This window comes from Ictalurus punctatus, chromosome 9 (assembly GCF_001660625.3).
Source record: "Ictalurus punctatus breed USDA103 chromosome 9, Coco_2.0, whole genome shotgun sequence".
NCBI classification, from domain to species: domain Eukaryota; kingdom Metazoa; phylum Chordata; class Actinopteri; order Siluriformes; family Ictaluridae; genus Ictalurus; species Ictalurus punctatus.
Window position 1 is genome coordinate 1,109,450 of NC_030424.2, and position 72,089 is coordinate 1,181,538.

The 72,089-nt window shown below is 39.1% G+C and overlaps 1 protein-coding gene across 1 annotated transcript; it reads right to left on the reverse strand.

Moving 5' to 3' along the window:
• Positions 1–21,756: 21,756 nt before the first annotated feature.
• On the reverse strand, positions 21,757–29,987 carry gsc (goosecoid). Its single transcript, XM_017475550.3, has 4 exons — positions 28,409–29,987; positions 27,942–28,273; positions 23,780–24,069; positions 21,757–22,189 (listed from the first exon to the last, which is right to left on the reverse strand). The coding sequence occupies exons 2-4, from the start codon at positions 28,222–28,224 to the stop codon at positions 22,037–22,039; spliced, it is 726 nt and encodes a 241-aa protein (XP_017331039.1). The 5' UTR covers positions 28,225–28,273; positions 28,409–29,987; the 3' UTR covers positions 21,757–22,036.
• Positions 29,988–72,089: the final 42,102 nt, after the last annotated feature.

Sequence of the window (72,089 nt, forward strand, 5' to 3'; positions counted from 1 at the left end):
CGCCATTTTTCTTACGCAGGCCGCGTTTACTGCAGCTGCCAGAGTGGCAACTGCCAAAGCTTAAGAGTATTATCTAGAGGATTGTTTTGCATATATTACAGGGTTAAGTGCAAACCAATCTGGTTTATACAAACACAAGAAATTCAAACAACGAGCACATTGAGACTGATGAGTACTGTTCCTGCTCGGCCCCGCTCTCCAGAGCGCGGCCCGTTTGAGCCTGATTGGTTGTATAAAATACAAAGCTGACTTTGATTACATTACATAAAGTTCCGCATGGATGATTCGTGCACCGCAGATAGACAGAAGCACCGCCGGAGAGAGAGAGAGGGAGAGAGGGGGAAAAAAACAACGTGGTTTCAGGACGTGAAGGACAGTTTACGCAAGTCCGTGTGGAATGGAGAAATTATAGGAGTCTGATTGCTTGTGTCCAGGAAAGTAAAACACTGCTCTGTGGTGTATCCAGAGTAACCTGCATGTGTGTTTGTGACGTTCCTGCAGACAGGACGCTGCTAAAGCCTTGCAGCTGCAGCGATCGCAGGGCTCGTGTAGACCTTAAAGGAAAAGGCTGGTGAGAAATAGAAGTTTTCCTCTAGATACAAGCTTGTTTTTTTTTCCTGCTTCGCTGGAGCTAAAATGCGTCCAAAACAGATTGCAATCCCATAGCGTACATGTAAGGAATAAAACACTTACTCGGGGGGTGTTGTGTTCTAGGAAAATAATCAGTGATGAAATATCAGCGCGTCCCGAAGTGTTTTATTCAACTTATACTGCAGCGAGAACGACACGTTACTTTTATCCATTTATAGTTACATTTAACGTTGTGGAATGTCCGCAGTCCACGCAGGATTTATTTATTTATTTATTTATTTATTTATTTATTTATTTATTTATTTGTGATCGTTGCGGCCAAAAATGCTCGATATTGCGGCGGCTTTTATTCAAAATCTGTGATGAGATTTTTGTGCTTTTTTTGCGGAGCGCGCGGAAATGTTTTGAACGCTCTTTCGCCGTGACGTTTGTTGGTAAACGAGACCCTTTCGCTGCGCTCATGTCCGACGCACGTGAATCGAAGAGAGCTTTCGGTGAACGCGCGTTGTGATGACGTCACATGATGCGTCTCGGCCCGAACCCGCGTAAAACCTGCGGTCATTTCGGAAAATCGCAAGCTCCTCCGAATATCGCTTGATCTTGCGCTGATTTCTGCGATCGCAAAATCTGGAAATCCTGGAGGGACTGTCGAGTTATCCCTCATCTTAGAAACTTACTCATTCTCTCTCATGGAGCTTTCGATAAAGGCACATTCACTCCTTCACACTTTAATCTATAAACATGGCCGTTATATACAGTTATTGCGGCAGGTATCTGACTGAATTTCTGTTTTGTCCTCAGTGCAAGATGACAAATAGCGGGGGGAAAAAAAACATTTAAGGGGAGAACGGTACAGATAGCTGGAGCTTATGTCGATATTAATATACAGTCGAGTGTAAACGTGTGCATATGTTTGGTGTGAGATGGAAAACTGAGCGAGATTGATTTTTCTCCAAACCGTTCCTATGACACAGTAAACTCCTGAGCTCATGCTGGAATATTTCAGTAGGTTTCAGAATACAGATCTCAACCACAGCCCTGAAATTGTCTTGGCGTTTTAAATGGAACACCTCCGTGTGTGATGGAAAACAATCCGCTGTGCGCTGTTTTATTCCGCGCTCGCCAGTGGAAGGCGGAAACATTTGCGGTCGTGGGACGGCCCGCGTCGAGAGTAGCTGTTCGCCACAGTGCTCGCTGATTTCCCACACAGCCATCAGATGAAGTTACAGATTAAAAACGCAGAATACGACTCGTCTCATGTGGCTTTTCCCTTGTCGGTGCCTCTTTTAGCCGTCATAATCCCAAAAAAGCAATAACAATAGACTCGTGTTCACGTCGCCACACTAGTGTAGGTGTCAAAAAAAGAGGCTTGCTAGTATTGCAACTTCGGGCGCACTGCTAAACTAAAATCTCTGTCAAGGCCCAGATACAGAAAAATTCCTTGCTTACAAAAGGTCCAGACTAACGACTAACATGACTGAACTGCGTCGACAGTTACCTTGTTTACGACGCTTTAACCATTAACGATTACTTCATGGCTATAAAAAAAAAAAACTTTCAAGCATGCCCTCTAGGGTGCCCCTATGGTGGATAAAATGTGATACCGTGCCCGCTAAGATGCCCTTACAGAGCAGAAAATGTTCCCTAATGGAAAAAAGTGCCCTTCAAATGAAAATAAAACATAACAAAATGCCCTCTAGTGTGCAAGAAAACATGAAAAAGTGCCCTAATGGATGCCCTTCCGGTGGAGAATATGCGACGCAGTGCACTAAAGTGTTCCCCAATATGGAAGGAAACATGATCAAGTGCCCTAATGGGTGCCCTTGCTGTGGAGAAAATGAGATATAGTGCCCTAAGGGCAGAGCAGGCTGTAGTTCCTGAGGAGGCTGCGGTCCTTTAATGTCTGCAGCAAGCTCCTCTGGATGTTCCAGCTTAGTCCATCTGCCTCTTCACCTTTGCATATATTCTCATACACTTCCATGACCTCTTACAACAATGTTGTGTACTGGCTCACTGTGTGACTGTTTTACTGTTTACACTGTTTATGGACTATATTAGCCCACATGTGCAACCCCTACCTCTATTTCCCAGTCTGTGGACCCTTGATTTGGTATATTTTACTGTTTTTTATTAGTTATTCTTTTAGCATCCTGCTTATACTTTATTGTATGTTGTATTGTGTGTGATGTCTTGAGCTACTGGGACCTTGAATTTCCCCTTGGGGATCAATAAAGTATCTATCTATCTATCTATCTATCTATCTATCTATCTATCTATCTATCTATCTATTTATCTATCTATCTATCTATCTATCTATCTATTTATCTATCTATCTATCTATAGGGCTCCCTTATGTGTAAGAACATATGATGAAGTGCCCTTTAGGGTGTCTTTCCGAAGGAGAATACGTAACGCAGTGTCCTATATGGTTACCGTAGTGCAAAAAATGAGATGAAGGGCCCTCTAGGGTGTTCTTCTAGTGCAGAAAAAGACATGTAGGTCCCTATAGGGTTCCTGTATGTGTGAGAACACACTATGAAGTGCCCTTTAGTGTGTCTTTCCAATGGGGACTACATAATGCCGCGTCCCATAGGGTTAATGTAGTGCAAAAAATGAGATGAAGGGCCCTCCAGGGTGCTCTTCCAGTGGAGAAAACGAGATGCAGTGCCCTATAGGCTCTACTACATGTGAGAAAATGAGCTGAGCTTTTAGCGGTCACCTGATGGTATAAGAGGAATAAAACACTTTAGGATGGTAGCAGTAACTCATCCACGTCACACCACCCTATAACAGCACTCTCCTTGGGTGATGCTTAGTGACATATTTATTATCTCATATCAGAGATAAAGAAATGCCTTGAGCTGTCATTGATGCCGAGGCGGCTCGCCGGGCCGTGCAGGAACAGACGTGCCCACATCTGGCAACTTTTTTGTGTGTATGTGTGTGTGTGTGTGTGTGTGTGTGTGTGTGTGTGTGTGTGTGTGTGTGTGTGCTTCATGCTCATGGCGCTGCGCTGTCACTCTGAGAGAAACATGTTGATTAGGGTAACCTTTTGGGCAGGCAGTGGAAATATGCTGTCAGCTCATTACAAAAATACATAAGCGCTCACATCCAATTACTCACTTAGCAGGGGGAGATTAGTTTGTGCGCGAGCTGCCAGCACCGCGGCCTTCGCGAGGTCAACGAGAGCGCGCGCAATCAGAAGAGTTTGGGAGATGGCGGTGTATCCGTTTCGCCTGAGCTGCCACTCTTATCCTTCAATCCATCATCCCTCCTCACTCAGCTCGCCCTCCACAACGCTCACAAATATTTACTGTAGGATTTACATTGTAAATCCCATTTACGGGCAGCGCTCTCTTTCCGCTCCGCTCTTAAGTGAATTTCATAGTTCGTAAAACATCACACGGGTTCTCTGTTTCCCCTCTGTGTGAGCTCTGCTGCCCGACCACAGGGTTGTACACACACGCACACACACACACAAACACACACACACACACACACACACACACATAGCTGGTGTACACTCTCTCTCTTATTAACACTCACTTCTAGTGTACTCTCTCTCTCTCTCTCTCTCTTTCTCTCTCTCTCTCACACACACATTCACACACTTCAGACAACTTGGACACGCCAATCAGCCTACAGAGCATGTCTTTGGACTGGGGAGGAAACCAGAGTACCCAGAGGAAAACCCCGAAGCACAGGGAGAACACGCAAACGCCGCACTGGGTGGAGGCAGGATTCGACCCCCCAACCCCGGAGATGCGAAGGAAAGGTGCTAACCCCACGTCACCGTGCCGCAGTTAGGATATCTTTATTCAAAATTATTTGCTAGTTTGTCTGGATTTCAATGTTGGGCCCTTTAGCAAGGCCCTTAACTGTTTCATGTCTGACCCGGTACTTTACATGTAGATGTAACAATAAAGATTGTTTTTCTTAAGGAATACTCTTTTGTCAAGTTTTAGTGCCTAAAGCTTGTCAAGAAGCGTGATGTTACCGTTATTTCACTGGTGTTGCTCTTTAACCCAAGTTTTTATCACATTTTGTGGTTCTTCATGAAGGTCCCCACAAGGTCAAAATGATCAAGTATTCATATCTACACCATAACATTTGGTCCCTACAGAGTGAAATACCTTCTCTCTCTCTCTCTCTCTCACACACACACACACACACACACTCACACAAAGCAGTAAATCAGGGCATGTGAGCATGGAAATCCCTTCTTGAGTCATGAATCATGGTGAGGTCCTGGCTCCGCTACCCCCCGCCACCTCCTGCCTTCCTCCTCCAATACGGATCAAATCTGTTAATGCCTGACACCGGCTGTAAACCAGCTGTCCGTCAGCGCCCACGTGTATGATTTGTTATGGCTGAGGGGATCATGGGTAATGCTGCCAGTAGAGCCGTATGTGCTCGTCTCGGAGCACTCTGATTGCGTGTTTAACCCGAGGGCCGCCTCTGGGGGCTGTGCACTGGATATCCTCTGACTGCCAATGAATAGTGGAAAAATAACACGCTCTCTATCTGCTTTAGCATCGTGGTGTTCGGTTTTATCTTCAGCATCATTCTGTAGCAAAGTACTCATTTTGTGGCACACGTGACAACAACCTACTCTCTTTTGGAGCATTCATTCAGGACTGCTTGCCCTGAATAGTTTGCATTCTAAGGAGTGTATTAATGGAATCTGCATGACTGTGTAAGTGCCTCTTGATATTTTTTCATCTGGAAATGATAGAAAATGGCATGAGATGAAATATTAGGAACAGAACTGAACTCCCAGCTGACTCCCATGCCATTACAAATGATTTCCACTAGAGGGCAGCATGGACACAACACTTCAACGATTGAAATGCCATACTACTGTACTGTACACTGCATTGTACTACACACTATTCTTCGTTGTAGTATGCCATATAAGACACAATATGCAGGAATTAAGAACTACACTGTCATGTGTATTACTGAATTCCTCAAAATTACCTCAGAACATGTGATTTTTCAGTGTATTTTCACATTTGTGGGCCCAAATGTGTAACTTCTGGTGGTTAAAGCCAAAATATGACGCAAGTAATCAGTGCTCAAAGGCTTTAAGGCTTTCAAGAACCACTTTAGCTCGAATTTTGGAAGAAGAGTGCAAAGCAAACGAAGTAATGACACAACTAGCATGAGTTGCTGTTCTATTCAGTTATCATAAAGTAAAGTAAAAAAAAAAAAAAAAAAAAAAAAAAAAGTCAAAGTAAAGAGCTTCCAGGGAAAATATTCATGTAAAATATATTCATTTTGATTATATAAAATGATCTACTTAGCTCTTTAGCCATTGCTAATAACCCGTAATTAGCATTAAATTGTATACCTAAGCAAAATGCCAGTTAAAGTTAGTGAGGAAAAGGTATTAACTTGTTCACACAGACAACACGTATAAAGATGACGCAGTTAAGCAGTATTCGATGGCTTGAAAGCATTCATGAACCACTTTAGCTCAAATTTAGGGTGAGGAATGCAACCCAAACACAGTATTGACCCAACTAGCATGATTTGCTAATCTTCTGTGCTCTGTGTAGTTAGTTATCACAGCCATGTAAGAGCTTCTAAAGGACAAATACGTTATTTGGTAATATACAAGCTACCAAACTAGCTAGTTAATCAATGCTGGTAGCCAAACTAAACATGAATTTGTTCCCACCGGCAAAATGTATTATCTTTTGATGGTTAAAGCCCAAGATCATGCGATTAATCAGTGTTCAAAGGCTTTACGGCATTCAAGAACCGATTTAGCTCAAATTTTAGAAGCAGAGTTCAACGTGAACACAGTAACGAGACAACTAGCATGACTAGCTCATTTCCTATTTGGTTAACTACCAGAGGTACAATTACAGCACCCATATATAAAAAGCCCATGATATCAAGACAACGTATATTAAACCTATATTAATATATATTATATATTTATTAATTATTAATTATATAAATCAGGTACAGTTCATTTAAAATTACAAATTAATACCAGACAATGAAATTTCAATATATACTTCATTTCTCTCTACTGACGAAGGACAAAAACGTTAAAAATCTCATTTTCCCAGTTACGTCTATCTCCTGGAACCCTGTTCAGTCCAAACATTTGTTGCTGTTTCATTCTTACAACGCACGTGCATTTTAACAAGACTTTATTAATCCATTATGTTCGTATTTCCTGCTGACGATCCCAGTGTTTCCTTGTTTAGAGTAAATATTGGCAAGCACTGCGTATGTTTTCTGACTTGCAGATCTCAGGACAGAAAACAAACACATTCTATTCAAATCCCCCATGAGATGTTGTCAATTATGAATGATTCTTCTCTCCTGTTGGGTCTTATTTTTCATTTATTTTTAAAAATCCAAAGGGAAAGGACATGGCTCTTATATTTTTAGAGATGCAATTATATTTTATGGAAAAAAAAAAAAAAAAAAAAAAAAGAATCCAGTCCAAAATTAACCTCGTGGCTCCCCCAGCGCACTGCTCTCTATTTATGTCCTTGTAGCTAAAAATGCTGATCACATGACAAATAACCTTCAATTTTACTGATTAAAGAGGACATCAAGTGACAACATTCAAGTAAAACATGACTGCTTTAGTGTTTATGTTGTTTTGAAAAGTTCCTTTTATAAATGACAAAAATCCTATAGAGTTAAATATTAGATTACATTCAAATTAAAATCTCAGTCAGCATTTTGCCAAAACAGTACTTTGGTCATCGCGGGCCTCAGTGTTCATTTGTCATTATATTGTAAATGTGTCACGTTGATTAATTGATGCCCCGCCACATTTATCACACAGATGTCTTGCTCTAGAGCTTTGTTTGGTCTCAGACTTCTTCTTGCTCTCGGGTTTCGGGTTAAACCGACTGTTCCCGATACGCGTTCAAACTAACTGAAGCCTCAAAGCTAAAGATAGAAAATTACATGGCCCTTGTGAACTAAGATACATATGCTTATGTTTTATTACATCCTGTAGTCTTCATCTGCAACTGGCAATTCGTTCAGAAGTAAAATGATAGATAGTGTATAATTTGGTGCCCAGAAAGAACAACAATCTCTGGGTAATGTCTTTAATCGTTTGTTTTTTGCAGGTTTATTGGGACTACTCTTTGCCGAGTCGAACCGATTGGGATGATTTGTTTTTTTTTTCTCTGGGAAGCCTTGATTTTTAAAAACAAACTACAGAAATTACTTGTATAATGACTTTAATCTTGTAATGATATATTTAGTGTTGTATATTTAGTGTGTATACTTCTATTTTTGGAAAAAGAATCCAGTCCAAAAAAAATTTTTCCTCCATGGCGTCCAAAGTGAGCTACTATCTCACAGCTTCGTAGTACCCAGTTCAATCCTCAGTTTAGCTCACTGTCCTCCTGTCCCTGGAAATTTTGGTTTCTTCTGGGTTCTCCTGTTTCCTTCCAAAACATGCTAGGAGGTTACTCCAAATTGAACTGGCATCCAGGTGTATTTCCGCCGTGTGCATAGTGATCCCATGATTGGCTCCGGATCCATCATGACCATGACCAGGATAAATCTGAAGATGAATGACTGAACAAGACGTCACATGAATCATCCATCCATCTTCCATACAGGGTCGCGAGGAGCCTGGAGAGAACTCGGGCAACAAGCCAGGGGACACTCTAGACATGACGCCAGTCCATTGCAAGGCGCAGTCACACATTACGGACAATTTGGGAATGCCAGTCAGCCTGCAGCATGACTACCACCACGAAGGTGGTATTCGATCCCCCAACCCTGGAGGTGCAAGGCGAACGTGTGGCTAAACCATTTTATAAATGGTGTATAAAGGTATAAAAGTCCAGGTGACAGCATCCTGTTTTATTTTGTCATGCCTGAGAAAAAACTTTGTTTAAGGAAACACTGTAAAAAAGCAGTAAAAATATATAGCTCTTCCCCTATAATCATTCTAATAATTATGTAGTTTGTAGCCAGGACTCTGTGGTCAGACATGATTTATCACCCATAACATTAACGACCTCCATTGTTGATACAGGCCAAATATTTTTGATTGATCTCCTAAAAATGTGTGTGCTTTCCTCTGTGTAGGAGGAGCACGGTGCACATTCGACCATTAATCTACACAGCGTTTTATTTATCCTGAGCTCCCAGCACATAAGAGGTCACATACACACTCATCCTGCTGGGCCGCAACAAACCACGACTCACTCCGGCTCTCTCGAAGGAGGGAAAAAAATATGGTTTCGTGTTATGAAGTGTCATAAATACTGATGTGAGCTGAAATAAAAACGCTCTGGACAGTGTTATGGGCTTCAGATTCATGCATGGTCGTCAATGTTTCACAGCAACGGAGTCTCCGAGAGCTACTCTGTACATGAGGGGGCCAAAAATTTTGCACAGCGACCTTCTTAATCATTGCTGATGTTGGACAGGCTGGAAAATCTAGGGGGCATTTCAGTCTGTGTAATCACCTGACTGTCACTGAAAGGTTGTATGAATCTAGAGTTTGGGCTAATAATATTATTAATAATAATAATAATAATAATAATAATAATAATAATAATAATAATAATACACCTTAAACATCTGTTAACAGCAAATAATCTGATCTGGATATCAAAAAAGATTTATACTGATGTCTTCTTATCTTTAAAAGACAAGGGGCTTAGCCCTGCTAGCTCATGTATACCAGACACCCGTGGTCATGTTAGTCAAATTCACTTTCCTCAGAATTACCTCATTATTCTGTGTGAGTATTTTCTCTTTCTGCAACTGGAAATGTCTCTACTTTTGTGGTTAAAGTCAAATAATATGCAAAAAGGTGATAAAGAAGGGCTTAAAATGCAATTTTGAACCACTTTATCTTGAACTTGGGAATGATAGTGCTATGTAAACACAGTAATGCCACAACTAGCATGACTAGCTAATTATCTGCTCTCTATCTTGTTAGCTATCACAGCCAGTTTGATAGTTAAAGAGCTTCTGAGGAACAATTTTCATGTAAAATATTTCAGTCCTTTTCCCCCACACATTTTTATATGAGCCCACAGCTAGAAATACACACTAGAACCAGCACCTGATTAGCACCTACAGCTAATCAGTTTATGTATCATAATAAACTGGAGTTATTTATTAATAATTAGCAATGTACATTGCTACACCTGAAGAGACTAAAGCTAGTGTTGGCTAGCAATCACTGAATGAAACCTGGCCCTTTTTAGTGAAAGAGTAGTGTTTGGAGTTAGCCTGTGAAGCTAATGAGGACTGAAATGTGTGCCCACAGTGCTAATTAGGAATAAACTTGCCTGTGCTAAGTCATGGGTCTTGGATTAGCTCGCAGTGCTAATCATTTTTGTAAAAACATTTACGAGTGTTAATAAGTGTTGCTATTAATTAAGGGTTTCATTATGAACAATATAAATTAACTTCAAGTTAACATTAACATTCATATTCATATATATATGGCTATGAACATCGGACTACCACACAATGTTAATTACCCATAAACTCATATTTGGTCTACAATTATCACACTACTAAATAGCAAAGAATCGAGAGCTATGTGCATCTAGGCTTTGTGTACACTACTAAGCAAAAGTTGTGTTTGGCAGGTAATTGGAGTTAGCCTGCATTGCTAATTACCCTTCAAACCTTGGTCATGCTCAATTACTGACTACAGTTAGCACACAGCACTAATCTGCAATGAAGTATGGGCCACGACTGGTGATGGACTAGCGTAAACAAACACTGCAATTCCAGAATGAAACTTGAGTCATTCTGTGTGACAAATTAGCATTTGTCCATATGGACAATCAGGAAACCTAGCTGTGCTTGCAGATGGGCATTGGATTAGCCCGTGCTGCTAATCAGCAATAAAACCTAGCTGTGCTCAGTGCTGAACTGGATCTCATCCACACTGCTAATCAGGATACCTGGCAGAGTTTGCTGAAGGGCCTTGGATTAGTGCACACTGTTAATCAGCAATAAGTGATGGCGTAACATTCGTCTCTTCATGAAATCATGAAGCTTCTAATCATGAAGCTTCAGCTGTGCTCAATGGACAACTGAAGTTAATCATGAAGATTAGGTTGTCTTCATTGGTGGACCTTGAATTGGCCCAAAGTACTATAAAGCAATGAAAGCTGAAGTGTGATCAGTGATGGACTGGAGTTCGATCATGCTGCTAATTGTAATTCCTGGGCCATAATAGGCAAGACCTGGCTATCCTCAATGATAGGTTTCGGATTGCCACCAAAGCTACTAAGAGCCAGCTTTGGTGGTTGATTCAAGTTAGCCCATATTGGGTGGTAAAACAATAAGTTTGAATGTTGTTTGACTGGGTCCAGGGTCATGCCCACAGGAATAAAATCTGCCTGTGCTCAGTGATGAACCATGAGTTAGCCCACAGTGTTAGCTATGGCTATGACTAGCGATGGTCATTTGGATTAGCCCACAGTGTTAGCTATGGCTATGACTAGCGATGGTCATTTGGATTAGCCCACAGTGTTAGCTATGGCTATGACTAGCGATGGTCATTTGGATTAGCCCACAGTGTTAGCTATGGCTATGACTAGCGATGGTCATTTGGATTAGCCCACAGTGTTAGCTATGGCTATGACTAGCGATGGTCATTTGGATTAGCCCACAGTGTTAGCTATGGCTATGACTAGCGATGGTCATTTGGATTAGCCCACAGTGTTAGCTATGGCTATGACTAGCGAAGGTCATTTGGATTAGCCCACAGTGTTAGCTATGGCTATGACTAGCGATGGTCATTTGGATTAGCCCACAGTGTTAGCTATGGCTATGACTAGCGAAGGTCATTTGGATTAGCCCACAGTGTTAGCTATGGCTATGACTAGCGATGGTCATTTGGATTAGCCCACAGTGTTAGCTATGGCTATGACTAGCGATGGTCATTTGGATTAGCCCACAGTGTTAGCTATGGCTATGACTAGCGATGGTCATTTGGATTAGCCCACAGTGTTAGCTATGGCTATGACTAGCGATGGTCATTTGGATTAGCCCACATGTGGCACTGACTCTATTAAAATACAACACTGAAAGTCTCTTAAGTGCACAAGCGCACTACAGTTCATGGTTTCTTACAATTTTCCAGTGGTACTTACCTATCGTAAGAATGATCTGTTTTTTTACCAAACAGACACCACAGTCACGCCCACTCAGATTCTATTGGCTGACCAGACCAAGGCTACACAGATTCCACAAAATTTACCTAGATAACACCTGTGTCCTTTCCTCTTCAATCAATAAAAATTTTCACCAGGTTCTGGACATGAAACCATAAGTTTTGGCACCCCTGCATGTTTTATTTTTATCCCATACACATTTGCATGGTAAAGTTTTCTCTGGTATCTTAGTAACAGTTTTAATAACTTTAAACGCCATGCCATTACTATGTTACTAAAACAAGTAACTTTTAGGAAAGACGAACGCCATTTTTTTCTCCAACTCCCCCAGGCCATTCATCCATTTTCCATACTGCTTATCCTACAGAGGGTCACAGGGGAGCCTGGAGCCCGGGACTCGGGACACAAGGTGGGGGACACCCTGGACGGGGTGCAGATCCCATCACAGAAACCTGTAAATATCTATCGTCACGGTCTATTATCTATCCAAATTAAATTCAAGCATTTCTGTAGCGCAACACTTATTTCTTTTTCTTTTTTTAATGCTTAGTATTAATTACATTTACGTCTAACGTGACGCCACAGTGACCATAGTAGTCGTAAAATTCTAACAGGAGTCACCGTATGAAGAAAAACATAAAAACAAAACAGCATTTACTTTTGAAAAAAGGGAAAGGATTGTTCATTTTTGAAAAGCACAGTAAGTAAGTGAACTACATATACTAGGTAAAGCACTACTAAGAACACAGCTTTATAAATGAGCATATGCTACATACTATACAGACACGCATAGCTCCATTATCCATAGTTATTCCACATGCTCAGGTTTATTTGCTTTGGCAAGAACTGGCCGAGCTCAGAGATTATACACTCTCTCTTTCTAAAGGAAAGCAACCTTAGAAATTGAGAGAAGATGTGATTTGAGCCATATAACATTAGGTGAAAAGCTGGCTTAGGTTATTATTACCTGTTACAGCGTAGAGATAAGAGGCCACTAGCTGTGTATGTATGTGTGTGTGTGTGTGTGTGTGTGTGTGTGTGTGTGTGAGCACAAGAGGCTGTGTGGTTTCAGAGGCGGTGTTCGCTAATTGGAGACAGTTGATGGCTGGTGTGTTTGAGCGAGTGTGGTGACAAGCGAGGTAATTACACGCACGGCTGGAGAACAGAGGCTTTCAAATCCTAAAGGCCACTCAGGTGTCAGGAGGGCGAGAGAGGAACCCGTACGTTCAGCTGTTTATTTTCAAGCACTGTCGAATTCTCAAATCCGATTGGTCGGAAAGGGCTGATTAATACTCTAGAACAGAAGCTCGTACAGAAGTGCCGGCTGTAATTCAAATCACAGGTTCATATTAATGCGTTTGCTATAATATTTCATCGTTTCTATAGTAACTGCTAATTCACAGGGCCTTTTCACATTCTCTAAGGCTAATAAGACGCTGATTAAAAATACTCTGTTGTTTAACGAAGAGCAAAAATGTTGTTCTGGTGAAGTTTTCTATAAGGACAGTTCTCCAGTTTCAGTGCTTTGGAACAGTCGGTCCAGTCGGCCAGACTTTGAACTTTTCAGTTGTTCATTAATAAAAAAAAATAAATGTTTTAAAAATTGTAAGCATTGACATCTTGTTGTGTTATGAAAGGAATCCTGTTGTAGGAAAATAATCAACTTTGGAGTGATAACTGTAACCCTGCTTCACTTGGAGACACCCTGTCGCTGATTATTTTCCTATCACAGCACACTCTGAAGTGGTTTATTCCTTCCACAGTAATAAAGACATAAGAGTCAGTCTAGGAAAAATTAGGAAAATGAAGACCAGCCAGCTGCAACATGCTACCCTTCTAGGGGGAAAACAAACAACAACAATAGAAACCCTCAAAGAATTTGTAATGGAAACTGTAATGGTCCCTGTGGGTCTCTACTGCTCATTTAATGCCTTGTATTGGTAGCATGTTATGTTTTGTGAATACCATTAAGGACCTATGTTCCTTAATACGTCCTACTATGTAAAGGAAACCATTTGGTAATGGTTTTAACCGTTAACAGCTGATGGTTTGTAATGGTATTTGTAGTGGAAACCATTTGAATTTCTGGGATGGTTTCTATTGTTTTGTTTGTTTGTTTGTTTTCAGCAGGGTAATGACAGAAGGAAGTTTTAAAATATATATATATATATATATATATATATATATATATATATATATATATATATATATATATATATATATATATTCGTTATTCGCCTCTCTTTCATTCCGAATTCCTTCCGTTTCCTCTGTTTTCCCGAAGCACACCGCAGAGCACGCCGCCACCCTTTTCTATCTTTAGAGGAGGGAATCCACCCAAGCGCTGTCACTCCGGCTTCCAAACCTGCCTATGCTAAAGAAGTTAGCCAGACTGCACATGCTAACACAATCAAATCTGATACTCCACACTCCTGACTCGATAGCATCTGTTAAATCGAGATAGAAAAAGATGTATAAAGTGCACGAACGTTCCACTTACGTAAGACGCAAGAGCGACACGGGAAAGTTTCACGGTTCTCCGTCGAACACAGAGGAACACTTGTGAAAAATGAAAAAGAACGCAGGCATTTCTCGAAAAAGAAAGAAGATTTATCTACTCTCGGAGTGCTTAATTTTTCTTGGACTCCACCTCTGTTTTTCCAAGTGCCGGGAACTATGCATAAAAAGGTCAAAGAAATAATGGGTTTTTTTTTTTTTTTTTTTAGTATAAGTTTGCATAAAAAAATTTCTGCAATAGAAAATTACAGTCTTGGAAGAAAAGAAAAAAAGGAGGAGATTAATGGTCCTGGCCCTGCGCTTTGTATATCGCACTGGCGCTCAGGGGGACAAGCACTTTATAAATCATGGCTGGACATATAAGGGATTATTATTACGATGTGTTTTGTTTCATGGTTTGTGTTTTTGCCAAATCTTTAAGTACCTGTTCGGACTCCTCTCTAATCCGTTTTCATATATATATATATATATATAATTTTTTTTAAAATGTAAGTTACCGTAGAAGCACTGCGAGTTTAGTATTACATCAAAATTCTAATAACATATATCTTTTCCAAAAAGAAAAATGAGCGACACTGTGCTGAAGAGATGAGATGTCTATAAACCTTGGAAACCATAAGGAAGTTATACTATATAGTAACTGTTTAGTCAAATAGCTCCATTAGTCGACTTGCTCTACTTAAGAAATCGTAATAGAAAATAATTACAGGCAATTATCATCATTCATACCACTGGCGTGTTGAATTCCGGGCTTTTGATTTGGTCAGCAGACGTCGATTCATTTTCCGAACGTAAACTCGGCTCTGAAAGTAATTCCGGTTTCTACTGTTTCCCATATACTTGTTCTACTCCGTTATTGTTTCAGCTCGTTCACAGGGACCCGTATAGCGGACACGACACGTAAACCTCAAAAGAACTGCTTATTAACATTAACATTTCGGAAGGAGTCTCCAGTGTCAATGCTAACATCTTAACGTGTCAGTTTTCCACCATAGGAAAGTCCTCAGAATGGGGGACTGTGTGGTCTCTCAGGAACATGACGTCATTTTTTGCGCCATCTTTTGTGCTTTTGTACGATGGAGCGAGTGTGTTGTTGTTGTTGTCGTTGTTGTCGTTGTTGTACCTGTAAGCGATAACAGTGATAACGAACTGTTTTCGTGGATGTTCCCCAAAATGAAACGTAACTGTAAACAGATACAAACGGATGACGTGTCATTCTTTAACGGATAAAATATCGTCATCATTGACAAATTGCTGTAGTGTAAGAGGAATAAAACACTTCAGGGTGTGCTATTATTGGAAAACAATCAATAACACTCGGTCAATAATGCTAGTATCACTAGGTTCACCACACTATTGATTATTATCGTATAACCGCGTGTCTGGGACTGCTTTATTCCATATATGAGATACATTATAAAGAATTTGGACAAATTCAAAGTCAAAATTGTTTTGTTTTTTTTTTTGTTATTATTGTTGTTGTTGTTGTTTGCTGGGATTCTTGCATTAAAATTCTAGTATTTGAGAATCATGAAAAGGAAGCGAAGGGAACTGATGTGGGTTTAAGCAGGCCAGGTATGTGTCTCACAGTCCTGTCCGCAGTTATGTAAAAACTCCGCACGAACGCCAAACGAAACTCTACGTCTGCGATATTCGCCGACTGCACACTTTTTTTTTTTGGGTGATAAATAGCCAGAACACATGCAGGTATACAAACAAAGATAAATACACATCAAGTTCAAGTCTGTGAGTCTGCCAAACATTCACGCTCTGGGTTTCGTCAAGCCTCAGAGTGTGTGCTGAGGTGGTGCGCGTCACAAGGCCATATTTAAGAAATGTATATACGTTTACACATACTTTGTTGGGTCCAATTAAACCAGATGAAATATAAGACTATACAGTACATACGTATGTTTATATGTCTCTCCCCACAAGTTTCTCTCTTTCACTCTCTCTCACACACACACACACACACACACACACTCATATCCTGACTCATACACACACTCTCAGACATCCTGTCTCTCTCTTTCATTCTCTCGGACACCCATTCAACGCTCGCGCACGTACAACATACACGCACTCACGTTCTACAACACACAAACACGTCCGTCTTACTTATGAGGACCTGCACCTAGAGCTAGCCATAACCTTAAACTCAGTAACCAAAAGGAAACCTTTAAGAAAGCTGACGGCGTTAAAAATGAGTCCACAAGGTCATCGCTGTCAGATATGTCTTGTGGGGACCCTCCCTGTTTATGCAGCGATTTAATTTTACGCTAGACCTAAAGCTAACCCTAACCTGAACCACACACACACACACACACACACACACACACACACACACACACATGCACACACACGTTCATCTTGCTATCTTTGTGGGGACCGTCCCTGTTAATGCGGCTATTCCATCTCAAACCTTTTGGTGTTTTTTTAGTTAGGCTGTTGTTTTGTTTTTCTTCATAAAAACTGACATTTTTGTATAAATTGTCTCCACAGTGTCAGCACTATGAAGCATTCCTATCCTTGTGGGGACATTTGGTTCCCACCAAGATATAAAAAAAAATGTCTTTATGCAAATACACAAACATGCATAACCATTCTGACTCATTACCACACTCTCACAGACATACTCCCTCTCTCTCTCCCTCTCTCTCTCTCTCTCTCTCCCTCTCTCTCTCTCACCAATTCACACTCAAATACTCACTCACACTCTTTCTTTTGCTACTCTCTCCTTCTCAATCCTTCATGCATATACACACACTTACATTCTACTCTCTGTCTCTCTCTCTCTCTCTCTCTCTCTCTCTCTCTCTCTCTCTCTCTCTCTCTCTCTCTCTCTCTCTCTCTCTCTCTGTCTCACATACACAAACACCCACACAGCCCTTCACCACTTCCCAGTTTACAGTACCGAACTTATTCTCATAAATCTCATGTTCTGACACTGAATCTCTCTCGGTCTGTAATATCCATCGAATATAACGAGTTTCTTGTTCTGTTCCTCGGCTCTGTGTACCTCACGGAAAGCAATACGCATTAACATTCAGTAGATGAAGGGAAACAGTGAGCGTTGGGAACACTCAAGCGGTTAAAGGGGGAAAAAAATCCCTTTACACCACAAAGAAATCGATCACTAAGACATGTTCTTTAGGAGAAGTCTATCTCAGCTTTTTCTCTCTCTTTTTAAAAAAAATAAATAAATACAGGCCTAAATATTTGTATAATTGTATGTAATGGCAATATCAGCCTACATGATCTTCTTCATCATCATTGACTGCATTATCCTGGTCAGGAGCGTGTTCGCAGGAATACTGGACGTAAGCAGGGAGGACAAAACAATGGCCTCGAAATACAGCGCTCGGCTCCATGGTGACGTTTTTGTTCGTGTTTATAGGCTACGTAGATGACAGTAAATCACACTGTGTCCTAAACCACATCAGCACATCACATCTGTAGGACATCACTGAGGAACTGGATTCAATCTGAACCTCTCAGAAGAAAAAAAAAAAAAAAAAAGGTTTGGGATGAGAGAGAGTTTCATGTTACGTGGTCGTTACATATGCGACGCAGAAAAAAAACAAAAACGTGTCTTCGCTGTAAGGTTCGTCAAACGTGTCCGGAAGGTTATGGGTTGAAATCTGACGTATAACTGCTTAAATGCTCAGATAGGATTGTACCTTCTTCTCAAGTCTCAAGTCTGTGGGAAAGGTTTCTACTAAATATTTATATTTACTATTGACGTGTTAGCTAGAATTATTCTACATGTTTGATTGGTCACTTGAACTGAACAGCTTTAATTTAACCCAGCTGAAGAAAAAAAAAAATATATATATATATATCATCAGGAAACTATCACCAAAATCCGAATGGTTTCTACTATAAATACCATTACAAACCATCAGCTGTTAACCATTAAAACCGTTACCAAATGGACACATGGTATTAAGGAACGTAGGTCCTTAATTTTATCCACAACACATGTCACCAATACAAGGCATTAAATGACCAGTAGAGACCCACACGGACCATTACAGTATCCATTACAACCAATACAATTCCCATTATAACCAATAAAAACCATTACAAATTCTATGAGAATTTCTATAGTTGTTGTTTTTCCCCCAGCAGGGTAGCATTTTGTAGCTGGATGCTCTTCATTTTCCAAATTTTTTACCATTACCACAATCGGTCCTTAACGGTATCCACTAGACATAACATGCCACCAAATGAAGGCAACAAATTACCAGTAGAGATCCACAGAGACCATTACAATGTGGGGGGGGGGGGGGGTTTCAGCAGAGAAGCATCATATAAATGATGTCCAGAATCAACATGGACCTGTTGGTCAAAAGGTCAGGAGAAAATTTTTTTTTTTAAATTAATGGTTGCAATAAATAGACAAAATATGATTGTACGCATTTTAAACAACTCGTCTAATATACGAGAAGTTAGATTATGTCTATAAAATAAATCTGTATTGATGGCTGAGGAAAATATTTTACAGTTAAAGGGCTGAAGAATGTTTGAGAACCACTGCATGTAGCTTCTTTTTTATGTTAGCAGTGTGTATATAAATGTAGGCGTGTGTGTGTGTGTGTGTGTGTGTGTGTGTGTGTGTGTGTGTGTGTGTCATACAAATGCTAATATGTCAGTGTCGAACGTGAAATTCCACTACATACCTAAAGCTACTAATGTCTAAAAGCGTTTTTTTATTTACTTTTTTGTTATACTGTAATTCATAACAAGCTTATTATTATTATTATTATTATTATTATTATTATTATTATTATTATTGTTATTATTACTGTTGTTATTATTATTATTATTATTATTATTATTATTGTTATTATTATTATTATTATTATTATGTTCCCCATTCCATTCTGTTTCTGTCTTTCTGTCTCCGTGACTTTTTCCTTCACTTGCTTGATGTTCATGGATGAAGACCTGGATTTCTGCAAATCTACAGAATTGACTTTGAATTGAATTTACCTGTGAGACAGAACTAACCGACTAAAAGTACGAATCAGAATAAGAACGCTGTGGACCGTTATGATAACAGTAAGGTTAGTATGCGCATACTGACGTTAATAACATGGTTATAATACTGCAATTATACCTTATAAGGACTTCCGTCTGTGTGACAGAAGTGACGACAACATTTTAGGACGGATGATATTTTTGTCGTAATGAACTTTGGTATAAAACGCGTCACGTCACCATTCTATTACATTTTTTTTCTTTCTCGGAAATACACAGAAATCTGTTCGGTTGCAATCTGAACATTTTTTTAATCATCCAACAACAATTGAATATATATTTTTTCATTATGAGTTTCAGCAAACACACACTTATTGTCATCACTGCCACAGATAGCTTTGAAAACACGACCAGGCGATTATGCTTTGGGAATGAATTTCACATGAAATTCTGGGGATTGTTTTTTTTGTTTTTTCTTGGTTTTCCGAGTGAATGAAATATCTATTTCATTTCTACATGTAGCCTATAAATAATACCAGTTTATTAATACATTGCATTTACAGAGAATCATCAGACATTCCCACTTCATTCAGGTCATTACGGTCATTAAACACGACGATTAGAGATAAACACGTTATTTAAAATTGTCCTCTATCTGCCCCTTATTATTATTATTATTATTCCTATGGCAATCCCATAAATCTCTTCACGTCTCTTCATATCAGACAGAACTATAGCGCCTATGAAATAATATCATGATCATATCATGCAATTTTTTAAATGTGGTTAAATATATACTATTTGATGTTTTAATATGATCATTATTCCCTGTTTTACTTCTCTATATTTTGTGGATTTGATATCATCGCAAAATTACCGGGGAGCATTTTTAAATGAAATTAGCTTGTATGTATTTGAGAGAGAAAAAAAAAAAAAAAAAAAAAAAAAAAGATTTCACTAATACAGCGACTAAAATTCCAGATTTCTGCAGATTTGAAGGCATTGTTTCTTCACGTGTTTCCTTTAATATCAACATTTTAATATCTAATTTCTCAGATCCTGGGAAAAGTCTTTTTTCTTATTTTTCTTTTTTTTTTTTTTAGAACAATATTATTAATTTATTAATATATTAAACTATTCAACTGAGGTGGCTCATGGAACATGGAGTATAGGTATTACGTTTTCATTCATTTATTCATTCACTTTCATGCAATGTTATTTATAAATCAAAGGATTAGTAACGGAAGGTTGAGTTCCTGCCCCTTCCTGGGATTTGAGACTCACAGCCTTCTAAATTTATTTACACTGACTCGAGCTAGAAATTAATTTCACATATCTTAATTTATTGCTCACGGTTATCCAATCAAAAATATTCAGAGAATAATAATCCAGTTCCTGTCAGAGTCATTATCAAGTGAGCAACCTGAGCTACTCTATGCACTTAGAAATAAAGGTCCCAAACTGTACTTTTCCTTGTTGCTGACTATTAAGGGGACATCTTTTGTATCTTCCATTTTTTGGGATGGTCCATAAACCAGGTGTGCCTTCATTTAAAGGTACCTTAAGGTCCAACTATGTACCATCAAGATACATACTAAATGTATAAAGTATGTAGCATTGATAGTACCACCCCAGCGACAAGCACTAGTACAGAGTGGTACCTTTCTTTATTTCTGTTTAGAGCACAGCCTTCACACATCCTATCCTCAGCTCGGAGTTAACACAGGTACAGAAGAGACAATGAAAAGCCGTCTGAGAAATAAATACACAATGTGTAAGCAGGGTTCTCAAAATCAGGCTTCTGAAGCATAGCTAGGGGGTCAATACTTATGTTTCATAAAGTGGTGGAAATCACAATCAAACATTATGTCGCCTATACTGTATATAATATCGACTGGCTCCAAAATATTTATTGCACATATTGAAATGAAAGAAACTTTTAAAGATATATTTATTTGCGAATTAAATCCGTGATTTTCTTTTTTATTTTATATTTATAATGTCCCCCCCCCCCCCCCCCCCCCCGCCATATTTTTTCGAACCCCTGGTCTATAATGTCATAGATCTGATTAGCCTTTTTTTTTGTCTCTTCTAATGTGTCACGTTTTTTAATTAAATATTTTAATTTAAAAAGAAAATTCTTATAAGATGTTAAAATATATATGATGCACCGTTTATTATGTCTGCTGAAGAGTTCTATTTCTTTTTTTTTTTTTTTAGTTACCTAGTTATTTTTTGGAAACCGATGGAAACTGGCCCAAATATTATATTTATACTGTTTGATTAATTAATTGAATAGCAATAAGCTATAGGTCGGATTTTAACCGTCCATCTGACGCAATAACTTTTCCATACAGAAACATGACCAAGGCTACATTTTCGTAATGTTTTTTTTTTTTTTTTACAAATAATAATAATAATAATAATAATAATAATAATAATAATAATAATAATAGTAATAGTAATAATAATAATAATAATAATAATAATAATAAATTTAAAATAAAAAAAGAAGAGCTTTCACGTGATAGTAATATTTAATATTCATATGACCAGACCACGGTAGGCTATATTTTGTCTGCTGTTTAACAAAACATTAAATTAATATAAATAACAATAATCAATGCTAAAGTCACATTTACTATACATCTGTGCAACAGCATGAAAACATAACATTACGTTTTCAGTTTCACACGACATTATTTTACATTATGTACAAGTCCGATCGGTGATTATATTAAGACATTATAAATGTGTGTGTGTGTGTGTGTGTGTGTGTGTGTGTGTGTGTGTGTTTATCAGCTGTCCGAGTCCGCGTCGCTCTTGCTCTCCTCTGTTTTCTCTGCAGTCGCGCCTTTAGCGGATTTGTTCCATTTCTGTGTGCTTTCTGATTCCTCCGAGGATGATCGTTTCTGCCTTCTCCATTTCGCTCGTCTGTTTTTGAACCAAACCTGAGCGGAAAATAACAGAGGGGATGAATGGAAATGTTTCCTGAAAGGAGGAGAAGCGCGACTCCTCAAATACGCAAAAAAAAAAAAAATCATATTTAAACTCCTTTTAAAATAATAATAATAATAATAATAATAATAATAATAATAATAATAATAATAATAATAATAATAATAGCCTAATTTAAAAAAAAAAAAACACTGTTCCGATTAAAAAAAAAATTCAAGGTCGAAGTCAACTCTGTTATTGTTGTTCTTATTATTATGCATAATGCGCAATGAAATGAAGTCGGGAGCCCTTTCAGTGCCCCAGTACACACTTTAAAATTTAAATTAAACACACACACACACACACACACACACACACACACACACACACACACACACACTTCCATTCATCCATCCATCCATTTTCTACACCGCTTCTCCTTCAGGGTCGCGGGGAACCCGGAGCCTATCCCAGGGAGCATGGGGCACAAGGCGGGGTACACCCTGGACAGGGTGCCAATCCATCGCAGGGCACAATCACATACACATTCAGCCTCTTTGGACACTATGGACATGCCAATCAGCCTACTATGCATGTCTAGGCTGACCGGAGTACCCGGAGGAAACCCCCGCAGTACGGGGAGAACCCCCAGCCGTGGAAGTGAGAGGCGAACGTGCTCACAGCTACGCCGCCGCGCGCGCACCAGACACCAGCTGAAATAATGCAAGGTGTGAGGTGCAAGACGTTGACAGTGCGCACCTTTAGTGTTAGTACCTACACAAGGGTACTTTGCTCTTTACTCTAAACGGTCCGTTTCGGAACAAATTACGTTGTTGTTGTTGTTTTGTTTTTGGGTTGTTGTTTTTTTACATCTACATTTTCACGTGAAATAATGTAGGCTTTGTTAAAGGTACAGCAGATAAAGGTACCACAGGTTTGGCACTTTTTTTTGAGAGAGAGAGAGAGAGAGAGAGTACTACAAAGACACTTTTTTTCCCGGTAATTGCATTTCTTTTCATCATTATTATTATTAATAATAATATTATGTTTTTTTTTGGAGCTTTTATAGTCATATTTACTACGAGTAGCCTACATTTTATTTCACCACCTAAATTCTTAAAACTTAAAATTAGACATGGCACGGATCTGATAACCAGGATCAAGGTCGGACTGATACCAGACAAAAATGGTGGATCAAAGATATTAGAGGGGGGAAAAATAATTTTTCATTCATTCATGTAACAAATTTGCTTTTGTTTTTATTGGACTTTTTTTTTTTAATGAAAATATGCTCATATAAGACTTGTATTTGTAGATTGGTGTTTTTTGTTGTTGTTGTCTTTTTGCTAGAATTGATTTTTATTCTATGTATACTGTTTATTTTATTACATGCATTAAATTTGCAATGTGAAAGCTATGTATTTTTCAAAGTGTTTCAGTTTTTGTTTTTGTAAATTAAAGCTTACTAGTTTTTAGAGAAAGAAGAATATGGGATAGGTATCCCCATCAGCCGATACTCAATGTTTCAGAATCAGGATCCTAAAATAAAAAGTGCTATCGTGCTATAAAAGCACCTTCTAGAAACATCTGTTCATTGTCCTCACCTCCACTTTCTCCTCGCGCAGGTGCACCTTTCGGGCCAGCTGCTCCCTAGTGCCCACATCCGGGTATTTAGTCTCCTGAAAAAGGCCCTCGAGCGCTTCGAGCTGCTCGTCGGTGAAGATCGTGCGGTGCCGCCGCTTCCTCCTGCAGTGCAGCTGATTGAGGAGCTGCAGCTCCGCGCGCGACACCGAGCTCAGGGGGGTCAGAGGGGCCAGAGGGGACATGGACATGTAGGACATCATGTGAGGAGGAGGAACCGGAGACATCAGCACCGAGCCAGGACTGTCGTACACTGGGCGGGAAAACAATATATATATATATTTTATTATTATTATTATTATTATTATTATTATTATTATTATTATTATTATTATTGTTGTTGTTGTTGTTTACGTTCCATTATTCTAGCAGATATACAGCTATCATACACATATACTGTACACACTGTGTGAATAAACAGGCTAATCGTGATAGAATGTCAAGGTCTCTCAGAAATACTTTGGATTAGCTATAGTGGACATGAAACAAAACAAAAATATGACTAAAAAATTTGAAATAAAGTGACAGCAGCACACAAACAAATATACGGGGAAAACATGTGTCAAATTATTTTAATTTATTTATTTGTTTGTCATTACTATAGTGTTAAAGTACAGTGATAGTCCTTAAAAAGTCATATCTATTCCGAAAAAAAAATACATTTCTAATAAACAAATAAATAAATACATAAATAAATAAATAAATAAATAAATAAATAAAACACATTTTTTATGACCCTAACCATACATGTTATGGTTATGCTGTTGTACATTTGAATCATTTTTGCATTTTGTCAGTGATAGTCTATAAACTATTATCAGGTGAAACGATCGCAAAAATTCAACTGTTGCTTTAATACGTTATATTATATTATATTATATTATATTATTATACGGTATAATATGTTACTAGAAATAAAGAATTGCATTTTATTCTTGTACCATCTGAAATTAATTGATTACTATCAAATTTTTTTTTTTTTAAAGTGTTGTTTTTTTTATGCGTAACATCTGGAACTCGTAAGGAAATCGTAATAATTTAAAGAAATATATTAAAGCATATGTAATATCTAAAATAATATTATATAAGCATCTAGTCAACTATGATCCCATCGTTAAAAGGAAGGTAGATGTTTTGTTAATATTAATATATAAGAAAAACAAATAAATAAACCTTTTCTTTTTTTTTCCTCAAGTGAACTGTTACTAAACCTTATCACACTGCCATTATATACACTGCAGAGTGATTTAGAGCAAGTATCATAGCATTTAACACACCTATGTTCTACAACAACAACAACAATAATAATAATAATAATAATAATAATAATAATAATAATAATAATAATAAACAGCCAAAGATTTATTTCTAAAGCTTTTAGTGTTGAAACATCTTGTTTTTAGTACTTTATTTTATGGTTTTATACAAAGGGTGTTAACCTGGCACAAAATCCTGAGTCCACCCAAATTGATTTCATTCGCTAAACCAAAGAATGCAGACCAAAAGGTTGTGAGAAATGTGTCTTGAAAAAGAGAAGAAGAAGAAGAAGAAGAAGAAGAAGACCAAGAAGAAGTAGAAGAAGGAGAAGAAGAAGAAGAAGAAGAAGAAGAAGAAGAAGAAGAAGAAGAAGAAGAAGAAAAGCTATTGCATTATGAAAGTTGCCACTAAAGTGTAAGTCCATAATGCTTGGAAGTATATACACAGATACAAGTAATAAATAATGAAATAAGTGAAAATACACACACACACACACACACACACACACACACACACACACACACACACACACACACACTCACCAGTAAATAAACCAAAAATTCGTTCTAAACCTATTAGTCCTGGTAATACCATGCGTCTACTAATTAAGGCATTACTATATTATCATCATTTGTTTAACATTTAATTGCCGTTAATGTTCAGGATTTAAACTAATATTTTATCCCAAAATGTTGGGGTTTAACAGTAACGCATAGTCTATTTATCCAGGAAGGAAACAGTATACTTTCAAATGTAAATGCAGTCTTAAAGCAATGTGACAAATTAGCTAATACACACGAAGGTGCGAATGTGGCACATCCAGATGTAAACAATAAAAAAAATAATTAAAAAAGCAACAAATGCGCAAGAAATTTGCCATTACTGAAGCTGATAGTCTTTGAAAGCATTAGAACAATCAATTTGCTTCATGTCTCTCCTGGTTTTCAGCTACAACAAGCTATAAGCAGTAAACAATGCAACCACAACTTGAAACACATATAAGGTCATACTGAGGCAGTCAAGGCAAGTGAACTTCATGTGTTTTAATGTTTAAGGTTCAATATTCATCCTCTCTGACTCACTAGCACAAGCTGAAACTAACTCCTCTTCAACTTCATAAAGTGGTTGAATGCTAGAGTTAATAAAACGTGTCGAAGTGATGAAGGCTCTGACGTCACTAGCAATAGAAAATAAGGCATCGCTATAGGCCTGTTATCATCGCGTTTGAGTTTCACTTGAGTCGAAATTTCAAAGTTAAAATCATAAAACGACTTGAATAAATGAAGTCTCTGAGGGATTTGTGTAGGCCAGAAGTCTGAGTTTATAAGGCCTACTTAACCGTTCCCCACAGTGGTTAGCTAATGAAGCTATTCGTCTGCACTAATTGGTGCTTTATTAGGTATTGAATCGGGAGGGACTGAGAAATTGATACCTGGTCAATAAAAAAAGATTTTTGTTTTGTCGAATATTTTTTAACCCCGTTTAAAGAATTGAACTGTGGAATTTATGGAGTGTGTACGCGTATTGCCGAAAAAAAAAGAGAAGAAAAAAACAACAACGCGCTGAGAGCGAAATACGCAACGCACACATATCTAAACATCTGAATAAATAAACAAACAAACAAACAAACAAACAAACGACACTTCTACAGCAGAGACACCAATTTTACGCATTTGCAATTCTCATATGTGGCCTGGACGTACAAGATCCATGCAAATAAAGTCTTCTCTCTCTCTCTTTTTTATTGTAATGTAAAAGAAAAATAAGAATTCATTGCGGGATGGATGTGCGTCACTGCGGTATTTTAGAATATCTACAAACTAAAAGCACAAAAGTCTTGGATTGATCCGTATAGATATGCCGCACATACCATTCACGCGTTCTGGCACTTTAAATCTTTATTTTTTATATAGAATTAAAGTGCTAGAATTATGTCTGCTTTGCTTATAAATATATAAACCGGCCAGACTTGTGTAGAATTATTCGCTAGCCTGTAGAAACGCGTTATTGGAATGATTGTAAAAACTTTCCTCCCTTGAAGCAAATGTCTCTAATAAAAATGCTGTCTTTAAATACAGTAAATATATATATATATATATAATAAATAAATAAAAATAAAGAATGCTATACACGCATATTAGAAATAATACTACATTTGCTTGTTGTTGGGGTGGCACCATCATGGGTAGATATATTTAATATATACTCTTACCCAGGACATAGTGTTCATAATGTACCTGTAAATTTATTTACCTTTTTAGATTGTTTTTTTAGAATAAAGCGTTAAAGTACACTACATACCGGTTTAAAAAAAATAATAAAATACATGAGGTACAAAAGATGTACAATTCATAGCATCACCCCACAGACACGGAAAGGTACAGTACCCTTTAGTACCCCTTTTTGTATAGAAAAACGAACCTATTTCTATTAATAATTACTGAACCACACGTGAAATGTGCGGATGAACGAAATGAATATTTAGTCGATTAAGCTATCGTTACAGAAGTAAAAAACGCAGCGTATATCGCTATCACTCAGCAAAACTTATAAACCGTGTATATTTATGTCTTTTTTTAAATAAATAAATAAATAAAAGAATTGCACCATCATTGGGGAGTATATATTTTTGTTCATAAATATACCTTAAAGATAATTAAAGCTAGATCATTCTGGATATTAAGGACCACTAGTGTAAAGGGTAAAGATACACGACATGCACATTCCTATGTCAAAGATACATGCGCAAAACACAACAATAACAAAAGATGCACTAATGGTACCACCTTTTTTTGTTAAATGTATTTAAAAATGTTATAAAGGATGCATGTATTATATTTAATGCGTAAAGGTGAGATGGTGCTTTACCTGTTGGCATGCACGGACACTGACTCGGTAAGGATCCTGGGCAGCAGCTCGGTGCCGCGCTCGCGCCGTAGCAGTAGGAGCTGTAAGCCGGTATCCGGGCTGAATACACTCCGCTGTAATCAGGAGCCGCGGCTGCCAGTGATTCCGACAACCCGGGGAAGAGGATCGGCCCTTCATCCCCACTGAGCAGGAGAGAGTCCTTACAGCCTGCTCGGGCACTTCGGCCAGCTCTGCCAGCTCTACCGGCCAGGATACTGTCGATGCTGAACATGCCAGCGGGCATCACGCAGAGCACCGGGAGGAAAAATAAAGACCGGGAGCACGAAGAGCGCCTGAAAACACGCAGCACACAATAAAAGTAAGAAATAAAGAATTGAATGGCAAAAAAAAAAAAAAAACAAGTCTCAGGCGCGAGCAGAGAGCAGCCTATGCAGTGTGTGAAAAAAGCAACAGAAAAAATGCAATACCTAAAGTCGGGAAAGTTTACGGATCCGAAATCAGTCTCCGATAGATCTCCTCATAGTTGCTGAATTTAAAAAAATAAAAAATCCAAAGCAGCACTGTGTGTATGAGTGTGTGTGTGTGTGAGTCTGTTTACAGGCTCGTGTTTTGCGCTCCAGTTGAATTTTCCCCTTTTGGCCTTTTTTATACCCCTCTGACGTCAGAGAAGGAGTTTTCCTTTTTTGCATATCCGCCCGAGGGATAAAAAAAAAAAAAAAAAGAAAAAGAAAAAAACACCGCCGACTTTCTGCACAGGCTGGACATTCCGGATTTGGGTTTTTGGGGTTTAGCACAAGCATGCGCAAACATCGCAAGGTGTGGAAACAAGCCTGTGTATTGAGGGCGGATAATTCGATTATGCAGGTGATTGGTAATGATTTGGTATTTGCGCACCAAACATTTGAGGAAATTAATAATTTAGAGCGATTAGGGATGTTGCAAACTTTGAGTGTTTTAAATGTACCGGTTCGTCGGAGTTCTTGTCGCTTTAATCGTTTTTACGTCGTTTAATCGACTCGTTTAGGATTTCGGTGTAGAATTAATTTGGCGAAACGTTTCACAAGTGCAGATTACCCGAGCACGCGCTCGAACAGTCCGTAGAAATAGAACGAATTCGAATATTTTAAGAATTATTTTTAATTTGGTTATTGCGCGTTATTTTATTTGCGCGTTTACCATCTGTTTAGCTCATTTAAAAAATAAAAAATAAAGATGACACAATTCCTGGTAGTAAAGTGTACCTTTCCTTGTTAAGCTCTTTTTGACTTGGAAATGTGCATATTTTGCACCTTTAAAAAAAAAAAAAGGTAGAGAAAGTACTCTGGTTGTAGATATATATATCAATTTTGCTTTGGTAAACATAATAAATAATAAATTATTTCCGGTATTTTAAAGTGGAAATTACTCAAAAGAAGAAGTTACTAAACTCCGGAGCGTTCCTTGTCGCTGGTACCTTTAATGGTACACCTTTAGTACCTTTGGTACAGTATCTTTAACCTAAAAAGGTGCGTGTAGTATCACTTTAAAGCTTTATTCTGAAACAATAAAATCCCCCTTACTGAAGTTAAAAACAGCTCCAGATCTAAATGAACTAAACTACAGGAAGTATATTGCAGTCGTCTCTATTTACGCACTCGTGCGCCTGCTGGTGTTTACCTCTACAGGTTATGAAGGTGTGTGTTGCTGAAATGAATCTTAATGGGGTGTGTTATTTGTAAAGCGCTCGGTGTGACACGACTCTAATGGGGGGAGATAGATTAACGCAGAGAGGAGATTAGGCTGGGTTTTTTACCCCCATCAGCTGCAGCAAATCGCCCGTGTTCACTATAACACACCTCTAACTAACACACACACACACACACACACACACACAGCGCCCATTAGCAAAGTCTGAAAACAGACTTATTAGGCTACTTATTAAAGTCGGCTTACTTGATAAACAGTCTCATTAGCATGAAGGAGCTGTGTGTCGCCATGCACAGGAAGTTCATTTTGCACTTATTGATACTGAGGAAACCAGACGACAAAAGAGATTAAGGTTATATTTAATGGATGAATCACAAAATAATGTTTGATAGAAACGTATTAAATAGTTATTGAAGCTATAAAAAACATAAATAGATCCATAAATCTTGCATAGGTGGTGAGATGCTTATATATATATATATATATATATATATATATATATATATATATATATATATATATATATATATATATATATATAAGCATCTCACCACCTATGCAAGATTTATTTTAATAAATTTTTATTGTAGTCTAGAATACAAAGTGGGAAAACAAATTGTAGAATTGTTTGTTTGTTTTGGGGGTTGAGTTTTTTTCGTTTTGTTTTTTTAATTGTTACAGGTATTTTAAAATACATATTTGGTGACTATAAAGCAAATCGAGGTGTTGCACTTATTGAGGGCTGATTTTATATAATTTATATAAATTCATTTTTGCACCCATGCTTATGTGTTTGTGCGTTTAAATGTATACTTTTTCAGTCATTCACCATACATACACACAGTACACAGATACAGACATATAGATGTATTTTGTGTAATGGTATTAAAAGTTAACATCGAGTCAAGCTGATCTAAAACATGTCATATCAAACATCTAAATATAATACTCCTTATTCAAACACATTTGAAGCTTTCTGATGCTACAGCTGTAACTTCAGACCTGATGATTATTTTTGATGCAGATTGGCCTGTATTCCTTTGATATGTAAACATTTCATCCCTTTTATGCACTTTGCCTTCCCTGTAATTCCAAGAGGGGGAAAAAAAACACATAAATGCCAGCTTTTATTTTTATTATTTCCTATTTTTTTATGTATGTATTTCAAAGTGGCTGTTGAAAGGAGACAGGAAAAAAAGGATTGGCAAAATTGAGATGGCCATCTGAAATGAAAAGCCTCCAAAGAGGTGTGAAGGCAGCACTTACATCCTGAATAGCTGCAGTCAATCACTGAGGCTAAATGGCGGCTCTGCTCTCACACACTGACAGGCCTCCACAATGGAGCCTCGACGCGCCGCCATCTTTATGGCACACCACACTTTATACACCATGGGCCTGATCTCTCAAATCTAGCTTAATGCAGCGAATCAAAGCCGACTTTGTAATGTAATCATTTTCTAAATGGCATAAACAAACCGTAGAGGGGGAAAAAGAAGAAACTCTGAGAAATGTCAGAGAGAAGGATGGAGAAAAAGACTCTCAATCATCTGATCTCTAAAGATAGATGGATAGATAGGATAAGATAAAACTACAGCATTAATCTCACTCTCATTTTAATCTCAAAATAGAACAATGTTTGTCTGTTTTTTGTTTGTTTTTTGCTTGTTTACAAAATTTAAAGAATTGATAGATACTCCGATCAACCATGACATTAAAACCAGTGACGGGCGAAGTGAATAACACTGATCATCTCGATACAATGGTACTTGTCAGGGGATGGGATAGATTAAGCAGCAAGTGAACATTCAGTTCTCAGAGTTGACGTGTTGGAAGAAATAAAAATGAGCAAGCGTGAGGATCTGACTCTGACGAGGGCCAAATTGTGATGGCTAGACGTCTGGGTCAGAGTGTCTCCAAAAGGGCAGGTCTTGTGGGGTGTTCCCAGTATGCAGTGGTTAGTACCTACCAAAAGTGTTCCAAGGAAGGAGAACCGGTGAACCAGCAGCAGGGTCATGGGAACCCGAGGCTCATTGATGCGCATGGGGAGAGAAATCTAGCCCGTCTGCTCCGATCCTACAGAAGAGCTACTGTGGCACAAATTGCTGAAAAAGTTAATACTGGTTCTGACAGAAAGCAGTTAGAACACATGCCACACTGCAGAACTTGTTCAGGAATGGTTTAGTATATATAATAGAACCCTAGCATAGGATAAAATAAAACTCTACAGCAATCCCATATGTTTAATCTTAAAGTACAACTGTGTTATTCATTTATGCTTATTTCCATACAAGGTGCCCATATTTATGCTGTGTGTGTATGTGTGTGTGTGTGTGTGGGTGTTTGTGTGTGTGTGTGTGTGTGCGTGCGTGTGTGTGTGTGTGTGTGTGTGTGTTTGGAGCGCTAGACGGAGCGTTCAGCAGTGCCCGGTGCCAGACTGCAGTGTGTGTTTATTTCCTGTGTATTTGAGCAGGGACGGCGAGGTGAAGGGGAGCCAGGCGCTGGATTAAAAGAACCAAATCTAATCCATCACTGAGGAGTGGTGCCGCTGCAGATTGTGTATTTATTGTTCATGTCTGAGCTGTCATACAGTGTGTGTGTGTGTGTGTGTGTGTGTGTGTGTGTGTGTGTGTGTGTGTGTGTGTGTGTGTGTGTGTGTGTGTGTGAGCCTGCTCTACAGTGTATGTTGTGTAAGACCCCACAGGCTGAGCTTAAAAAGCTTTGTAATAAGGAACTCTTACTAAAAAAGATGTCATAACCACTGTATTATTTATTATTCAATCATTTTGTGTGAAAGTAATGCGCCTGTACATAAGCAGTGACCCCCCACCCCCCACCCCGCCCCGCCCGCCAATTTCTTTCATAGAAATATCATTATAGTAGTACCATACATACAGTATGTGTGTCATGCCACTTGAAGTATAATGTGTTCGAACCAATCAGCCTACATTTGAAAGAAAAATATATATTTAAAAAATGAAAACAACTAGACATAATTAGAATATATTTCCACAATTTGTTGATAACCTACCACAGAAAGAATAAAGAAAAGAATCTACTAAAAAAAAATTTTTTCACCCGTTCAGCAAAAGCAAATAACTGATTAAATGCCATTCATTTTGGAAACATAAATTTCAAATCTAGAGAAAAGTATGTTGTTTGGGCGTAAAATGATGGTACTATCATTGCATAACCCTATTCATATTTGCATAACTAATAATTAAAGCTAAATGAAATCACTGCAGAGAAAACAGTTTGCAATTGTATCACGTTCCCCCCAAAATGTACCTGAGCACACATTCAATATAAATTAGAATAAATATTTAAATTATAGCACAGATGCAAAATGTATTTGTTTTAATAGAAAAAGATCAAACGTTTTGGCCATGTACATGTTTTTTTTTTTTTTTTGGGAGAGGGTGGGGGGGTAAGAGGGAGACCGAATGCAAGAAAAATCCTAAATACTGTATAGCGGAGGCTCATAGATAGTGGAATTCATTTTAGCAAAAAATCTGGTTGCCTCTAACAGGAGGTTAAGGCTTGAATTACTCACCAATTATAAGATTGACCATATATAAAACGAAAACCAACGAGTGTCTCAAACTCAGGGTTTAAACACTGTTGAAAACCTGTGTTCTGAATTAAAGATGGTTAAAAATAGATTTATATATCAAACACAGCTATTATTTCTGAAACCGGTGTCTCACAGAACAAAACTGGAACATTTACGCTTGAAAAACGACACACTCATATAAAACTATACAGCATCCTCATATGTTTAACCGCAAAATATCACTCATTCTATGTGTCTTGGCCTTTTTTATTATTGAGGGTTCCAATCATTTTGGAGGAATTGAAAATGTATGTGTACGTGTATGAAGGAGGTCCAAGATCCTCCATGAACCTCTCCAACGTTGGTTACACGTTACAGAAAGAGCCTCAGTACTGTTATTCTTTCCGATCATTTTGAATTTTAGTGTTTTCGCTCCCTTTGGGAACATTTTTGTTTGGAAGAAGAAAAAAAAAAGAAAAGAAAAAGTGCTCATGTAAAGTTATGCACCGTCTTCGTAGGTTTAAGCTCAAAATGTTGCATTCTGGGATGCGTCGTTCCAGTTTTGCTTATTTTCATGAAGGGCGCCAATCATTCTGGAGTTTACAGACACACGTGTGTGTGTGTGTATGTGTGTGTGTGTGTGGGGAACTAAGAAACCACCACTATTTGTTGTATTATGACATTTGTAGATTACAAGTAGCTAAAAGGCATCAAAAGAAGTGCAAAAGATATTTTCTTGATGCTGCCAAGTGAAATTTCTTTTTCTTTTAAGTGTGTAACGCGTACAGGAAGCACAAACACGGCAGCTTTCGGACGATCGACGTAAACCTGGCAATTTAGCCGTCCGCAGCCATTTTCTACTTAAATGGTTTTCTTTACTTTTATCACGAAACTTCCTGAAGAGTTCACCGTGAGCACATGTCAGCGGGTGTGAAAGAGGCTGAGTATCAATCATTAGTTACAGCGCCAAGCCATCACCGCTGTCCCAGCAATTACTGATTAAAAGCATCGGAGGCATCAGTGAGGCTGAAGTGCACTCCGAGGCCTGTTATCTGGACCGCGTGTCAAGATGAGAGTCAGAGACACATTCATGCATTTGAGAGGAAAATGTAAACCTCCTCCTCTCTTCGTCCCCTCCCCCACCCCCACCCCCACCATCTCCATCTCATGTCAGCGTGCTTTTGAAAAGCGCATAGAAGGATCGCAGAAATGTTAAAATGGCTGCGAGACTTGGCAGAATCATAATAGAACCTAGAATCATTCCATCAAGCGAGTCGAGGCCGGGCCTGACACAAATGAATCGAATGTAGCATCTTACAGCCTTAGCTCAGGTCTCTTAACGTCCGGCGACATGTTAATGTCTTTCATTTTTCATTTAATTTCTCGAGATTGTGCAGCTGATGCATTATTATGCTTGCTTAATATGATGTTCTAAATACCGAAGGACTGTCATTTCGGGGTTTTTTGTTTTTTTTTAAAAGTACGGAATAAAACACGACTGGAAGTGCTGTTATAGGAAAAGGATCGACGAGAGGTCAGTGTGGTGGGATGAGCAAAAATGACCAAGAAACCAGAAAGAGCAAAATCCTGAAGACTTTCCTGTGGCGGAGAACGTACTGATTTTACTTTCTGATCATTTTTCTTCGTTACGCAACACGTATTTTGTCTGTTGATTATTAGCCTTAGCTTATGAGTGTCCACCATACACCTTCCTGTAACCTGTTGTTACTATAGAAACAATAACGTATTAACGCGATCCATTAATATGGACGTTACAGAAGACACTATTGTTCGACCTGCTGTTATAGAACACCTTAGGACCAATCAGCTTTGAGAATTAGACCTTCGCACTGTTTTGGTGCGACACCACCATGGACAGCTACGATCTCCAGAAGTATTTGTCACGAGACCGCAGAAGTGAGTCCAGGCTCCTATCCTAAAAAAAAATTCTGTAGTCTAAGAGCTGTGAAAGAAAGCGAATTCACAGTTTAACTCCAGAGATTAAGGGGAATTCGTGAACGTACGGTGATTCGTAAGCGGAAAAACACATAAAGGAAGCAAAAACACAACATCATCAAATCGGAAAACGCGACAAGTTCAGAAACAAAACAGGAAATTTGGTGGTTCTGAATTTGCTGTTGCATTTTCACATTTGTTGTGCTTTGGTTCTGCTGTTGTGGTTTTGGTTCGTTTGTGTGTTTTTTAACTTAGAGGCCACTTATTTGTTGCTGTGTTTGTGATTTCCTGTTGTGTCTTCAGTTTTGCTGTCATGTTTGTGATTTGCTGTAGTTTGCCGTCATTTTTCTGTTTTTTCCTGTTGTATTTTTGTTGTGTTTCAGACTTTCTGTTTTGTTTTTGTTGTTGTTTTTATGACGTATTGATAATTGGCTGTTGTGTTTTTAGTTTCATTGTTGTGTTTATGATGTCTTGTTCTGTTCTTGGTTATGCTGTTCTGTTTCTAATGGCTGTTTTTTTGTTGTTGTTGTCCTGTTTTGAGTTTTGCTATTGCGTCTTTGATATCGTTCTGTTTGTGCTTATGCTGTCATGTTTTTCGTTCTGTTGTTGTGTTATTGGTTTGTTAATGCGTTTTGCACTTCGAGGCCACCATATGAATGCACTTCAGGCATAACATGCATATAAAGTGTACCATATGCATGCACAACCAGACTGGATGAATACCACTGGGGCGAAAAAAAAAGAAAAGAAGCATGGCTAAATTAGCTTCAGATACATCCGATAATTCACAGTGATTGCTAACACAGAACCATATTGTTGGACTCGAGGAAGAACGACGGAGAACACCTGGACTAACATGGCTAACACAGTGCAGTAACTCAATCTGAAAGATTAACTCAAGGCTGAGCTGCTGGTGGTCCAGAGCAGGTTAATCCAGCGCAGGTGCTAAAGACCCCGAGTGCTCATACCACCACATGACTCGCCTCTGTCATTTTGTCTTCAATATTCATTATGTTCTGCATTTCCTCCATTACTTCCATAGTCCAAAATGTTCTCCTTGGGGTTTTTTATTTATTTAATTTTTTCACAGTAACCCAATTCACAATTATACTTTTTCATTATGAGAGCAGTATATATATATATATATATATATATATATATATATATATATATATATATATATATATATATATATATATAACACTGAACAAACATTTTTATATGCCAATAACATCATCACAAACCCATCATGCACATGTTCGGTGCAAACATCCTTAAAACTTAAAGCTAACAGAAACTTCATAATACCATAATGAGGTTAGAGGGCTTTACTATAATATGATACCGTTCACAGGGCTTCTGTTGCCTCTGGAAATTAAGGATGAATTAAACACTGCCGCCATTGTCGTTTACGAATAACCCAATGTGCCGGGTAATAATCTTTAATATCCACTGCTGACAGGTTGGAATTAGCCACATATTTTGTCCACAAAATATTCCCGCTTGTTGTGTACACTAGGCCCTAATCCTGTCTTGATACGGTCGGGTATTAACCCTATTGAAGCTGCAGAATCAATGCAGCATTACAGTTAAGCTATTCAATAATTACCCTCATTAGCTGTAACTGGAGCATGGAGGAGAAGAGGGCAGATTTGGTTCTTCAAATAAAAAAAAAGAAGAAGAAAAAAAAACAGGGGTATTCTCAGGAAATGTATCATAAACGTAATTCAATAATCCTGGAAGCACATATTAATGTTGCCTCTGACCCGAGAACCATCAACGGTTTGCCCCGAAGCAATGATTTTACATCGTTAAAGAACAGTTTTTTTTTTCCTCCCTCAAAGTTGAAGGGTTCATTCTCAATTCTCCCCAGATGGCCATTTGACTTTTACTCAAGTTATCACTCATGATTGATGAGCTTGTACACAGTTTGTATTTACATATTTATTTATATATTTATTTATCTTTACTCTGGTCGTAGCAGTGGATACGTTTTCCCAATCACGCGAATCCAGGCTGAAAATGTGAATCACTCAATTACAGTAAAAAAAAAAAAAAAAAAAAAAAAAGAATTATTAAAAAAAACAAAAGTTGCACGTAAAAACAAATGCAGGAAACCCCGAAACAGCCCCAAACTACAAGCTATTGAATTAGACTGCTTTTAGTGTGTTGCTGTTGGCTCTCAACTCCGCTAGATTTTTATCGGAAGCTAATTCAATCAGAACAAACTGCATTTAAGTTTCAAGCTGAAAAAAAATAATGAGGAAATGTTTCGTGTTTGTCGTTACATACTACGTTCACTGTTTCTAGTGTTTATATATATATATATATATATATATATATATATATATATATATATATATATATATATATATATATATATACACACACATATTTATATAATTCGAGGTTAACATCATATATTTTATCATCCAAAGTAAAGAAAAGCAGGGAGCAAATTATATTACAGGCGATTACATTACTTAGCTTTTCTTTTAAAAACATTGAGTGTATTGATTCATCACAAAAAAAAAAAACATCATGTTGTAGTTACAAAACAGCTCCACGATTACGCATACAAGGGTTTCAACAATCGTAGTGCCATTTATCTTTTGTAGCGCATAAAAACGCCACTTTAAATTGTTTCTAAATACATTTTCAACATTAAGTTGCATTTAAAATTTCAATATTAAATACACAAGGTTTCATCACTAACGGGTTGCGTAAGAGGATTAGGGTTTGTTTTTGTTTGTTTTTTTAGCATAAAATCAGCAAATACACAAAATGTGGTTAAGTAGCACTGGTTATATTATCATGAGGACATATTGACATTCTAATAACTTATTCAAAATGTTGTTTATTCATGAATTATTTACTTTCAATATATAATTTAGGTAATATGGTTGTACTTTCAAAGTACTTTCATTTTGAATCAAAATATATCACTGAAAATAAAGAAAAAATTGAAATAACGAAAGAACTTACTTTTCTTGTTCCCATGTTCTTCCAGAAATTTGGATGGTGCAACTTCCTGTTGAACTTACAGGTAACAGGGTTGAGCGAGTGAAAGTTGTGGAACTAAAATGGACACATGGAAAAGGATGTTTCAAGTATGAGATGTTAAATGGATTCATACTTTGATGTTAAAATAATCCTTTTTGAAGTACTTTAATGATTTTTAAAGATACTCGAAGGTTAAGCGTAGGTGTAGTGGAGTGGGACGGGTTTACATCTTCTAAAATAAATGGGGTGATTTTGCTTGCACCTGCTGTAATTGGGCAATGGGGCAGTAGAGTGAATGAGAGATTTCGCAGGAATGTGTGTGACTAATGGAGCTCTACATTGCCAGAGAAAGAAAGAAGAGAGAGAGAGAGAGAGAGAGAGAGAGAGAGGGAGAGAGAGAGAGATCATTGGCAGCCTACAGCACAATAGTGGAGCAAAGTTTTGAGTTCTGTTTGGTTCAATTTCCTCCCCAGTGAAAGGAAAGGAAGATTAATGAAATATCCCCAAATCCATCCTGTTCCATTTCTATTAAATCAACAGTGAAATGTGACCGTACGCTCCGTGCGAGGAGAGAGAACTCGGATAGTGTTGCCGTGTTTAGCTAAAGAGGCCTCATCAGCTTTATGGTGACGAGCGATGCCGGGTCCAAAAATTCAATTGCTGCTGAAAAAATCCGACCTCTCAGGTTGCACTTCTATCTTTCGGAAAAGAACTTATTTAACTGAGTGCGAGTTACTGACATACAGAGATAAAGAATTATTTTAACCTCTGGGTTTTGACTGCCAGTGAAAGGATCTATCGATCTCAACAAATTTGGAACAAATCACGTGACGCAATTTGTAAGAAAATTTAAGGTTAAGGTTACACTCTTGGGGGGAAAAAAGGTCTTCTTTTGGAGGGTTAGTAGTTCTAGCTTTCAGAAGAGGTTCTACTCAGAACCTTTTCGAAAAAGGCCACTGAGCGAGCACTTTTGTATCAATGTGGGCGGTTTTTCTTCTGTATTAAAGTTATGGACAATGGAATACAACCTGGATGGCACGCCAGTTGATTGCACCACACACACACGCACACATTCACACTTATGGCCAATTCATGTAGCCAATCCATCTACTGTCATGTTTTTTCAGAGCTTGGAGGAAACCAGAGAACCCGGAGGAAACCCACACAGACCCAGGGAGAACATGCATGACTCCATCAGACAGTAAACCAAGCTCAGGATCGAATCCAGACCCCTAGAGGTATGAGGTGTCAATGTTAGCTGCTGTACCACCCTGAATAATTTAACCAAGCAGCACCACCTCCTTCTGGGCCTAAACAGCTTTGGCAGCTAGCAGGTAATCAGACCAAGCTTGGCGTTTCAGGTCAGTCAACAAACCCCACAAATAAATACTCTAAAATTAATACTGTTTGCAAATGTACTACCAGTTAGATTCATCAAATGAATCATCCTCAACATCCAGCTTGTTTTCACACATCTGCATGTCTTGTGTGCTTAGTCTTTCAAGCCGGACCTCTAGCATTTGCTATGGAGTCTGGTACTTTTCAAGAGTAAATGCTGCCAAGAACTGCCTACGTCCACAGAAAGAGGCTATTTAACCGACATGGCAGATGCCCAACTACAGATCTTTTCCTGTAGCCTGTCAGCAAGCATGCCCGATTACTTACCACTAACTTTAAGTTTGACAAGCCAATCAGATTGCAGCCTCCAACATTCTGAAGCTTGTTGCCAGAAAAGTGTACAAAGGATATGAGGCACTCTGTATCCTGTGAGTGGAGTGTCTGAGGCTGAGACTAGCATGCGCTCAACCGAAGTAAGTGCACAGGTAAGATGCAAGTAAATAATAAGTAAATAAGTAACAAATAAGTGAGAAGTAAATATGGAAATACAACATAAGTACATAAGAAGTAAGAAAATAATAATTATTTCTTAGAAGAAGTAAATAATTAAGAAGTAAAAGAGTAAGAAATAAGAAATAAGTAAGTCAGTAACTCAGTAAATATCTATGTCAGTAAGTAAGAAAAAAGTAAGTAAATAAGTAAAAGTAAGTACAGTAAGTATATAAGTACAATTAAGTAAGAAGTAAGTAAGTAAGTCTGTAATTCAGTACATCAGTAAGTAAATCTGTAATTCATTAAGTCTGTGAGTAAGTCTGTAATTCAATACGTCAGTAAGTCTGGAATTCAGTAAGTAATTCAGTAAATCTGTAATTCAGTAAGTCAGTAAGCAAGTCTGTAATTCAGTAAGTAAGTAAGTCTGTAATTCAGTAATTAAGTCTGTAATTCAATACGTCAGTAAGTCTGGAATTCAGTAAGTAAGTAATTCAGTAAATCTGTAATTCAGTAAGTCAGTAAGCAAGTCTGTAATTCAGTAAGTAAGTAAGTCTGTAATTCAGTAATTAAGTCTGTAATTCAGTAATTCAGTAAGTCTGTAATTCAGTAAGTCAGTAAGTAAGTCTGTAATTCACTAATTAAGTAAGTCTGTAATTCATTAAATACGTCTGTAATTCAGTAAGTAAATAAGTCTGTAAGTCAGTAAGTAAGTCTGTAATTCTGTAAGTCAGTAAGTCTGTAATTCAGTAAGTCAGTAAGTAAGTCTGTAATTCTGTAAGTCAGTAAGTCTGTAATTCAGTAAGTCAGTAAGTAAGTCTGTAATTCAGTAAGTCAGTAAGTCTGTAATTCAGTAAGTAAGTCTGTAAGTCAGTAAGTCTGTAATTCAGTAAGTCTGTAATTCAGTAAGTCAGTAAGTAAGTCTGTAATTCAGTAAGTCAGTAAGTCTGTAATTCAGTAAGTAAGTCTGTAAGTCATTAAGTCTGTAATTCAGTAAGTCTGTAATTCAGTAAGTCAGTAAGTAAGTCTGTAATTCAGTAAGTCAGTAAGTCTGTAATTCAGTAAGTAAGTCTGTAAGTCAGTAAGTCTGTAAGTCAGTAAGTCTGTAATTCAGTAAGTAACTCTGTAATTCAGTAAGTCAGTAAGTCTGTAATTCAGTAAGTAAGTCTGTAAGTCATTAAGTCTGTAATTCAGTAAGTCTGTAATTCAGTAAGTCAGTAAGTAAGAATGTAATTCAGTAATTCAGTAAGTCAGTAATTCAGTAAGTCAGTAAGTAAGTCTGTAAGTCAGTGAGTCTGTAATTCAGTAATTCAGTGTCTGTAATTCAGTAATTCAGTAAGTCTGTAATTCAGTAAGTAAGTCTGTAATTCAGTAAGTCAGTAAGTAAGTCTGTAAGTCAGTAATTCAGTAATTCAGTAAGTCTGTAATTCAGTAAGTCAATAAGTAAGTCTGTAATTCAGTAATTCAGTAAGTAAGTCTGTAATTCAGTAAGTCAGTAAGTCTGTAATTCAGTAAGTCAGTAAGTAAGTCTGTAAGTCAGTAAGTCTGTAATTCAGTAAGTAAGTCTGTAAGTCAGTAAGTCTGTAATTCAGTAAGTCAGTAAGTCTGTAATTCAGTAAGTAAGTCTGTAAGTCTGTAAGTCAGTAAGTCTGTAATTCAGTAAGTAAGTAAGTATAAGTCAGTAAGTCTGTAATTCAGTAATTCAGTAAGTCAGTAAGTCTGTAATTCAGTAAGATGTAAGTCAGTAATTCAATAAGCATGTAAGTACAGTAAGTATATAAGTACAAGTAAGTAAGATGTAAGACATAAGTCGGTGACTTCGGCGTAAGTCAGTAATTCAATAAGCACGTAAGTACAGTAAGTATATATGTAAGAAGTAAGTCAGTAAGACAGCAACTACGTAATAAGAAGCAAGTACATCAGTCTAAGACACTCTGTCTGTCAACCCTTCTATCTGTCTAGCCCAGATGTCCTCTCATGTTTTATGCTGTTCTTTAAACCACAGTATAAAGAACAAAAAACACCAAAGTATGTAACACTCTGTACCAGTTAAATACGAAACAGCAGCACAGACTCTTCCTTTATTAAAGAGGTGGAAAATAATACAGGGCAGTGAATAAAATCCTTATGGTGGCCACTAAATAAATAATAGAATAAAAGAATAAAAGCGTATAAACCTCTTACAGTGATCTCTTGCAGTAAATTGACTTTGCTCAATGGGCTGCGGTTGCAAACTAAATCCATGTGACGCTGCTAATCTCTCAGTACAGCGAAGTCAAACCCGGGTAGCGCTCCGTCAGCAGAGCCATCAGGCGGCCAGCGGCTTGAACCGTTAAGCTAACTCAGGGGATTTTTTTTGTCCCTCTGGCATCTCAGGTGTTGGGTTTGGTGAAAACACACACACAGGCCAACTTACACTGGCACAGAGAGTGTGTGTGTGTGTGTGTGTGTGTGTGTGTGTGTGTGTAAAGGACTGTGACCAGAGACTCTCTGCTCTCTCACCTGCAACTATTGCATAAGTAAATGCGCTCCTAAAATAATAATAATAATAATAATAATGTATTCAATCCAAAACTGAGGCCTTTTTTTTTTAACCGTCTTTTAAGACGCCATAAATCGTTTGGCTCTCTCTCTCAGCACTCTGAAGGCCTCTCCTGCGAGTGACAGTCGGCGTGCTTGAGTTTGACGATGATTGTTTTCAATGCCCTCCCTCGCTCCGACCCTGCAGTCTGTCATTTGGAACAATAATAAACAACCACAGACGAGAGAAAAAAAAGAAAGAAAGAAAAGGAAAAAAAAAAAAGCCCCTCCTGAAATCTATTACTGAGAACAGTGCGGTTATGGGGAGAAAGAACGAGGACGACGGGAACGTTTCTCGTCCTGCACACATCGCTGTAATTTCCAGTGCCAGGCTGATTCGGCCCAGGCTTTCCACACTCTTATCTGATCCGTCCGGGTGGTCCGTGCCGCCTGGCCACACTCGGATCTGGAAATCTTCTTCGCGCCACACTGGCCTTGTGGATCACGCTGCTGAAGAATGACTGGAGTCATTTCAAGGAAAGACCAAGCGAGTGCTTAAACAGGGGATTAGGAGCACTTAAAATACAAACTGGCCTGTCAATCGTTCCAGCCGCGCAGACAAAAGAAATCCGGAAAGCCCAGAAACGAGGATTTGATCAGCCACGGCTGAGGAGCACTAGTGCCCCGTACTCATGTTGGCCATAATTACCACTAAAACAGCAGGCGACGAGGTGAATCTGGCCTGCGGAAGTCAGGAAGTCGGAGTTCACCTTGCAGTGAACCCAGGAATCGCATGTGATCCCGTGCCACATGCAAACGTCCTCGTATACAACACCTCAATTCATCTTACCTGACAGAGAAACACAACTGATGAAAAGTGTCCAGCCTCCTCCTCCTCCTCCTCCTCCATCTCCTCCTCCTCTTCGTCCTCCTCCTGCATGCGAAAGTAATTACAAGATGTCAGGCTTTGATTACAAACTGACATGAAGTGGATCGGCAAATCATAATCAGTACATGTAATCAACTTGTGCGTCTTTATATCAAGCCCCACTGTCATGTTTCTGGCAATTAGAACCTTATTTTATCACCACCACAAAAATAATTCCTGCTCTCCAGTCACATGTCCACTGACACCAGAGCTCTCTCTGTGGAACCCATAAAGATAGCAATGACAAAGAAAACTCTCATCGATGATTGTCAAACTGGCTTGTGTTTGGTGGAGACTTTTTCCCCCTCTGCATGAAAATAACCAGTGTAGATCAGACGCACCTCGTTTCTGAGACCGTACACACTTCGAGCTCCAAAGAGTCCAATCCTGCTCTTCGCTGATGAATAAAAGCTTTCCAAATGTCTGTCTTTTTTCCCTCCTGTTTTTTTTTCTTCTTCTTCTCCTTCTTCCCCCCGGTAGACTACGAACACAGCTGCCTGTCTATCCAAATATGCAATTTTGTCTTGTTGCGAATATTACTCTTGGCCGAGCGTCCAACAGATTAGATTATATTGATAGAGAAGATGTATTTGGAGATTGGAAATTAAATGGGCTTCCTCGTGGCATGACCCTTCATTTGTTTTGCGTTCCCATCACATGTGTTTTCTCTTACTGCATTTGCTGATTTGTTATGTCGGTTATTTTACATTACCACCTATCCGTGCGAGTCTAACGCTAAACGCGGACCGGTCTGGACTCGCAATGAGGCTTTTACTCGCACAGCCATTTTGATAAACCCTCTAATATATTATTTGTTAAAGGTTTGATTGTTGCATTTCTCGTCAGGAGAAAGCAGCTGCGATCGCAGCGTCGATGCAAAAACGGACTTGGACTAAACAGAACAGAATGCGTTTAGTGTCACTCTGTGTATGTACAAGGAAATCAGGTAGAATTTATATAGAAATTATAGAACGTATACTGTTCTGTAATAAAGCATTGAAAAGCTGCGACACTCACTATGACGGGGGGGGGGGCACTGACACTGGAGACTCCTTCTACAGTAAACGTTTACATACAAAAAATACGACCGTATGTTTTTCTTTGTTAACTAATAAGACGTTTTTTTAAAACATGTTTATTGTTAGACTTAGGTTATGTCGAGCGACAGCCGTACAATTCCCTGTGAATGAATCGTTACTATAGAAACAATCACGTATTGAAAAGAGCGCATTAATATAAACTTTGCGTTTGAATTATGGTCTGAATTACTGTAGTGCTACTGGGAGGGAGGGAAAAGAATACAGAGGAATGGTTTTAATATATGCAATACTACTACCACTACTAGTATAAATAATAATAATAATAATAATAATAATAATAATAATAATAATAATAATAATAATTGTTTGCTTCAATGCAAGACATTTCATTTGAGAATTTAAGATTTCCCCTCATGTGTAAACAACATTCTGGATCTTGACATGACCAGATGAAACTATATAATGAACCCTTTTTGTAATGCTTTCCTGTAGATCATGATCTCCACGTGATGAGACACCGAGTCAACCAGGCCTGAAATTTGGGTCTGATTAGATGGCGATTTGATGGTACAGTGAATTGTCCCGTCTCACACACTAAACACACGAGACCTCGTCGATGCCCCTCGTGAGCTGGAAGAGTCACTGAAAAAGGAACCCCCCCCCCCAAAAAAAAAAAACATAACTCTTCAATTTCCTGCGACGCTCCCGCTGAAGAGGTCTGATGGAATCTGTTTCAGGTTGAGCAGCTTGGAAATGAAGTTTCCATCCTGCCATGTGGTGCCCTGTGTGAACACGAGCCCTGCTCCACGTCTGTATTTATCCTGTTCCACAAATCCACCAGGATCCAATTCATCTCGGCAAACAGCTGGAAAATACGGGACTCCTCAGAGCCCATCGTGCCTCGGAATCTAATTCTCCATGATCCAAGTTGCCAAACATCCCCGAGCGTCTCAATATTTAGTATCAAATCCGTCTTAAAGCGTATAATTTCCAGTGATTGCTCACACTTGAGGCCTACAGATGAAAACACGGGCCAGAGAGAAGCTCTGTCTGATCTGCCTCGCTGTGTTTCCCAACACTGCTGTCATATTTACTTTACACGTTCTTTGTGGAGAGAGGGAAAAACTCGGTACAAAGAGTCATTCTGGAAGAACGTGTAAAGTTAATACGGAGCCGTGTTTTTTTCCCGCCATCCTGCTGAGTTGGGGAATATCGTGCTTTTTTCCCCGGTCCTCTCTGGTTCTATTTCGACTGTGCTGAGGAAATGCAGAGTGCTTTATGTAAAACACGGATAAATACAGCTCACGTGAAGGTACAGTCTGGGGCTGGATCGTAAAATGATAGGAAAGATTTTGACTTTTTTTTTAATCTCATTTTTAATCTCATATAATCACTTGAAGGCGCAGTGGACTCGTACAAAAACGTGGATTTACACGTGAGTAATCACATGTACAAATTCGCACATGGTTTTTAGATATTTCACGTTATATTTCACACGTTTTTGTTTTTTTTACGTTTGATATTTTTCATGTCATTTCCCTTCACAATTTACATTTATTTTGCTTTTTTTTCCCTCACATGGTTTTTTTCTTTGATTATCACCCGATTTTTTTCTTTTATTTTTATTTGTGATCTTTTTTCTTTTTTTTTTCTTTTTTTTACACACGATTCACTTGTTTTCTTTTAAAATGCATTTTTCCAGATTTTTATCAATTCTGGTGTGTTTTTTGTACACAATTAATTTATTTTCATTTGATTTTTAACCTGTTTTTAAAACTTCTTTACACAACTCTTGTAAATTCATGTGATGATTCATGTTCATAAGTTTTTTTTTTCTTTGCATATTTAAATACATTTTTTGTACACAGTTTATTGATCTCTGATCTGATCCGATTTCTAAACAGGATTTCTTTACATAATTTATTTATTTTCTTGCGTGATTTTTATACAATAAATTTTTTACGGTATTTTTTTTTTTCACACGTGACTTTACAAAATTCGACTATTTTTTTAATACGTGATTTCTATATTTTCACATAAGATATTTTTTACACAATTTTATTTTCACATGTACATTTTTCACATCACGTGACATCGTGTTTACTTGAATTCTCAGACTATAACGTGTTGAAATGCAGTTTCACACATCCCACGTGATTACATACTGTATTACTCACATAACTAAAAACATATCCATAACGAGATCGCCATCGCACACTAAACTAAACTAAACTAAACCCTTGCTTCCTAACCCCTGTCATGACAAATAACTGTAATATTTACATTGTAATCAGATGTGGCCTGTATTTCTGTTACATGGATTAGAAAATACATATTTTAAGATAATATATACATCATCATTTGTGTAGTTATATTTTTAATCACGTAAACACATACCCAGGCAGTTTTGGTGGATTTTATAGCAGGAGCTCATCATCTAACAAATAAAAATTATGCATGTTTCAAAGTTGTCACATTGTTGGTGACAAAGGCTGCTATGATCTTGCATATACATATATACAATACTGTGCAAAAGTCTTAATAGCAAAGATAAATTCAAAAATAATTAAATTAAATCTTTCTGCTTAAAAGAAAAACACTACAATGTGCAGTGAAGAGTAATAAATTAAACAAACTCAATATTTGGTGTGACGACCCTTTGCTTTGTTTTCTTAAACAGTAGTCTCAGGTAGAATTAGTGCAGTTTTATACGGAAATGAGCCGTAAGTTTTATTGAGCGTCTTGCAGAACCAGACACGGTTCTTCTGGAGACTCTGACAGTCGCGCTCGCTTTTTATTTTTTGCAGAAAATCCCAGCAGCCTTCATTATGATTTTCTTTTTTTTTTTGTCTGAAAAGTGGTCTCTTGTGTAATTTGCTGGTTTCTTTTCTGACAGAGAAACGTTTTACTATAACAGTTTAATTCTGTGCTGGAAAACTAATGTTTGGGAATCTAAAATGTTTTTTGTACTGACTCGATAATGTAGACGTCATAAAATTAAAAAAAAAAAAAATCTAGAACAAAATTTGTACTAAAAATAAATAGGGTGCCTAGGAATTTTGCACAGAACTGAATATTGTATATATTTATAAATTGTTGTATTTAACATTTCCCAGTTTGTGCTATATTGAATAACTGTCATGATCTCTGAATAATCTTCCATTGATGTTTTAAATCTCATGGAAGAATGTTTTATTCCATGTCACAATTGCGCAGTTCATTAATTAGACCCATGTGATCAATTACATATTGAAAACCACACATTGTCTATTATTATTATTATTATTATTATTATTATTATTATTATTATTATTATACCACAGTACTTCTGAATTCTTGATTCTGTTTGGTTAGCAGCTCTGACGGTAGTTATAGCTGAAAGGCAAATAACAGGTTTATATTGATGCTTGCAATTGCTGATATGGTTTCTGGGAGTTTTCTGTAAGATATTTATTTTTTATCATTATCATTATCCATTTTTGGAAGGAGTCTCCAGTGTCAGCACTTCATTACAATCAGATCTAAAGTTCTTCAGAACAGAGGGCTTAGGGAAAACTGCATGTCTTTGTCTTAAATAAATGAAAGGCCTGTGAGTGTGACTGTTTATAGCTGCTATAAAGTAAGTACAAACAGGAAGTAACTTGCTAGTGGCCGTTACACAACACTGAACATGACTATAAACGGATACACAAGTATGATGTGTTGTATAAAAGGAATAAAAAACTTTGGGAAGTGCTGTTAATGGAAAATAGTCATTTTATGTCTGGCTTCACGACCATGAAGAAATATATAAAAAGGCATACACAATCACTTGGGGTGTACGGGTGGAGAATGTACCAGACAGTGATTGAAACCGTTATGATACAAAACAGGCAGCGATATAAATGCGACAATAAATAATCTAATCTCAAGCAACTTAGTTATGGCCAGATTTCGCTTAAAACCCTTTTTTGACAATTTGACCCGTAACTGCAGTGGGCACCCGCAGCCATTAGTGGTTGAATATCATAGTACAAGAAGGCATTTCACATTCCAGCCTCATCCAAAAAGGCCAAACAGTCAGCCATGTACCGCTAAAAAAAATGAAATCTGTTTATCTCTTCACTCAGGCAAGAGCCACAAAAAGGGGAATTGGCGGTCATCTGGTATATTTATATTTAGAAATATAAGCCCAGAATTATAGTTTTAAGCACATCAGAGGTGTATCGCTCTCTCCAAGGCCTTCTACATCTCCAGAAAATAGTTTCTGCAAGTAACCACAGTGACCAGCTGGAAAAAGGCTTGTCCGACCAGACAAGGTCTCCACACGTCTGTCACATAATAAATCAAAGCTTGAGTGGAGACAGGTCACCAGCGCTCATAACCACACACTCAGCCTGCCTCTCCACGCAGCTACCACACACACACACACACACACACACACACACACACACACACACATCGATGAGCGGCCTAGATTCGCTTTTCTTCGGGGACATAAGGCTGATCACTGTGATCTTACAGTCCAGCTTAGGTACATGCCTATAGCATGATTCACTAGTGCATTTGGATTACTGGAAAACTTCTTCACATAAATAAAGCTTGCTTCTGTAATGCTATGCTGAAGAAAGATAGCTGTTCCTCTCAATCCTTGACCAGAGAGATGTAATTTAAAGAAATCCTGTCAGGTTAGATAATGTTAGCTAGCCAGCTAGCACTGAAACTGAAAATTATGAACATATTTGAATGATTTAAAAAAAAAAATCCTCACAGAAATCTAACATTAAGTTAGCCAGTTAGCTCACATTAGAAACTTACATTGTGAATGTGTGTGTGTGTGTGTGTGTGTGTGTGTGTGTGTGTGTGTGTGTGTGTGTGTGGGTGTGTGAAGATGACTGAAAATCCCCAGAAATTGAGCCAGGTTAGTTCATGTTTGCCAGATAGCTAGCATTAGCAGTGAGACATTATGAATATTTGTTCACTGACATAAAATTCCCTCAGAAATCAGAGGTCAGGTTAGTATACATAAACCAGCTAGATGGTATTAGCTGTGAACATCAGGAATATTTGTGAATATGATCAAAAATGCCCTTAGAAATGCTGCCAGCTATTAGCCAGCTAGCTAGCACTGGCAGGGAACATTATGAATACTTGTGAATATGATTAAAATCCCCTCAAACGTCCGTTCAGATCAGTTTGTACTAGCCAGCTAGCTAGAATTCCAGTAAACATAATAGCCATTTGTGAATATGACTTAAAATACCCTTCTAACTAGCCTTCCTTCTAACTAGCTAACATTAGCAATGAACATCACAAATACTTGTGAGTATGACTTAAAATCTCAGATATTCTGTCGGGTTTGTTCATGCTAGCCAGCTAACTAGCTTTAGCAGGGAATATAATGAACATTTGTGAATATGACTTAAGATCTCCTCAGAAATCCTGTCAGATTTGTTCATGCTAGATAGCTAGCTTGCTTTATACATTATATTTGTGAATCTGGCTTAAAATCCTCTCAAAAACCCTGTTGGGCTAGTTTGTATTAGCCAGCTAGCTAGCATTAGCAGGGAATATCAACTCAAATAAATCCTGTCATGTTAGATGACTAGCTAGTTAGCAAAAGTAAAGAAAATGATAAACGTTTGTAATTAAGACAAAAATCCTGCAGAAACCGTGTCAGGTTAGCTTATTTTAGCTAGCTGGCTAAAATATGTGAAAATTCAGGTGCAAGTATAAATGCTAATGGCTTTCCCCTACCTGCTGTAAATATTTATATACAACCCCGATTCCAAAAAAGTTGGGACGCTGTGGAAAATGTAAATAAGAACAGAACGCAGTGATTTGAAAATCTCATAAATCCATATGTTATTCACAATAGAACATAGAAAACATGTCAAATGTTTAAACTGAGGAAATGTACCTGGAAAAGTAAGTGTTGCTAAAAAGAAACACCTGGAGGAACATTTCACAAACAATTAGGTTAATTGGGAACAGGTCAGTAACATGATTGGTTATAAAAAGAGGATCTTAGAGAGACGGAGTCTCTCAGAAGTTAAGATGGGATGGAATCTTTGTGTAAGCAGATGTTGCTCAAAAACCTGTATACACCTTTCAGCATTGATGGGGCCTTTCCAGATGTGCAAGCTGCCCATTCCATAGGCACTAATGCACCCCCATACCATCAGATACGCAGGCTTCTGAACAGAGCGCTGATAAAAAGCCAGATGGTCCCTCTCCTCTTTAGTCCTCGTTAGTTTAGAGGACGCAGCGCCCATGGTTTCCAAAAAGAATTTCAAAATTCGATTCGAGCTTTAACTAGCGTTTGTGGATGGCACGGACAACTGTGTTCACAGACAGTGAGTTCTGGAGGTGTTTCTGATCCCATGCAGTGATTTCCATTACAGAATCCTGCCTGTTTTTAATGCAGGGGCTCCTGAGGGCCCGAAGATCAGGGCCATGCGATATTGATTTCTCCAGATTCTCTGAATCTTTTGACGTTATTATGTACTGTAGACGATGAGAGATTCATAGCCTTCGCAATTTTACGCCGAGGAACATTATTCTGAAATTGTTCCACAAATTGTAGACGCAGTTTTTCGCAGATCGGTGAACCTCTGCCCATCTTTACTTCCGAAAGACTCCGCCTCTCTAAGATCCTCTTTTTATCCCCGATCATCTTACTGACCTGTTCCCAATTAACCTCCAGCTGTTGCCCCCGTGTTGCGGCCATCGAATTCAAAATGACCTTATTTGTTTTTCCCCCTAAAATGCTACATTTCCTCAGTTTAAACATTTGATATATTTTCTATGTTCCACTGTGAATAACATACAGGTTTATGTTTATGATGTTTTCAGAGACTATTAATAAAATTGGTCAAAAATGTATTTTTCCAAGATATATATAGCGCTATATAGCAAAAATGCCCAAACAATTGGATTTCCACCTCTTCAGTGCTAATAGAGATGTCAGTAATGTGGGTTTGGAGAAAATGTACTCTTTCACTTTCTCTACACTCGAATACAATTTAACATTAGCGACTTTATTACATGGGTGTTATTTTATCCCCGTTTGCTTCTCGGGTCTTTGCTAACAATGCAGTGTTATTTATAATCCAGCTTGTAAAATTTAAGCACCTCGCAGTCCTGCATGTATAAGCTCTCCAGAGGAGCTCGGGGGTAAACTCGACACGTCACTCCAGCCAGCACAAAGCCGTTCAAGCAACACTCTGTTTCTTTTTTATGACTCCGACACTGGAGACGTGCTGTAAGAGCAATATCAAAGATGGAAAACTTTGGTTTGGATATTTTCTGAGAAAATACAGGAGGTTGGATATACTAGCCCGCCTCGGGAGTTCTTCATTAACAGATGAATTGGGTTTACAGAGTGTAGCTGTCTGCGCGTTTGGATGTGCGTCTGACACGATACGGTGTCTGCCGGTATTTATGTCATGCACAATAACGCAGCCGAGCCTCGACGAGCTCCTGATCCCGTCTCATAATAGCGCTTCTTAACTGCCCCTTTATCACAGGCAATTTTCAGACATTCTTTTAGGGATTCATTTTTATCCTGTCATGGAATCATCATATTGCAATAAATTCCACCTAAAATATATATATATATATATATATATATATATATATATATATATATATATATATATATATATATATATATATACAAAACAAGTGTGGTTCTGTGTTTTATGAAGTCCAAGTTCAATCAGAGTGCAAGTTAAACTTGGGCCCCAGGTTTCTGGGTTTCATCTGATTTGCAGTGGCAATAAAAAAAGAAAACACAAAAAAAAAAACAGCACATGCTGCCCGTTTCAGATGTGTTTTGGATCGAAAATAGGATTAATGTGCTAAAGTGTGATTAGAATGGTTAAACACGATTAATTGGAACGGACTCGTGTTCGCCAGGGGAGCCGGGGCCCCCTGAATTCGGGACGTGCTCCAATTCACCAAGTGAACAAAGCGCACCAACTGTCCAGGATTTTTCCATGTCTCTGCTGGTGCGCCTTTTTTCTTTCTCGCATTTTCTCATAGCCAGCTTGTCTCAGAGCAGATTAAATACAGCTGAGAATGTTGGTGTAGGCCCGCAGCGCGCGACCCTCTGGGAATAGGCAGGAACCGCGAGCTTGGACACGGCCGGAGCTGTGCTGCCTCAAAACAGCCATGCACCGAGGGCAGGGGTCCAGGTGGATCGACAGGGGAGAGCTGAGTAATTTGGGGTTATTTAAAATGATCTATTAAACCCCTGAACTTTAATCAGGGTTGCTACTATACTGACAGGCATGATTTACTTACAAATCAGTAGGACAGCGATGGGAGGGGACGGCGACGTACAGAATGGAGCGCTTGATTCGCTTTTTTTTCGGAGGAGGTAAAGGTGGTGATGGAGCCACTGCGTACACAGCCTCATTAGGACGTGAAGGAAACCCGCTATTCTCAGTTCAGCCTTTCTTCGGTGTATAAACACTGAAGAAGCTTGGACACACACCTGACCTGATCTTCTGACCCACAAACTCCCCTAGCTAGGACTCTGACACGCGATTAACATTTCCTGCTCGGGGTGTGAGAAAGAAGAACACCACCCATAAGCACCGAAGAGGGGGCTGGAGAAGAGAGACGATAAGGGGAAATCTCAAGGCTTGTGTAACTCAGTATGGGGTTGCCAATGTACATAAATAGCTTCGATGCTCGAAGCTCAATCAAAACGGTTAAACACTATTAATTGGAATGGACTCTTATTCACTTGGGAAGTCCAGGGGCCTGATTCAGGACGTGCTCCCATTCAAGAAGTGCTCAAGTGCATGCGAAGTTCACCAGAAAAGCCTGTTCATGCCACGAAGATGATTGCTAAATAGTAGTTTAAGCGATTTGTGTACACCAGTTAACGTGACCTTAATACGGCTTTCCGTATGGCTTTTGTCTGAAAATAAAACACAAAATCAGTCGCAGCCAGGATGTCTGTGGTTCCTCATCCAAAATCCTTGGACTGATGAGATGCGAAAATCTTTGTGTTGTTTGGATTGCAGCGTTGTGAGGTCTGACGTGGGTGACACGACCGTTGGCAGCGTCGATAAAACAAAACAGCAAAAGCAATAATGTCTTGATTTGTTCACACCGCCGGAGCGAGAAGCAGCAGTGCCACGCTGCAGATTGATAACAGGTGTCACCGCGCTCGGGCCTCCCTGCCGCTGCCGGACGCCGATAACTCTTCCTCTACCGCGAGGAACATGGCTGGAAGATTCTGACATGTCATAAAAATTTATGGAGTCTGGCAGGCGCAGCCCGTAAACAGCTGCTGAACCCCATAAAACCATTACAAGTTCCTGTGCGGGGCTGAGCTGGGAGAAAGACGTTAGAGCGCGAGGACGGATGCTGGAAGATCGACACACAGCATGGCACACCTCGGTCTGGCCGAACCTTCCGTGTCGACGGGGGCACCGTGTGTTTTGATTTCATTTTATTCACGTTCGAGGATGGAGAGATCTTGGCCACCTCGTTTTAGTCCATAAATCTATCATAGTAACTGAAATATGGGTCGGTTCTCACCGAAATCCTGCTGATCGAATCTCACTGTGGAACGTTCAGCGTTGCCAGAGCTGCCATGAAAAACACACACTCGGAATCTTGGTGTTTTTACAAAATTACCAAACACACATACACATATATTTATTTATTTATTTATTTATTTATTTATTTATCCATTATTATTTATTAAAAAAAAATTTAGAGAGAGACTGTCAAAGCCTGCCAAGTCCAAATTCAGCACCTTTGGCTTGAGCCAAGGGAGCTGCACTGATTGGCGGGTTTCAGAGTGTGACAGGGTAAACTACCACATTTCAAAGCCGCGAGTGTTTGCGCTCGATTAGATTTATAAGGCACCGTAGTTTCCAAAAAGTCGAGAATTAGCAAGTTATAGGCTTTGGCCTAAGCCCCATGAGTGCCGCGCCGCCCTGAGTGGAATAAAACGCACCGTCAGAGGATTTGAGACAGACTTGGACGACGACAGACTTTCTGATGCCTGTCTGTAATTGCCTGGGTCACGGCCGTGGCTTCAGCGCACATGACTGAAGCAGGTATTATATATTATTACACAACGAGGGACTGCAAACCCTCGTAAAATGAAGTATCAAGGGCATTTCCCTTAAACTTTCAGCTCTGAGGCCTGGGTTTTGTAAAAATCAAGATCTGGTTCCTGGAGTACTTTCTTTTCTTTCTTTCTTTCTTTTTTTCCACCCTTCACATTCATTTTCAGCTGTGGTATTTTTTTTTTTATTTTTCAATTTGAGAGAGGAGCAGAGCAAGACAGAAAGGAAGTAGAAAGCTGGAACAACCACGGAGACTAAAAAGAACGATATCTATTCCCTTTCTGAATTTAATTATGAGCTGTACTGAGAGAAGCCGTGACCTCATCTGCTTAACAAATGCGTATTTTCTAGGTTTTTATTGCAAACCGTAACCATTTCAATCCATAAATCGGAAATCGACAATAGACTGTGAGGTTTAGCCTTTAGGTGTAGGTTCGGGTTAATTGGATTAGTCTTAAAACGAAGGACAGTCAGTCCGTTTACATGGACAATAATAATCCACTATTAACCCGATTAAGACGATACTCTGATTAAGAAACTACCATGTAAACAGCTATTTTTAATTACCTTAATCTGATTAAGGTCATACTCGAAGTAAACACTAATCGAATTAAGACGTGTGGAGTACTCCTGTTTTAGTCGCATTATGGACGTATATTACAGACATGTACACACCTTAATCACATTATTAACGTCGTGAGAGAGTTTTCACCACATTGTGTGACAGGACACGATCATACATGGCAGTGCTCAACCGTTTTACTGCAAAAAATAGAGCACGGCTGCGTCCCACACCGCGTACTTGCCTACTATAGGCCCGTAGTGGGGAAAAATACATGTATCTCGGCTACGATACAGATGGTAAGTACGCAGTTTGAGACGCAGCCAACGGCTTCAAGCAGTCCTCTATTAGCACATATATCATGATATTTAATTAACCGCACTGGAAGCGTTCGTAAAATTAAAAATAAAAACACCCAAAAGTATATACACCATAACGAAGACGACTTGTATGTTAATATGTTAAATTCTGGAGGGACGTCGGACGGCGTGGCGCGGTGACGTAATGATGTGTGCCGCTAATCTAATTATGTTCTATAACATGTAAAACGGGAACATGACAGGAGTATTCTAAAAGCGACTCATGTAAACACCTTAATCACATTATTATCTTACTCAGAGTAAATTCAATAATTAGATCACTGCTGTCCATGTAAACGTAGGCAATGATGCTTGAAGATAAAGAACACAAACATATTAATAAACAGTATTTCTTTCATCATGTTCGGCTCAGAGCGCACCACACGGCCTCCTGTAACACGCATCTGATTTAGAGTTGTTCTGTATGCGAAGCCGAGAGTAATATGAGAGCGAGAAACAGTCTGTTACGAGGCAAAATGCAGCATGCAGAACGGCCGTGTGTGTCAGGATTATTACAGTCTGTACGGCTGAGAAAACGCCAGCACTCCGCCTCTGTTCCCACTAACTACTGACAGTTGGCAGCGTGTGGCTGGAGAGATTTATGAAGGTATTTTCTCCAGGATTTTTTTTAACCTGAAGAAAGATTTTTGTGTGTCAGAGCATCCCTGATTTGTACGGTGGTGCTTGAGAGCATCTGTCACGTGGTACCAGATAAACATAAGGATAAAACATGACATCCTGGTGTTTTATTGCACTTATATCACAGCATTTATTTTTTTATTTATTAAAAGAACAACACACGATACTTATCATCCATTTATCATCCGTTCTGAAGCCATGTCAGAAAACTTAAAGCTCATTCTTTGACTGTTACAAAGCGCTGACACTGGAGACTCCTTCCAAAAATCTTAAATAAAACATCTTCTTACAGTAAACTTATCAACCATATCAACAAATTTTTTTTCTTTCTTTTTATCAAACAAGTCCGTGTGAATTAGCTGTTACTATAGAAACGATCGGTACAGGCGCATTAATACAGTACAAACCTATGATAGAAAACAGAAAATGAAATCAGCACCGTCTGACCAATCAGAATTGAGAATTCAACAGTTAATTCATTTAACTGAGAATTGAGAATATCGAGAAGTTAACACTTTACTGCATGGTGTTTCCATATGGCGAGAAGTACTTCATATGCAATTTTACAGTGTGTGTTATTTTTGACTGTATGATACGTTCCACCATTGCACTTTGTTGCCAAATGACAACAATTTACCAAATATCCCCCTTAAAATACATCCATCCATCTTCTATACCGCTTTATCCTTCTTCGGGGTCACGGGGAACCTGGAGCCTATCCCAGGGAGCATGGGGCACAAGGTGGGGTGCTAATCCATCGCAGGGCACACAATCACATACACACTCACACACCCGTTCATACACTATGGACACTTTGGACACACCAATCAGCCTACCATGCATGTGTTTGGACTGGGGGAGGAAACCGGAGTACCCGGAGGAAACCCCCGCAGCAGAACACGCAAACTCCGCACACACACACAGGGCCACGGTGGGGCTCGAAACCCCCGACCCTGGAGGTGTGAGGTGAACGTGCTAACCACTAAGCACCCTTAAAATATATATATATTCTAATTCTTTTTATAAAATATTTTTATTACTTGAACTAATTCAAGACATAAAATTCCATTAAAAAACATCTTTTTTAATGTATTCCTTTTGATTCTTGGGTTATACTTGGGTTATATGTATATCATAAGTAATACCAAATGTTCCTTCTGGACATAGTACTCAGAGAGTGTGTGTGTGTGTGTGTGTGTGTGTGTGTGTGTGTGTGTGTGTGTGTGTGTGTACCAGTGCGGATGTCAACTAATCCTCAGCTAATGTTCTCACTTTCTCATCCTTTAGGTCATTTAACTGTTGAAATAAAACACTATAAGTCTCGAGCATGCGCTTCTATCCTCCCCTAATTCACCCGTGTGTACACGCAGCATTGTGTAAAAGTATTTGTCTAATACACGGTGATGAATGGAGTTCCTCTCTCCCCCTCCCCAGAGGCACTTTAGAGCAAATTTGTGCTGTTTGCTCAGAATACTTCTCTGAAAACAAATCGGCCAACTGTTTACCGAAAAGTAATGTACTTCATCTATAGCCATTTTTCACTGAATTATCCAGCAACAGAAAATGTTTTCATGGTCTCTAGCAGACTATAAATGTACTAAATTCATAATCGGCGCTGACAGACATAATGCACAGGTTTGTGTTGCAATCCTGCAAAAATGTTGAGTGGAAAAAATATATATATATATATATATATATATATATATATATATATATATATATATATATATATATATTCAGAGCACCGTGAATACATTTTTCAGATGCATTAAAAAAAAAAAAAAAAAAAAATCTGTATGTATAGTAAGGCCATTATGTGAACATATTTTTTTCTTCACTTCTCAAACGTCAAATGCATTTTTCCTGAAAGTTTCCAAGCCGATACAGCGATAACGCCCGTTCCTCAGCGTCTACCTGCTTTTCCTTGGACTCGGCCGGCCTTGACTTGAATCTCAATCCCACAATTAGGCAGCCTACCGGCTCTGATGGATCGGGCCGGGGCCTCCCGCTCTCCTGCTGTTCCGCTAAAGGCATCCCATAACCTGAGATGGAGAGATTAATTAAGATTATCAGGTGCACGGGCCCTGTACTTATCTGTTTACCCTGCATTCGGGGCCTAATAGGGAAAGCAAACACAGATATGGCTGTGTCCTATTTGAGCACAATTGCAGCTGATGAGTGGGGGAGATAAGGAGGGCAGCGCAGGGAGGAAACGCCGCTCCCGGCTCTTTCTCCAGGCCCGGCAGGAGGCTCCTGACTAAAGCCTGAATAACAAATGAGTTTTGCTGTGGATTTGGCTAATCATCCCGGGCCTCGGAGCCCCCCGGACAATTCTCAACTTATCGCAAGAGTCAGAGCACTTGAACCGCAGACCCCTTACCCCCTAATTAACGACCCGGCCCAAATGAAAAACAGCTGGAAATGATTACATAATTAAAGTGCCTATGGGGGGAAAAAAGCATAATTTCTGCAGCCATCGCCATAAATCTTGTGCTGTCCGAGTCCATACTTTCAACGTGAACTTTTTCCCGAGCAGGTTAATGCATTACTCATACAAAAAACAGTATCCCTTTGTGTTTTCATTGGACCTGCTTAATAACAAAGAGCAGTGTGAGCAGACCGCTGCTCTCTCTCCTTCCACCAAAGCTGCTTTTGACACTTCGGCATACCTCCGTGTGTGAAGCCCCCCTCCGGCACACGCACCCTAATCTCACCACCTCCGTTGCCTGTGCCGGGATCCTCCTTTGAACACGTTTAGCCGCTGAAGACATCATTAGAGACACGAACGTGCTGCTGCTGCTCTTCAGTTCTGTGCCGCGAGACAGAAAACCACAGGACGGCAGTCAGTACTCCATCCAGGTTCTCTTAAAGAATTATTAGAAATAAAATTATATTCTATATATACACCTTACTCTGTGAAAAGACACAGTATGCAGAGTAAAACGAAAAATCTTTCACATCCATATTGTTTACTAAAAAGGTTTGTTGGTGTGCCAATACTTTTGATACATGGTTTGGTGAACATCAGGTCTACATTTTTTTGAAAAATAGAATTCGAATAAATTCAAAGGAAACCCAGAAGCAACATTTGGTTATACTTTTGATAATTCTACGCCATGACTAACTTCCGCACTCACGTGCCCAAGTGACAGCAAAGCGCCAATTAAGCAATTACGACAATTTCACCGAATCAGCCATAAACGCCACTAAGTGTATCGTGGACGAGGGCCGCACGTTCAGGCGCCCGTAATACGTGATACTTCTGCCAGCTTCCCTCCTGGATGATTAATAGTTTAATTTCTTGGAATTGTTTGGAGACACAAATAATTTGATAGAACGTCGGCTATTATCAAATCTCGTAATTGACGTGTTACCATGATGAAAGGTTTAATTTGTTTTTAGAGCACTTACTGGGTTCGAGAAGCCACTCGGCTCACCGTCATCAATCATCCATCACTTAAGCCGAGTGTTATAGCCTGCGAGCTAGGAAAATACGCCGTGGTAAATGGCTGCACTCATACCGCGCTTTCTTTCTGCTTTAATCGTGCTCTTACTGTTTGCACTGTAAAGCTCATTACGCCCAATCCTCTAGTAGCTTATTTGTCCCATTAAAAATATGAGATGTTCCTGGAAGGAAATATAACCGTTAATACCTGCAGCTCATTCAGAGGTCAGTGACGACGACAGCTTTAGAAAGAGGAGAGTGAAACGAGTCATTTGGAGGGTTGGGAAAATATATTAAAGCAAAAAAAAAAAAAAGAGAAAGGGTCTTTGTGGTCAGTTAGCTTAATCTTGAACAATGTCTTCTCTTATAATACTTGATCAGCTCACACCACAGGCTTTCAATGGAGTTCCAGCCAGAGGACTGGAATGACCAAGTCAAAAGTTCGACTCTGTGGTCATTGAATCATTTGTGGGCGAATATGGATGTTTGGATCACTGTACTGCTGAAAGATCCAACTCAGGCTGCAGTCAAGACTGCTGTCAAATCCAATACCAGGACTAGCCAAGATCGAGTCAAGACAGAGTCTTACAGGGGTCAAGGTCAAGCTAGAGTCCAAATGAAAGCAAGATCGAGACTGAAAACCATCAAATCCTTCGAGGCCAAGCCTTTATTTCACCTAGTTGGCTTCATTTGTGCAACGAGCCAATGATGAGCTGTTTGTGCAAGTTTGTGCATGCAAAAAGAAAATTATTTTTAAACTCTTATTCAAGACACGGCACCGATCCCCAAGACTGAGAAGAGTCCAAGTACAAAATCCAGTAAGTCTTGAGACCAGACTCGGGTCTTACAGTCCAGGATCTAACCATGACCTTCTCGGCAGAGGTATTTCCGATTTTTGTATAAAACCTACTTCATGTATCCTACCAAGCTTTCCAGGCACTTTGGCCCTTTCTTTTATGCACAACCAGTTTTTGTTGCCAAAAACCTCTGTTTTTATCTCATCTGACCATAAAATCCTGTTCTAGTCTAATAGCATTTAGCAAACTCCACACTCTTACGACTGTAGTTAGATGAAAGAAACGTCTTTCTGCTTCCAAATAGTTTGTTGGCATGGATGTAGTGCCTAATTGTAAAATTTTGGAGAATCAAACGTTCTACCATCTCGTGTGATCCTTGGACAGGATAAACATCCTCCTTACTGTGCATAACGGCAAAATACACTTCTTTCCTTTTTCCTTTTCCTAGCCATTACCTGATTTATGAAGATCAACACATTTGTCCAATTTCATTTGTGTATTCTGGAATCTTCCACATGTTTTTAAACCATATTTATCAAGGGTGCTGATCATTCCGGAGCTGACCGTATAACACTATGAAGTGGCAAAAAATGGTCAAAAAATCTATTTTTGATTACTTTTAATGCATTTACAAAAGACTGGAATTATGTTCACACATGACAAACATAAAGGAAAAAATTTATGGGAATATTTTTTGTTGTTGTTGTTGTTGTTAAGTGATCTTTGTACCCAAGAAAACTTTTCTTAAATAGAAAAATGTTTTAATATGTGGTGAGAAAATAATATATATATATATATATATATATATATATATATATATATATATATATATATATATATATATAATCTATGTGCCTAGAAAATCATTTTATAAGTAGTTTACTTCCTTCACTTAATTTTTTTTATTATCTAGAAAATGTATTGTAATATGTAGTGCGGAAAAAAATTCTAAATAAAATAATAAAAATGTCTTTGCACGTACAAATCCCCCAGTCCAAGTAGTCTATTTTTTCCTCACTTAACTTTTAACCTATAAAAATGTTTTAATATGTGATTAAATGGGTAATAAATATACTGCGAGTCCTATATTTTATTCCTAGTTTTATATATATATATATTTTATTTTTTTTATTTAGTCACCATTAAAAATGACAGTTTCACTCTTGTGCCGTTTCTTTTCCTCGTTTCATGTCTATACAGCGTTTTCCACCAAATCCAGGCTTCCAGATCCAGATGATACCGAATGCTGCCACACAGAGATCCAGCGTTACAGCCGATCACACTGGCAGCGACGAAATCTGGAGCAGATTGCCTCTATTTACCTTACTCATCTGTGACTTTAAACAGCACCAGCCAATTACAAGCCCAGCGCCTCTAACCCCGGCCATGACTTGCTCGCCGACGCTTTCTTCTCTCGGGCTGCGTTACTGTAAACGAGTTTTCTATGGTCGAGCGGAGCTGTTTTTCTAACCGCGCATGTTGACACATCAGCGTGCTGCCACACAAAGCCGTGATTGGGACCATAGCCGTTTCCAGCACATTTCAACCCTTTGACAGACTGAAGGTTAAGATGTTCTGAATTAGATTTGAATTACAACCACTAAATGCTCCTGTCAGAGCTAATTACGCCTGACACTGGCCATGTGCGTTCCACCGACGGCCCTCTTATAGCACAGCTTAAACAAAGGCATGCACCTAAAAGCATATCTCTCTGAAAATTGTCAGACTGTAATGCGTTAATAAAGCGACATTTATCATCTAACAATCTTCATCCACATTTCCACACATGACTCATCGAGCCAGCAGCACATTCTTGTGGATTTAGTGCCGGGAATTCACGGTGTATCGTTATTGCTTTTATTTTTTCCTCCCTGTTATCAAACGATAAGATCAGATTAAATACTACACACGCAATCTGATCAGCTCATTTGATATGCATGAACACACATACTATCAAAACTACCCCCCTATACCTCAACCCCCCCGCAACCCCCCACCAACCCCCCACCCCAGGTATCACGAAGATGGTTTTCCACAGCCGCAGGCCAAGGAAAGAGGAGGAGGGATTCTTAAACCAAAAAGTCAAACCTTTTTAGACAAATTAAAAAAATGAAGAAATAAATTAAAATTCCTTCGTGAGGGTGAAAATAAACAGGGTGCCTCGGCGGGCATGAACAGCCTCCGGGAAAGGGTCTCTGCTCTTTCTCAGCGCCGCAGCCTCCCGGATCGGCCGCGCTCCAGGTGCGAAAGGTTCACCTTGGGCACGGGTCAGGCGTCCGGCTTTAAGTGATTTTTAACAGTCCATACACGTACGAGGAGCTAAAAACAAAACCTCGACACTAAGGAATAGGGAACAAATAAAAAACAGTGAGTTTTACTCACAGGTTTTAACCATTACGACAGGTCACTAGTATCATTTGAACATGATACAGAACTAAATGTAGGTTATTCCTCCTTACTTAAGGAAAATAATCCATGATGGGGTGGTGCGATTTTACCCCAAAGCCGATTATGTTCCTATAACAGCATGTGCGGAAGTGTTTTATTCCTCTTATTCCTTTTACAAACAGTTCCATCTTTTATTTATGAAAGAACGACACATTGTACTTTTTTTGTATCCATCTATGGATCGTTTCTTTAATGGCGTGGAACGGCCAGGGAACACGATTCTCCGCCATTTTATCGGTAGCCTGATTAATAACGCGGTTTGCTTACTTTTCTCAGGCGTGTTTGAGCAGAACGGTGGAAACATCAGCCATGTGGAAACGTTTCAGCTTCTCGGAGGGAAATGTGGACAAGCCATGTCCGTGTTAGTTCGTTCTACTTGTTTACTCCATGGGACTAAGCATTATTTAGCTTTACCTCCGAGAACGCCGATACCGGAGACTCCTTCCGTAAATGTAGCACATACAGTAGTAAATTAAATAAACATCTCCCTCAGAGGAAACCTTCACCAAATCAGTGATTCTGTTTGTCTTCCTTAACCAAAAACATGTTGTTGTTTTTTTTTGTTTACTCATGTAAACCTGCGATTTGGCTCTCAGCCGAACAGTCAGAGCCGTTGTTGGAGAAAATGACAATACCAACACCTTCTGACCAATCAGAATCAAGAACAAGAGCTGCCGTGTCCCGATTCGTCTACTCGTCCTAAATAGATTAGAATAAGTGCGTCCCAAATCGCAGCCCGTCGAAACGAGCATCCGAAAGTCGGTCTGTTATTTCCGTTAGGTTTTCAAAGTGTGGGGATCCGTCGACATTTTTTCGAGCTGATATCGCCCACAATTCCTTGCGTGACAGAGGGGGGAGGAGGAGGAGTTTTATAACGGTTCGCCTGGCAGTGCTTCGAATTCATCCTGCAAACATGGCGGACGAGTGTGACTTCGATGATGTGTACGGTATTTTAGAGAAGTGGAGAAATAAAACCAAGGGAACGGTCAATTCAGTTCTATTGTGTTAATGATATACGGAATAAGATATGAGATCAATACCGGGTCGTAGTCATTAACACGCCGGACAACTTGAATTAAATAAACAAATGAGGCAAAAGCTGTATAAACAAGATATTACGATTCATACGACAAGTTCTGCTAAAACAGCTACAAAATGGATTAATCTTGGATTTAAGGCATTGATTAACAGGGATCAACCGCGTAATGTATTGCATAATTATTGTTTTATAAGCAGTGGAATAAACAGTTCCTGGAAGTGCTGTCTGAGTTTTGGACCGTAATGAAATACCGTGTCATCCGAGTGCTTTAACTAGTCCAGTGACGCCTCATTAAAGTTCACGCTCGGCCTCGGGGTCTTGCTTTCCTTCACGGCTCTGTAGGTGGAACACACACACACACACACACACACACACACACACACACACACACACATATATATATATATATATATATATATATCCCAGAGCACTTCAGAGCCTGGAGAATTAACTCACTGCTCTATTTATAGTTCTGCATTACACACCAAGTGCAAATTAGGTTCCTCAGTTGTATACACAAACCAATAGCCCAGGGGTCTTGGCTCCTTCCAAACACCCTGAACAAAACTCTTACTGAACTTAATGCATGCTGCTTATTATCAAGGGTGGGATTAGACTAGGATTTGGCCAGCTCTGAATATGTATATATCATAGTTTTATTACTAGTTGCATGCCTGAGAAAATACACGACTTAGCCCAAGTGCATACCGGGAGAAAGGGGGTGTGGGGGGGGGGACCCAAAAAAACAGCGCTGTCATACTGGGTTGTGAGGCCACAGCGGTACACAGCACTCCCGTCTGAAAAGCCCCAACATCTGAAACCATTTAATTAGCTCTCCCCAAATCATGCCCTCCGCTCCAAAGAGGCATTAAATAGCTCAAACGAGGAGTTTGTTGTGGTGCGTCTGGAACGGGTTTGGGTTGCCTCTCCTCGTCAGCTGTTTGCGGCCTTAACCCAAAACGCTGCCCGAAAACACAGGAACTCTCCAAATAGGATTTGAAGCCTTTTAGAAATAATTATATAAACAACCAGTCACCAGGTTAGAGGGATTACGGCATCTGAGACATACTATAGGGTTTCTTCGGAAAAGGTAAAGTGAACCCGAAGGCCAAGGAACACTGAGTGACTGCCTGAAAACCGCGCCGTGCGAGAAACCGAATTTTCAAAAATAAGCACATTCGCGCATTAGGAATTGCTTCCAATTTGCCAAGAGGACTAAACTGTGCAGATGTGTTTTTTTTTAATAGGCCTGTACCTCAGACATGTCACATTTCTCCTAATTCCGTCACTCAGCGTGGCACCACACATCGATTATGACGGATCTGGATAGACGTCGACGTGTATGTTTCCGTAACCTACATACCGACCGAACATGCTCTCGTGCAATTGTGGCTACGGCAAATCAACGCAGACATGCTAGCCCGGCGCTCTTTATGAACGCTAAGCAAAAACTGCGCTTTAATAGTACTGTAATGTTATACACTGGCTTGTTTTTCCTTCACCCCCCGTCCCAACCGAAGTAAATGCACGTGTTGCGTTGAGTTCGTTTCGCACACGGCCGGCGGTGGCGGAGCGAGTGTGTATCCACGTCTAGACTGAAAATAGACTTTCCAAATCGAACCCAGGTTCGCAATCTGCGAAAGTGTTTTTATAAAGGAATGAAAAAACACACAAAGCCGACTTAAATAGCAGATTATCATCGGGTAGTGAAAGATCCCCGGTATTTTGTCGCTGATTTTGGTATTAAACCTCGGCTTCAAAGTGCCTCATTACGCTAAGTCCCGATTTCATGGTCACAGCTGTGTTGTATTACCAATCACAGCGTCGCTGCACACGGAGGCAGCTGTGGATTCTCAGGAAGGACCGCGAGGGATGTTGAGGTTTATCTTCCACATATCCATGTCAATGCACCGTCGCACAAATGTGCCATGCTTTGCAGAGGCGCCAAGGCTCGAGGCCTGGTGTTTGGGGGGTGGGGGGAGATAACCGATTTTCTTTTCTTTTTTTTAAATTCTTTTTTGTCCTTTTGCTGTAAAGGAAAACACTACAAAGTGCAGAATGGAAATAAGTTGTATCTGCCCCCACTTTTTTTTTTTCAGTTGTTTCCAATAAACGTTGAGGCCAGGCTCAGTCTCGTGGCGAGAATATGATACACCAGAGGCCGAAACGTAAAATTATCAATTCCTAATTCAAACAGACACGGAAATTGCCGGGACTTAAAACTTGAAATGCGAAATTATTTGATTCCATCTCTCTTTTAATAATGCCTGTCTGATGGCCCAATCAAGCTCCCCCATTTCGTCTTGAGTTACTCACGAGTCGGTATATAATAAGATGACTAAATAATTGCCTTTTTGAAGACAAAACCGTCTAATCACCCATTGTGGTCAGAGTGGAAAGCTGGACAGGCGGGTTTGGGTTACGATATATTTTTATCTAATCAGAGCGACTGTTTTTTCTATCCGTACATCTCCGAGCGGAGGACGAGGACACGGCTAAACAGAAACGCAGAGGAATGAAACCGATCCTCAGGGCACTCCATCACTGATGGTGCAAATTTCTGTAAGGGGGGTAAAAAATATATATATATAATAATAATAATACAAACGGTATTTATTTCCTTTATGTACTGAGGAAGTTCTGAGTTCTGATGTTAAGGTCAAATTCATAAGCATTCAGAAGACCTCCACTGTGTTTTGTTTTTTGTTTTTTTTTTGTAATCCCCCTCTTTGGAGGACAATAAAGACTTTATACTTTTATATACATAAAGTTAGTCTTTTTGCACTATTAAACCCATTCCTGTGAGAGGAAGAGCAAAAATAAATAAATAAATCGATCAAATACCATCAAAACAAAGTCTTTTTTTTTTTTTTTTTAGGCCTCTTTAAAGATATTCCTTTTGTTGTCATGTTATGTCTTGTTTTAAACTGCGATGTCTGCTCTCAGTCAGCTTCAATAAAACAATAAAACCACCTGGCTTTCTGGAAGTCAGTTTTTACATATGCAGGTTAGCTAACTAGCAAGTTAGCTAACTGGCTCATTTAGGGTTTCTTTTTTGTTGTTGTTGTTGTTGTTGTTCTTTTCTTTCTATGTAGTGAATTTTTGATGATTTTGTTCAACTTTATTCTACTTGCAAATGGGATGTTTTTTTTGTTTGTTTGTTTGTTTGTTTTTTTTAAAAAAGAGCACTTTTCCAGAGAAATGTAATGTTTTAATGATATGCGGGGGAAATCCTGCTAACTAGGCTAACTAGCCTTTTTTTTCCTGAGGCGAAAAATAATCAGCTAAATTCTGAATGGTGTGAAAATCATCGTACCCGTTATGTAGTTGTACAGTTTGACACTACATTCTAAACACTAAGCCCGTTTTAACAGCATTTTTCTGTGCTTAGCTTAGTTGCTAGTTAACCAGAAGGCTAACGAGCATGCTAACGTAACAGCCTAAGGACAGTCAGCAAGTTTTCTTGGAATTGGTGCCATTTCTAAAGATTTTAAATAACAGATTGAAGTGATGCCGCGGAAGAGGATGGTTTTACTTGACGGACGATTTCTTTACTGCTCAAACAGATCAGTTTCCAAAGCTTTAACTTTCATGCTAACATCATTAACACCATCGCACTCGTCATCTCACAGATTGCTAACTAGCCATGTCTGTCGTAACTCGGCTCCATCGTGTCCTATATCTGGAACACTGAGTCCACTGCTTCTATGATGGATTTCTAATTAATTTCCCATTGAAAATCGCTTGAAAAAACGGTAAGGAAGTTGTTGTTCTTTCATTATTTTTTTTTTTTTACGAGCTAACAGCATAACCTGACTGTTATCCTTTACATCTGAGCTGATTTTTTCAGAAATATTTCAACAAAGATATTTCAGGTGTTTCAGGTTTCCATTAAAGTTCGAGATATAGTAACACACAGAGTCTGATGATAAAGAAAAACAAATCGTGAGCACACTTAATTTTTCTTCTTCTTCTTTCTTTTTTTCTATCGATGGCGGGGGGAAAAATGTCCCACTTTCTATTATTAAAACCATTAATGTCATTCGATCCACATTCCTTTTTGAACTAGAGAAATCTGCAAGCACTTATTTCTCAAGGACACGCTGCGAGTTGTGTGTACGTGGGAATGCGAGATAGAGTCGTGGGACACGAAGGTGTGAGAACGGCTACAAGACACTTACGAGCTGTCTGGGTGGACCTGTCCATCCGTGGAGGTTCAGAGGGACATGAACACTGGACAGAAGCGCCGAGGTTACGACCGCGGGATCGGGCCGTGGCTGCGCAGCATCACCTCTCGACAAACACAGTGTTTCTGCTTATGCTCTGGGGCTTAAACATACAAGAGTAATTACCTTCAGACGATAAGGAACGTACTCTGTATTACTACTGACCACAGAGCTAGCGCTCGGCATTCGGCTCCACCGATTCACCGAACGTCACACAGACGGCCACGAGGAATTAATCACACATGGTGACTACCATTTGAAAAAAAAAAATCTTTCTAGGAAAACAGAATAAGTTTCCAGGCCTCACACGTCATTCAGAGAATAACCCGTAGGATACTCGTTCCTCCAGGTCGACGTTGTTCAATCTGAAACGTACGTACTAGGAGTTCGGATTCACGATCACGATTTCTCTAATCGATATATGTGTAGAAAACAATCGAATAAAAAGCTGTTTCCACGTTTCCTTACTTTCATTCGCCGTACCATCTCTGCCGCAGGTTTGACTTGGAACATAAATTACTTGAAATGATTCAAGATGGCCGCCACGACTGTTTTCAGCTCTGTGATGTCATTCTGTCCACCGTTTTTAAAATAAATAAATGTGCACCAGAAACCAAATTAAACGACTCAAATCAACTAGTGTTTTATTTATATATTTATTGATGCAAGCATAATCTGCGATTTTGACATGCACTTTGTACAAGGCTTACCCGGCGACCTCAAGCTTCCCTCATCTGTTAGCTAGATCAGCGGTGGGAGCCGCGGACCCCTTGGGGGCCAACAGGGGGCACCCGGGGGGCCTCAACAATTTGGTGTGAAAAATAAATTCTCACTCTCAGACAGCCACACACACACACACACACACACACACACACACACACACACACACAATCAATTCCTAATATAATGTAAAGATGTAAGATGTAATTATTAATAATAAAAAAAAGGGGGGGATATATTCAGAGGTCTGTATTTTTTATGTGTTTTAAAGACATCTTGCACAAGGGCGTCCTCGGTCAAATGTTAACGCCATTTGAGGGGCCTTGCCCTGGAAAAGTTTGGAAACCCCTGAGCTAGATCATCCTCATAGTCACACACGAAACTTCAGACAGCAAACACGGCCTTGACTACATTTAACGTGAATTGCGTTTTGTTCAATCTGTTCTTGCCTTTCAGGCATGTCCAGCGCAGGCTCGGTGTTATTTCCAACGTACGCAGTTCAAACCAAAACAAGCAAGAAAGCACTTCAGGAATCAAAGAAAATGGTTTTGCACACCATAAAACCCATTCGAAGCAAATGAGGCAGACATGACCGTTCGACTAGGCCGCTCTCATTATCTCCGCCTGAAAACAGTGGGAGCTATTTAGCCACAGCACTCAAGACTAAACCAGCGTTATTGCAAATGGAAATAAGCACAGGGACCCAAAACGGTTCTTTTAATTATTTCTGCATCTCCTCGCCTCGAGTCGACCCGCTGTTTGGCGAAGCCCCCTGCCCGAACCTCATTTCAATATTCCTCCGTTTGCCGGAGCGCTTCATAAGCGTGGGGATATGGGAGACAAGAGAGCTCAAGACTATCAGTGATGACAAATCAGACGCACTCGAGAGCTCATTGCAAGGCCCGAATGCTGGTAATTACCACCAGATAAGACCTCCCGCATCATTCTCATTACTAATAACCGCACACACCGACGGGTGGACTCTTTAGGGATTTGTTGTGTGAAGACATTCATATTCCATTTCTGCATCCTTTAATAATCACAAAATAAAGGATTACATCTACATCCACGTTCATTACCGGGGTAATGCTTCTGTATGAAACGCACGCACATTTCATTTAATAGAGAAATCCTTGAACGGGCCCCGGCGACGCGTGATGAAAATTTAGCAAACACAATGCTACGCAAAACACAAACGCAAACACACAAAACGCTGTGCATCAGCCGCAGAAATAAAATAAAACCAGGCTGGAACAATACACAATCAGAGCTCGGGGGATGTTTGTGCTCTCAGCCTCTCAAATCCGTCCACGCATAATGAGATGAATCTATTAACATAAGCCAATTGCTACTAAATGGAGTGCTAAAGCAGGCAATGGCACATTAGGCAGTTAACAACCGACTTCCTAATTGTACAAGTGAAAAGATAGTAGGATTAAGAGTGTGTTTATTCTCAGCTCCATTAACACTTTCTCCCGAGAGACTTGAGCCCCAGTGAGGCTGACCTTTCACATTCACGTCCAGGCAAAGCAAGCCCCAGGCTTAAAGCAGCTCCGACTACACACATTAAAATGAGCGGACGTGTATTTGCTGGATGCTAATAAACCACCTCGCTAAGACGTTTCGCTAATGCACGCATAATCTGCATTCTCCTACTGAGCAGCTCAGCTGTTAAACTTCTGCATTAGAGAATGTTGAGGATGGATGCGATGTCAAATCTCTTCTTAAACCTGAGCTGCTCTGGGATTGGATTATTAATGGATCGTAAGTGGATAAAAGCGTCTGGCGAATGAATGAATGAATGAATGAATGAATGAAAAGCTGGCATCTGTACTCACCTGTCAATCCAGAAAGCTCACAGTCTTCCACAGCCCAAAGCCGAGCCCAGGTTTATGATCTCGGGATGTTTTTGCAGGAAAGGCTGAGAGAAGGGTTTCCTCCGGGTACTCCGGTTTCCTCCCCCAGTCCAAACACATGCATGGTAGGCTGACTGGCGTGTCTAAAGTGTCCGTAGTGTATGAATGGGTGTGTGAGTGTGTGTGTGATTGTGCCCTGCGATGGATTTGCACCCTGTCCAGGGTGTACCCCGCCTCGTGCCCCATGCTCCCTGGGATAGATTCCAGGTTCCCCGTGACCCTGAAAAGGATAAAGCGGTATAGAAGATGGATGGATGGATGGACAGATGGCTGAAAGAAGGAGCTGTACGTGTGTTTAGATTTTGACTTTCTCAAAAGAGAATGAACAAACAATAAAAATCAAAAAAGAAACCATATGCATTAGTTATATATCAGTTAAGTAAGTTGAAAAATAACTTTTAGTAAGTTAATATAATCAAATTTAAGTAAATAAGTAAGCTTAAGTAAGTGATAAGTCATTTTAAGGAAGTATGTACATTTATTCACGTTTAAGGAAATAAGTAAGTTTAAATTAATTTCAAGTACCTTTAGGTGAGTTTTAATGAATAAATAACATTTAGAAAGTTAAGTATATTTAAGTAAGTTTAATTTAATTTAAATAAATAAGTAAAAATAAGTAAGGAGGTGTACGTTTATGTAACTAATTTGAAGGAAATTAGTCATTGATGTAATAATTAGTAAGTAATGTTACAGAAGTAAACGTCTACGTATGCACATCTCAGTAGGTTTAAATTAATTCTAAGCACGAACATTTGAGTAGGTTTAAATGAGCAGGCTTAAGTAGGTTTTAAGAAAGAAAGAAAGAAAGAAAGAAAGAAAGGAAGGAAATACATTTGTTCCTTGAGAAATGTTTTCAGGCATGATCAATTACATTTATTTTCCACCCGTTTCCAGAATTTTCCCATCCAGGTGGTGTCCCACCTCACGCCCAGTGTTCCCAGGATACACTCCGGGTCCGATCTACCCTGACCAGGATCGGATAAATGAATGAAAAGAATATTTTTAAAATTGTTAGTAGGAACTTTTAGGGGGGGGCTGTTTAACATTTAAACATTTACGCAATACTAATAAATGAGGCCACTGTTTCTATAATTCTGGAAGTTGGAAGCGTCTCAGCACCCCCCCCCCCCCCCCCCCCCCCCCACACACACACACCATCCCCCCCCCCCATTCCCTTCTCTAGCGGCCAATCACTGAGGAGGTGAGTGGGCAGTTTGCAGTTTTTATTTCAAAAAGTGATATTTCTCCTGAGATGCTGTGCCTCTCCCCATCTGAAGGGTCTGGTTAGTTTGCGCAGACGTCCCAGTGTACGATTTTTTTTTTTTTTTTTTAAGGATTTTTTTTTTTTTTTGTATTTTTATGGCCAGATTGAATTATTTCATGGCATGAAACAACTACATTCAGAAATAAT

Coding starts and splice junctions, on each gene's coding strand:
- gsc (XM_017475550.3), bottom strand. CDS start 28,224: ATGCCCGCTGGCATGTTCAGCATCGACAGTATCCTGGCCGGTAGAGCT. Junction 24,070..27,941: donor GTGTCCGTGCATGCCAACAG/GTAAAGCACCAT, acceptor TTTCCCGCCCAG/TGTACGACAGTCCTGGCTCG. Junction 22,190..23,779: donor TGCGCGAGGAGAAAGTGGAG/GTGAGGACAATG, acceptor TTTTCCGCTCAG/GTTTGGTTCAAAAACAGACG.